Below are 60,948 nucleotides of genomic sequence, written 5' to 3'. Positions count from 1 at the left end.
CTGTTAAAGGAAAATGTCTTTGCTCAAATAAAGAATTTCTGCGGCTCTGTGCGGCTTTTTAGGATAGTTTTGAAGACTGCTGGTTCTTGCTGACGATGATCAATCAGGCTGTGGTGTTTTGGAAACTTGCAGGACAACGTATGTTTTGGCAGTAACTGAGTGCAAAGCATTCCAAGATGGGAGGCTTGTTAAGGCAAGGAGTTGGCACTGAATGGCAGACTCATGTAGACATCTGAGATCAAGCAGAACATTTCCATTTAATTGTGATCCCCAAAGTTGCTTTGGTCGGTACAACTGCTTAAACATATCAACATTAAGGCTCAAGATTTTCATTACAATGTAGCATTCACATGAAAACACTTTAAGCAGCATAACATACTTTGTATTTGACAAAAGGTCCCCCAAATATCTGTACAGAATTATTTTGATACACAGTATTTCTGGAACAAGATCTAACCCTTACAACATAAAACACAAAACTCCTTTTTGTCAGTGGTTAACAGCTGTTTTTGGTGATGTGTTTGTCATCAAAACTCTAGCAACAAATGCTTTTCAAGGTGTTTAAGACTGCAATATAGTTCTATATAATCTACAAATGAAGATTCTGCTTCCATTGTTTCATACATTTATTTGATGGAGTATCAGATTACACAGTCATAATATTCTATTTACTATTTAAAGTAAAATGATAAATGTTATGAAAAAATACCTTTATTACATCAGTGATGCTTTAACTAAAGTGAATATTAAGACTATTAACCAGGAGTTGAAAGTTTCAGGCCCTGATATTGAAAGCACTTCTATATGTCCTTAACTTTATATGTAAGGAGTCTCCCTGGCAGCAGAGGGACCACTCTGATGGGCAATGTGAAGTGTGTGCCTCAGGTGTGCAGACTGTGGGCCAAAGTACTCAGAGAGGTGCACGTGTGTTACACAGAAAAACGTTCTCAGAACATAAATAAAATCTGATTTTTTTTAGTATATACATATACTGAAAACTAATATTCTTAACTGGAAGGATGTGTTTTCTTTTCTCTTAGAAAGGCATATATTCCCATTTCACTCAGAAAGTGCTTATGTATTCTCAGCTCGAGAATTATCTCATCAGCTGTGAATCTAGCATGAACAACAAATCTAAGGTAAGAATGCCTTATCAGCAGGAAATACTGAGGGAAGAGAAGGCTGGCAATCATTTCTGTATACCTTGTATTCCTAACAAACCTTCTCATAGAGAAGAATACACTTTTAAATATTTTCTATCCTGATATATATATACAATAATAAAAATTCACATTTTCATGCTTTAGTGAGACACTTTAAAATCCTACTGTAGGCAGCTCTCAGAGTAGCTGTGTCCAGTTCCTAGCAGCTGCCTCATATTCAGCTCTAGTACCAGAAGCTTAAATTCTTGATAGCTGAGCAGCCATAGGGAAGGAGCAAGAACAATTTTACCAGACTTGGAAAGGGAAAGAAAAAAAATAAAAAAAGCAAGTGATGGGGTCTTTCTATTTCCAGAGGCACAGTAGCTGTCCTGTGTCCTACAACAAGACAAGGTAGTTCATGTTTCCAGTCCCATCAGACCTGCTTTATACCATTTCCGACGCAGGGCCCAAGTGCAATGTCTGTTCCACACAGTCCTCAGTAGTCTAAAGGAAATGTACCCATCGCACAGCAAGAGGAAAATTAGCCCTTTGAAGCACAGCTGAACCCCTCTTCCCACAAATAGGCAGAACACCTATCTATTGCACCAGTTTTTCCAATGTACCAGGAAGTATCCCCAGGGTTGATGCCTTTCATGGCTATCTATATGCACTTTTCTGACAAATTCAATGTCTCTGTGGGGAAGGTGACCTGGAGAGGGCCACTCTTGGGTGCAGAGCTGGCCCCGCCACCAGAGCTGATTTCGCTCACCAGGAAGACGCTCTCAGAGTCGTGTCCCTGTGAGGAGTCTGAGGTGTCGGAGCTCCGCAGCGTCCTTACGGAGGTGGTGTCGGACTGAGCCGAGCTGGCGCTGGGGCCCGGGAGAAGCACACGGCCCCCAACACTGCTCTCGCTCAGCTCTGGAGGGTACAGCAGCGTCTGGGAGGTGCTGCTGATCTCCCTCAGCTCGCGCGAGATGAAGGAGGGCGACTGGCTGGACACGGCAGAGGAGGTCCTGCGCCCATCCACACAGTTAAAGTTGCCCCCTGAGTGCTGCCTCCGAGCCCCCCCAATGCGGCAGAAGAGGCATTTGATCTTCTCGATGGCTTTGCTGAGCACCGTCTTGCGGAGGAGGATGTAGATCCACGGGTCCAAAATGGGGTTCACTGAGGCAATGCGGATGGCTTGCAGGTCAGGGTTTTGCCTGACATCTTCCACTGATGCAGGCCGGTACAGCTGGTTCACAAAGACACGGACCTACCCAAGGAGAAGGGGGAAAAGGAAGACACAATTATCTAATTGCATCAGGATAGAAAAGCTTACTTCAAAGCAGAGATTTAGATCTGCAGATGTAAGCTACAACAGAAGAGCAGGCTGGCAAAGTTAGGCATCTCAGATTGGCAGCCATGAATTAGTTTATGGAAACCGCAAAATAAAACCAGATGAAAATTGTACCACCTTTGTTTGTTACATGTAGAAAAAGACTGGGTTTTTCTCTCTCTTTCACCTCGTATTTAATCCCTGAACTTCCAAATTTTGGCTGGTGTCTTTAAAATTTTCCAGGAACAAAGATGTAGACCTGGATCCTGCTTCCTTGGTACACATCAAGTCTCATGCAACCTGCAAAGACATAACTGACCAGGGAGACCTGACCAGTTCCTCTAGCAATAATCACTTAGAAATGAACTGAAACACACATGATAATCCATGTACATGAGACTCCGTAAGCAAGTCCTGAGTTGTCAATTTCCATGTTTAGAAATGTATTTTCCTGGCACCTATCCTTACTGGAACTGTTTATATAACTGCAAGTGTTTGCTTGCTGCAGCATGGTTTAGAAAAACAGAAAAGTGAAAAAAAAAAAAAGAGGAAGAAAACCCCAAAAAGACAGGTTGCCCAGCTAGGAGATTTTTAACAGGCCAAGATATTGAGATAATTTCAGCACTAGACTACACTGTTCTCCTACACAAGCCAACATTTTGATTTTACTTAAAAAAATACTGATGAAGTGGTCAAGAGTTTAAGATGTTGAAGTTGATGTGTGAAGTGACTATTTAATTAGTGATTCTAATTTATCATGCACAAATTTTAAAACTGAAGGGCCCTGTCTTCTACACAGAAATGTATTCTTTAGCTTACTCTGCTACTTTCTTCTTCAGCTGGTATCTTTCCTTGTTTAGAAACCACTCTTGTAAATACTGCTGTAAGGCACAGTCCAAAATGGCATAAATTGTTGTGTTATTAGTCTCAAATAGCTCTTCTCCATTTTAGCAAGACCTAAGCAGTGTCCAGTTAGAGAAAGGCTTAGGAAAGCAACTTAAAAATGAATAATGGAAGATTTTATTTTCTTCAGGTTCCTTACGGTAAGTCAAAATAAATCCCTTAATTTTATTTTCATCTGATACAATAAAAATCTAGTAGCAAAATTACGAGGTTTTTAGAATCTCATCCTTGGGTCCTGAAATGAATCAAGGCCTTCCTAGCTATGAGGTTACAGTCATGGAGGCAAGCAAGCACTTAAATAAATGGGCCAAATTAGAATAGCCCTCATAAGTAACTTTTTTACATGTCCTCCATGTGAAGCCATCCAAGTCCGGTGGAAAATTTCACAATTCTTGAGAAATTTTCTTGCAGGGGGGCAATGTGGTGGCATTCAGCCCTGTCAATATTCAGAGATGGAATATTCTCGAAAGCTTCCAGTGGTATGTTTAGAATAACGCAGAGACCCTCTGTGGAAGCCCTCTGCCTGCAGTCTCTCTCAAATGGATTGTCAAACTGAAGATGGAGTATACTTCCTTTCTCAGTACTTTTCTCTTGGTTTATGGGTAACCTAGTGAACTCAAGATACGGGAAAATGTTGAATTTAAAAAGCAATATAGTGATGCCAGTTTTGCCCACAGTTACTTTTCTAATGATTTATAACACTGCAGATGTCTTTCTGACTACTAATTTCTTGGCCTCAGTGATCTGTTTCATTCTGGTGCTTCAAAGAGTATTCCTATGCATGATGAACTTATTTTTATGGCTTTTGAAAAAAAAATTTGTAAAAATCTTTCCTTCTTTTTTTAATATTCGGCTTTATTTTAAACTATTTTAGACATAATTTTATTTTTCATCATTAATTTTATTTATAAATAACTCAATTATAACTTTATTTATAAGATCGTAATTTTGTTATTTTATTTATTATTCTGACTGTTTGTTCTGTAAGCAGCTTTCCCTATTTGTGTACAGATTTAAGTTCGCGTTTAAGTTTCCCTATTTTTTATGCTGCAAATAGAGGATTTGTAAATAAATTATTGATAAATAAGTTGTTGCTCCCCGGCAAGGCCGCTAGATGGCACAGCTGCCCCGCGGCGGGTGCGGATCGCTGTGCAGTGTTTGTGTGCGCGCGGATAATGTGAATTGTATGTACGAGGTGTGTGTGTACATATGTACAATAGGTGTGTGTTTATGTGCGTGATGCGTGCACACGTACAACAGGTGTGTGTATTTGTGTAATATGTATGCGTGTATGTCTATAAAGTGTAGATATGTATAATGAGTATATGTCCATAGGAATAATACGCATATTATAGGTATAATATGCATATATATGTACATGTATAATGTGTAGATATATATAATGTCTATGTGTGTATATGTGTAGTGTGTATAACAAATCTACCCAGACCACATGAAAACCAGAAGGCATACTTTGAAGAAAGCTGAAGAAATACGCAGTTCTACTTGGAGACCTAGCCTACTTTTTTATTATTTTTTTTTAAACTCGGAGCTGTAGTTACACGTCAGTGATTTAATAGTCGGATTGTTCTTTTGATAAGCAGCACGTGAAATTGAGGTACCTATTCCACCTCTTTCTGCTACCTGGCAGACTTTATGGAAAGACAAAAACGTCTCCCAGTGTTCACTCTGTGGCTGAAAAGGATTATTGCTAATGGTACAGGACAGCTCGTTTTATGCTCTCTGCATGCTGTATTTCCTTTTGACAGCTACACAGCATGTGGAGGCTAGCGATTCACAGAGTGAACCTAGTCAGTGAAAACTCCAATTGTACAAAACTGTTTCTACTTCCCAGTAGAGTTCCATAGAAAATGAATTCCCCAGAAAGTCATATGTATTTATCAGTTCAGACCTATTGTTGTTTTACATTAATCACAATAGAGTAAAAATTTACCCGTGTAGGAACGTAAGTTCTATCCTTCTTTATTTATTGGTGAAACAACATTTAGTAAAGAATCACTTAAAATTACAGCAAGACATGTACCCTCTTTTGACTACAAGTCCCCTGCTGCAGAAAGTAACATGATAAAAGATATTGCCTGTCATCTTCTCAGCAAGTGCAAGCAAGTGGAATGTGCTACTAAATAAATTATCTAATCTGATGCTTGGATTTGGACAATTTGAAATCCTAATTAAAAAAGGAAGCAAACTAGAACAATTCAGGTCTCTAAAAAATAGGGTTTGTATATTAGGTTTGCAGCTGTAGAATTCAGACAACATATCTTAAGAGTACTAGCAGTTTATTTGCAATTAACTACACAGCTCTAAGGTACATCAAGTCTATGCTCCAGAAAAGCACTTTTAAGATCAGAGTTCCTTGTGCTGTTTGCGCTTTTCCTTTTTACTAACTACAGATGCAAGTCATGATTTCTAATCCTATGAGGCATTATAAAGTGACTTTTATAGTTACAGTCACACTTGTAATTGTTTCCACAGCTTCCACCTGCCCTCAAAATCTCCCCACATGCTGATATGATAAATTAAAAAAACATATGGTAGTAAGCAGGAACGAGTTTTGCAGCTCCACAAGCCAATAACCTTTGCCCTTCAAGGTCTTACTGTCTGCTTGGTGACTACTCTACTGCCAAAAAATCATGCCTGACACCTTGCAGTTGGTCATGGACAGTCCCTGATACTGAAAAGCTGAAACTAGCCAAGCCAAGCCAATTAGATCAATTAAATATCAAGTTAGACAATCCTAATAATTTCATGCAATCAACAAGATGTACACCCTGAAATATTACATTTTATTTTTCATATCACCATAATTTAACAATGTTCAGTGGTCAGAATGAGAAAAAGATCACAAACTTAAAATTTTTAGTAGTATCTGACAGACTGCTGGAGTGAATTCGAGACTTTGAGTAGTGTGTGCCTATTTATTCTTGAAACAGCTTGGTGTTTTTAGAAAGGCTAGATAAAATTTTCTGCTCTCTTCTTGATAAAATCTCTCCTAATATAATTTATTCCATACATTTTACACTATTCAATTCTCATTTCTAAACAGCTCAAAATATTTTAAGAGATGACATAAGCCCTGTGGAGCCAAGACACAAGTCAGCACATAAGTTACGTGCTTTTCTTACTTAATTTTTAAACTATTGTCAGATTCATGTCTTTCACACCCTCTTCTGCACATTGAGAACTCACCAGTTTATATAAAGTTTCCTTCATAAATCTATTTTTCATTCATCTTTTCTTCCTTTATATACTTGATCAGCCTTCTCTTAAGTTCATTTAGCATTTTGCATAACCCCCCATAATTTTGTTACAGCACTTGTTACCTTAAACTTTTGCAATTTTATGAATAATCACTAAAACCCTGAACTACCCTATGCGCAAACCATACGATGAAGCATTTCATTAATAAAACCTGCTGTTATCTGTGACTCAGTTATTTCAGGGTTGTTTAATATTTCAGATCTGGAATTTTTTTTCTATCAAACCATAATAAGTGGCTCCTGTTGGATTGACCCCATCTGCTATCTTACTATCTTATGAAAGTGTTTGTTCAAAAATGTTAGAAGTTTATATGTCTCTTTCAGAAGTTGCTTTTCTTTTACTTACTTGATGGTTCATTGAGCTGAAATCATCAGTGGGAAGTCAGCTCATCAAAAGAAAACTTAAGTCACAAAGCACCCTCTGAGCCTGCTTTGTGTTATCTGAATCATGCTGGCACCTCTTTATGACTGCCAGGCTGACCTGAGGACTCCTTAAAACTCCTCCGAGTCATGAAAATATAAGTCTATTAGCAGATATTAGTCTATATTAGTAATCCACCTACTTTGCCTAAATCCCTACTTTCTAGGGATTTATACTACAAAGGTGTCACTTCTCTGAGTTTCCCCATTCTTAACCTCAGTGTCCGTGCATCCAGAGGGCTTAACACAGCAGCATCATGTTCATCATGGCACAAAGCAGCACAAGTGGCTGTGGCTTATTCCCGCAGAAGGAGGCAAAAGACTTAAAAAAGCTACTCAACAATGAGGAAATTTAAACACACTGGACACTGTGATGATGTGTACATATGTGGTTATTTGGGTTTGTTTTTTAGAAAAAGCTTCCTTTTATTTTTAGTCATCTATCTAAATGAATTGAGAGTTTCTTACGTCATTTTAGATAGAGAAAATACATACTGCTTTAGCAGGTAAAAGCTAACTTATGTGAACATTACCAAGGTAACACTGCCTTTGTATGAAGTGAAATCGAGGTCTATGAGAGCTTTACAACTTTTATCACCTGCACCTTCACATACTTCTGCTATATGCAAGTTTTTCACTAGCTACTGTTTAAATAATAAACCTTTTGCCTCACCCAGGTTCATTAATTTTAACTCTCAACAATCCTGTTCACTTTCTGGTAAACCCTCCCTCTTGATTCCTGCCCCTCACCGCCCTTTTTTTTTTTCTGAAGTATTATTTAAAAGACTGCCTAGGTGCAAATGTATATTTCCTTTTGTGTTTCACATTCAGACTTCTCAGCACTCCTCTATCTGCTTTGCTACAGGATAAGACTTGGCTTGTTTTCTGAAGCTGCTTAAGTCCATCACATCATGACACTGTATTTAATTCAGAGAACTTGTTCTCTGCATTTATCAAGCACCTCTTTTGAAAATGTGGTATTTTTCTCTTGTGAAGTAGCTGATTTGATGATTAATCAAATTAAGTACTGTCACCCCCCAGTACTGTCAGGGTTTTAGCTATCTGCCATCATTTTGCCCGGTGCAGTGAGTCCGCTTACCCCTGTCGTTGCTGGAGCTGGACTGCAGGGCAGGCTGGCACAGTTCCTCTGTCTAAGGCATGTGCTCCTCCCGGGGACACCCTGTGTGCAGCTCAGGCAGCACCTCTCAGCCTCCTTTGGATGTCAGGCAATGAACACGGCACCATGCTCGGTCACGCCCTGCCACCACCCCAAGGGACAATGCCGAAGGAGAGGAGATGGCCTTTGGTAATGGCTTGGAGCCTGGTGCTGCAGCACAGCCACTCTTCACTAGCTCCTGTTTGTCAGTAATGGGGCAGCTCTGACCAACCCTGCCATTACAGCTTCTCTGAGCAGGGGGACAGACTCGCTGACACCCAAGTCCTGTTCACATGCACTTCTCCAAACTTCCTTACAGCGATATACATGCACTGTTTTGCATCTCCACATGGGCAGCTCAATTTGACATACATGGCACCCCCTCTCTATGACAGGGACCACCCTACTGACAAGAAACCTCCTTTAAAGAGTCCTTCTAAAAACACCTTCTGTCTGACAGCCACTGCTTTAGTCCCTACACTGTGTTTTGTAAGATGGCAAACAGGGCAAGCCAACTATTTGTTTAATGTCTCTGAGCCAGACTAGTACAGGATTTTTGACAAGCTTTATTTTGGCTGTTGGCAAGCAAGAACTCTGCCTCTAGCTGGTGGACTTTGGATTTTTTGTCTTTCCTGAAGATAAGTTGGAGGAATAGAAAAAGTAGATCCTGTGTGTTCAATTTAATTGTATCAACCTTTTCAGAAGAAGAGCAAACAGTTAGTTGTAATGTTTCAGCGTGATCTCAAGGTTTACGTGTGCCAGATTCCTCCAACATTCATTTCACTGAGCTATACACCGACAGGTGGTTCCACTGAGTTCACTCCTCCCACTGTGTGGGGAACTCCTGAAAGGATGCCTGTGTGGGATCTACCTTAGAGATGGTGCATGAATCCCTGAGGAGTGGAAGCATAACTCAGGTTTTGGTTGTGAAGAACTCTGTGTGTTGCTAGTGCCAAGTGAACACAACTCTGTCCTCCTTTTGCACATCAGGGACTCTTGCACCCAACAGCAACAGCATGCACATTTTAAAGACACACTAAACAGCCAGAAATGCAGGCCAGCCCCAAGCCTCACTTAACACAAATTAATTTTGTAGGTGGACTTTAAAGTGCCTTTATCACTCAGGATTTTACTATGTAGATTCCACTTGAAAAGTGAAACGATTGAGATTTTTGGCACTCTGTTTTAATCAAGTAAAGGACTCTAGAACTTAAGATAAGCAGCTTTCTTTTTGTGTAAATGTAAATTTACCCAACTTTCTCTTATCATGCATGCATGCTAACAGCCATTGAGTTATTGTAACAAATTGTGACATCAACTATAGGTGCCATAAACAAGCACTTATTCCAACAGGAACCTGTTTGACAAATAGACTAGGAGAAGAAAAGTTTCTGCAGTAAGGGTGATGGAACAGAAAAAGGGCTGCATGATGTTACTCACCACCAGAGGAATGGAGCAGATGACCACGACCAGGGAAGTGGCAATGAGCAGAATAACCATCTGGATTTCTGCTCCAGCCATCCGACGGAAGCTCCGGCGTCTGCGAAAGTCAGATAAACGGCTGGAGGTGGTGTCTGTCCCCAAAGACGTGCGTCTCATGAACTGGCGGTGCATGTGAATGAGGGCCACGCACACCAGGATGTTGCAGATCACAGTCACCAGGATCAGGAAGGAGCTGAAGCCCGCATACATGTAGGAATATGCTGCATGGGTGGACACCTTTGTTCGCCAGTCTATGAAACACCAAGTGTAAGGGTACTGCAAAGTAGATTTGCCAAGCCCCATGCTGGGGAGGGCACAGAACAGCACGTTGGAAGCGTAGATGGCAAAGAGTGTGAGTCCTGCCAGCTTCTTGTCTACATAATGGTTGTAGAAATAGGCATGGTTGATGGCCAGGTACCTCTCTATAGACATGGCACAGATAATGCTGAGGCCAGAGAGTCCAAAGAAGAGGAGGATGAAGGAGCTGTACTCACACAGTGCAGCTCCTCCTGGCCATTGGTTCTGCAGGTAAGTGGCAATTGTGACCGGACTCACCAGGCAGGTCCCCAAGAGATCTGTGACTGCCAGTCCACAGACCAGTGTGTAGAAAGTGGTCTCCTTCTGCTCCTTCCTGGACTTGCAGAGCACCACGATGGCTATGAGGTTGCCCACCACACCGAAGATGAACATGACAGTGGGGATAGTGGGGGGCTTCCCGCCTTCGGCCCCGCTGGCAGTCCCGTTGGCGGAGCCGTTCGCAGGTGGCATGGTGGTGGGGTCGAATGACATGATACCCACGCTGCAGCTGGCGAGCTGAGAGACGGCAAGATCGGGTCCGAAAAGAAAAAGCCGAGAAGGGGAAGAGAGAGGGTAGTATAATGCGAAAGAAAAAGTTCAAATGCGCAAGAAGTTTTTTTTTTTTTAAAAAAAAAAGAAAAAAAAAAGAAAGAAAAATAAAGAAGCGGTGTGTTTCAGTTAAAGAAAGAAAAAAAAAAGTCCTAAAATGAGGCCGAACCGGGGTGCCGTCCGTCAACCACCGACCGCAGCCAAGAGAGCCGGGGCTGCCTCTTCCTGACGCAGAGCTCCGCGCCCGGCCCGGAGGGGGATCGGGGCGGCCCGAGCGGAGCCGCCTCACCGCCTCTCGCACCGACGCCGGGGAGCGCTCAGCGCGGCGCTGGGGCGGCGGCTCCAGGTGTCCCCGGGGCGGCGTGAGAAGGTGGCGGAGCGCGGTGGCCGCGGCTCATCCCCCGCCGCCGGCCGGCGGTGCGCTGCGCTGCGCGGAGCAGAGCGGCGCGGGGCGCGGGCACCGTCTCCGCTGCCGCGGCGCTCCCGCCGAGTTTCGCCGCGGAGGGCGGGGGCGGCCCGGGCCGCTCCGCCGCCGCTCCCCGCCCTCTCGCCCCATTGGCCGCGCCGGGCAGGGCAGGTTGCGCGGGGCGGGGGCGGCGGGGCCGGAGGCGGCGGGGGCACCTGTGCGTGCGGCCGGCCCCAGGGCGCGGCCCCTCGCCCCTCGGCCCCTCGGGTGCGGCCGGCGGCACCGCGGGCTGCCCGCTCCGAAGGGGCCGCGGCGCAGACGGCGTTGGCCGCGGAGCTGGGCTGCCGCTTGCCCGGCCCGCCGTGCTCCAGCGTAGGACCCGGGCAGGGGTCCCGCTGTCCGTGTGCCGGGCCGAGCCCGTGTCACCCCCACGGCCGCCGGGCCGCGCATCACAGAGTGGCGCGGTGCGACGGGGTGATGCCGCACAGGACGGGCGGCAGCCGGTGCTCCGGCATCAGGGCGGCATGTCCCGCTGCCAGAGGGAAGATCTGCTGTACTGCCTGTTTCTGGCCTCTGTTAGTGTGGGTACCGAGCACAGGAAGTGTGTGTGTGTGTGTACGTTCAAGGCATGTATATATGTGTCTGTACCGAGAATTTGTTCGGTCTTGTCTGTGAGACGATCGTGTCTTAATTGGAAATAGGGTTACACTTGCTGTCTAAGCCCTACGATTATAGTCAGTCTTATCCGGGCTGACAGAAGCACAGCACTCACTATGCAGTGCCTGTGTGCAGCTTTCACCCAAGTGGTGATGGTGGTGGTGTAGTCCCTATCCAGAAATGGCCATACAAGACCTATAACCACAGGTATGGCCATAGGAGTTTCTGTGCTAGTGATCTGTGCTATGGCGGTCAAGGATGAATCGTCACATTATGCTGGATTTCACACCTGCTGGTCTATTGCCCTTGTGCACTTAGTGACATTAGTTGCTACAAAGAACACAAAACCTCTGTCCCAAAACATGACATTTGTATCCTTAGAATAATCTCTTCTCTGGTGTAAAAGCAAAATGTATTATGAAACTCTATTATTTGTCAGTCTTATCATCTTCCATCTCTTTTATTTCCTTTAAGCCTATGAAAATGATGCCTGTGGACTTGCTATCAGTAAAGTCATGATAACATCATAATATGCTGATGACAAAAGTACTGACAGAACAAAATATATGAGGACAAGTTTGTACTGTGGGAAAGACAACTAAGAGTTTTACTTTTCAGTTCTATATGGGCAGACATGAAGAAAAAAAGCTGGTTTCTATTTGATCAGGTTTTATTTAGTGTTGTTATCTAACTGCTTTGAAAACTAAAATGCAGTTTTACAAAAAACTTGATTTTTACTTAACACGTACAGGGATAAAGAAACTATAGCAGTGGTGGTGGTCTGGTCTGCTCAGAAAAAACAAACAGCACTTTTCCTTACATTTTGCTGGTATTGGTGGCTCTTTGCTTTTTACAAAAATAGAAAGTCATCTTGTCACAAGCACAGGCGTACACGTGGAAGTAGAGGTTGACCAGTTTGCCTAACTATCAGAAGCAAATTAGAAGCACTTCAAAAGAATTTCCAAAGTAAATGCAGCACAAAGGTTGTTGTTGCTTTTAAACAATTTTCTAACTGTTGCAGGGAAGCTGAGCCAGGTGCAAAGCAAGCTCTGAATTCAGGAGGTGTCATTGCATGTTCTTTCTCAACAGTCCTTTTTTCATACACCAGGACTTTGGAGCTTTGGCATTAGAGACCATTATCTGGGATTAATTTAACACATGTGCAGCAGTATTTACCAGTATGGAAAAAGATCTTTCTTGCTTCCCTGAAGCACTGCAAAACTTTTTCATGACTAAAGACAGAGGAAATTATTTTTGTTTCTTCATTGCTGCTTTTTTAAACTTTTTTTCTCATCTTCACATCCCATCTTATGAGGTATTTTGCCCACCTCATAACAGATAGTGTGTCTTAACAAGGCTCAGTCTATAGCAGAGGGTGCCTAGGCCCTTCCTGTGTACATGAGAGTGGGTGTGAAAGACTGAATGCTATCTTTTGTTCTATAAGGTCTGTCTTATACGGCATACCTGAAGAACTAATTAAAAAGTGGAGGAAAGTCAGGAAAATCAATGAAGAAACAACATAAAAAAAAAAAACTAAACCAAAAGCAAAACCAACAAAAACCACAAATAAACAAAACCAACCAAACAAACAAAAACCCCACAGAACTGTACAAAAAAAGTATAGCTTTGATCAGTTTTGTGAAAGAGTGTTAGTTCTTTAATTAGAGAATAGGATAGAAATCAGTCACACAATTGTGGGATTGGGTTTCTGGGAATGTGAGCTTACTCTGTCTACCCATTGTCTAGCTTTCAGAGTTATTAGAAAATACAGTAACTTTTGGGAGTTTCCTGCTGAACTAATGGTTTTGATATATAGAGCTCCTAGTTAAGATGAAAAGATCACGTGAAATCTTTAGTCTTCAGAGCAAAGCAGACGCAGTGGAATTGAAGTGGAACTGAAAAAATGAAGAAATTCCACTTGTAACATGACTTGTCCTCCTCTCATAGCAGAAATGTCATACGTTGTAGCATTGAGTAACCACCAAAGAGCTTCTGTTTGTGAGGAAACCACTTACATGAGAAGTCAAAGTATCACAAATTAAAAATAAAAGCTTTGAAGAGTAATCATATTCAGAAAAAACCTTCAATGAATTTCAAAAATCATAGATTAGAAATTATTAGGACAGTCAAAATATTTAGGATTTATTCTTAATTGCATCAGAGTAAACTTTTTCTGATTGTAATGCTACAGTTTTTAGAAGATTAGTCGTGACACACATTAGTCAACTACTGTAGCTTGATCAGTTGAGATGAATAACTAACTGTGGTCATATTTCTTGATGAAAGATTTTAATTAAAATATTTGACTTAATTTCTTTTTTTTCTATTACATATTTATTCAGCATGTCTCCCTTGTATATCCCTTGTATCTCCTTTAGCTGGCTGAGAGTTCCAAACCTTACCTGCATTGCTAGGGACAGCTGGAACATAGCCAAAAAAACACTATGCCAAAGCATTTTTGCTGTTTGTAACTGTGATTTTAATACTGAAATCCCCATGTAGACAATTTAATTGATGGGTGTTTTCTGGCATTGCTTCTATGAGCTCCACTTCCAGAGGAGTGATGTCTTCAGCAGGCAGTGGAAGTCTGTATACAGCCAATTTTGGAAACTTTGGACTGCTCTTAGCATGCTACAGGTCTGAAAAACATTTTGCATGTTAAACCCCCATTACATATTTGGAGTTCAGTAACATTCTGGACTTACTCAAGAATTTGTCAGCCTTTCTTCTTTCGTGGAAAAGTTTGTTGTGGGAAATGTTATTTCTGCTTTTTTGCTTAATTTTTGTTGTCATGCTTTTGCCACATAAAGTTTTTTCAGGAAAAAACAACTGTTAGAGTAAACTCTGTATGCCAGAATAAAATCATTATTAATAGACAATGGAGATAGACTGAACCAAATGTTGCATAACAGTCTTTAATTAATAATTAGAACAGAAAAATTAAGCAAGGAGTAAGCTGAAAAACTATTTCAGAGGACTTGAGGAATTTCTGTAGTGTCACTTGAACATAAGTAGCATTGTAAATAGATAAAAATTTTATACTTTAAAACATAGAATATTTTCCTGTCCTCATACTTTTGTATAAAATCATCACAGATGGTAACAGTTGGGTTTGTCTTTTTTTTTTTTTTTTTTTTTTTTGAGGCGTTCTAGTTATTACTAATATTACTAGAATTATAACTATCACTTCTGGCACTTTTCCTTTGTTCTTGATAAAATATTGTGATGAGTGGGGCCTTTTCCAGGGTGGGGTAGTTTTTTGTGGAGTGAAAGCAGTGCTGTCCCATTCCTGCTCCTCTTGCTCCACGCCTGTCTAGGAGAGAGCTGCAGAATGCCACTGCCAGGGGACCCAGTGGTGCATCCCCATGAGACACTGTAACACAGCTCTATCATTTACTCAACAGTCATATGTTCCATATTAGTCAATCATGCTACTGAAGTTTGGGGGTTTTTTGACTGTGTAAACAATGCTGTTAATCTGTGTAGTACACTGGGTTTTTCCTTTTTAATAACGCTGGTTGCTGTGCTAATTCATAATTCTATTTTAGCAGTTATGAAATCTGCATTAATTGTTAAAATACTTAAAATACTTAAATTCAGCGTTTCGATTCTGCTTCCTTGGAACGGTGTATATTAAAATAGATTATCCTTCAACTGTTGCTTATACTGCCTTATTTATTTATTTATTTATTTTTAATTTGGCAGTTTTTACTTGCCTTTCAGAGGCCAACAGCAAAAATGGGAAGTTCATAGAAGAACACTGATAAATAGCTGCCAACATATTTTCTTTTTTAAGAGCCTTTAAAGTACTTTTGACTATTTCAGGCATTACCTGATTTGTTACATGTAGCCAGCTAAGCCAGATCCTATGCAGAAAAATGTGTTTCAAGTTAAATTCCTCTTTGGCACAAACTGCTACGATTGCTGAAGTAAACTAGTATTTTAGGATATATGCTGGATGAGTTGTACAGGTGCCTTGGAATCTGCTTTGTTAATATTAGTAATTGGAATTGTTTTGTATTTTTTAAACTTTCCATGGCTGATGCTGCATGCTGTTTCATTTTGTTGTGAGGAGGTACTGTAACTGGCAGCTACTGTGCTGCAGTAGCAGAAACAGCCCAACCCTGCACAGGAAGCAGTTGTGTGGCAGGTCCTGTTCCAGTCTAGCTGTTCTGCAGATTTTCCATGAGAGATCATAGGACTGAAGACCCTTTCCAAAGATCCTGGCTGTAACTGTATGACAGTATCTGTGTGCCAGAAATTTAAACAAAGTGTCAGGCTTTCTCATGGTTAATTTGAGGGTTTTTTTGGGGTGGTGTGATAGCATTATGTCAGGGTGTGATACACACCCATATTCTGTGGATGTGAAAAAAGAATCAGAGCTTTGCATTTCTGTTTGAAAGTTTAAGCTTTTATTGGGTACTAAAAACTGTATACCAAAGGCACCTGTGATGAAATCAGTGGACCTGTGATTTTTTAACTGGTTTAACAGTCATGGAAGTGGCTTAATTCATGATAAGGTTTTGTAGCATTCCTTTCTCTGTTGTCATACTTGGCTTCATTTTTTGTTCAACAACTCCATGTAAAATAAACTGTTGTTTGTCTGGAAAATATATTGCCTGTGTACAAACTGTGTTCTGTGTCTATCCTGGTGAAATGGTCCAAGAAGATAGTCAGTGATTTCGAGGTGAAGTTTGTTTCCTTCCATGAAGGTACTGGGACCATTTTGGAAAGAGGGCAGAATCCTTCATAGTTTGTGGCTGAGTGCTGCCTCTGCCATGTAGGGGCTGGCTTGGGCATATGATGTGAGGATAGATGTGGGTTACAATCAGCTGAAAGTTTAATAGAAGTTTCTCCTTGTACCATCCTGCCCATTGTGGGGCTGGACTTGAAAGTGTTTCCAGCTGTCAGGATGGACTAGCATCTAGTAGTTGCAATGTATTTTCTGTTTCCTGGTGGAAGAATTATATGAATAAATGCTAAAGCTGGGCTCCTTGGGAAAGATTTTTTTCTTTTTCTTAATACCTGCTATTGCAATTATTCAGAAAGGTTTGTACACTGTGTAACTACTGTATGTGATCAACTCTTGCATGGGGTGAATGATGTCACATTAAATATTAAATTCTGAAAGATTACAGGACCAAGAAAAATAATAGAAACCAGCAAGTTATTGGATATTATCTATTACTCAGGAGCTTGGTTCTTAGAAAAATCTACTAAAGCTCCTTGAAAAAACGGCTAATTTTGTGGGAATGATTCATATATTAGGTGAGTCAGTTATCTTTCACTAAGAGGACGCTGGCTGCAAAATCACTGGAATAAGCTCCAGCTTTAGTAAGTCTGTAGCAATTGACGAACTGTATTTGCAGCAGAATGTTTTTAAGAAGATCCAAAAGAAGTTTTCAAGGAAATGTTTTCATGCCTGTAAATTCTCTGTTATTCCAGCAGAGGGTAGTTTATCCTCTAGGAAGCTAGGTGTGTTGAAAGAATGACTGGGAAAGGTAACTTAATAATTCCCATTTCCTCTTGTTTTAGATAGGGCAATAAAAATTAACTTCAATAGACTGACTTCGTCAGATTAACAAATACTAAAACATAGGCTATGGTATGTTCTTAGGCTGGTACTGGAAAAGGCAGCCAAATTCAATAGTAGTCCCATTTCTGTCCTGCTACCAAGGGCTTCATTTGCCCTTCAAGAATTACTGCAGTTTGCTTGTGCTGAGAGAAGTTGCATTATCAGCTTAAGAGCTATTTCACTTTCATTTGTCAGCTAGTGAAGTAGATACAACATCAAGCATTTTTTAATTTCAAATACATAAAATCATTCTAGTTGAAGAGGTTTTGGCTTGTTTACAGTTGCTTAAAAGCCTTTCTGCCACTGTACTCACTGCTGCAGCAGCTATTGTTGAGGAGAATTTATGTTTGCAGTTTGTCGTGGTAGTATCCACCTGCAGCTGCTCCCTGCTCTGCTCACTGGCAGTGGGTGTGGACTGGCTCTTTCTATGTTCTTCTCTTCTGTAATATTTTGTTTTAAATCAGTCATCAGGAAGCAGTCCTGAAGTAAGCTTTTGTGGCTTGCAGTCCTGAGATGCAGTAGAAACTCTTGTGACATGACAGCATGAGTGAGAGCTGAATATTTGAAAGGGAAGCAGAAGTTCAGTTGCCACGTTTTAATGAAGCCCTGTTACTCAGAATTTGTTTCCATTCAAAGCAGTGTTATATATCTTCGTGCATATTGGCCTTTTTTGCCTTATTTCTTAAAGAAATATACTAATATGTATATTTTCATTTATCTTAGTAAGAGTTGTAATATGATTAGTACTATGCTGCATATTTTAATCTTAAATTTCTATATAATTTGCTCTTAAAAAAAAAAAAATCATACAAGGAGCATTCCTGTAAGAAATCTGTGAATATGGTCAGTGCCAATCATGTCTATGCTTCCATGGCTAACTTGAGCTTGACGTTACTATCGCCTGGAACTTTCCCTGTGGTGCTCTAGGAACGCACAGGGAGCTTCAAAGGACTTCTATCTTTCTTTCGTTCTTTCTTGCTTTATGATAGCTCTGTAATTCACATCTAGCTGTATCCCTCTGTGTTACAGATTTTCCCCTCCTTTTCTAGTTTTGAATTTCAGAAATGACACATTTTTGGTTTCTACTTATAATTTTCTATTTCTTGGGTAAAAATGTTCTAACTATATCAGGGATGAATAATATGTCTGAATTCTTTATTTTGGAGCAGTACAGGTATAACCAGTTAACTTGCTTCTATACTTTACACTAATATTCTAGATGATCAAAGGAATACCTTTGCATGGATCTGGAGAAGACATATGTTGTGCTGTCTACCAATTATACAAGAAGCTTAGGCAATTAATCTCTTAGTGCATGCACTTTGGTAAGCTATTTTACTAACATGGAATGATTCCAGACCTGAATATCAATCCAAGATTATTTTTGTCTAAACATTAGCCATACAAAAGAAGCAGGAGGAACCCAGGACAGCTTTTCCAAAATCATACACAGTGTTAGTGCCAGATTTGCTACTTGCAAGTCCCTTGCAATCTTGTGGTCCTTGTTGCCTTTCAAAGCAGAAATAGCTTCTGAGGAGACAGACCCATTTATAGTTTACTTAAAGTATTCAGTTTGTACTTTTTTGTTTTTTCACTGGTAAGCAGTTTGCAAAGCACTAATGCCTGGTTAATTGGGGCTGTAAGCTTTTCACACAGATGAGGAATATCTGTGCTAGGAATTAATATATTTTAAATATAGGTATACTTTGAACCACTGCACTCCATAACAGTTCACCATTTATGAAAGATATGCATTAGCTTAGTAATATTTTTGAGATGCTTCTAAGTGAATATTCATATGTGCTTCTTAAATTTATATATCTTGTTCATTATTCTGACATTTGGCTATGGTAGAGTTGCAGACTGGAACAAAAATGATCTCCATTCTCTTTAGAAATGCAGATAGATAATAGTTTTAAATAATATACACATGGATTCCTGATGCTGTTTGCTTCACCAGCTGGAAAGCCTCTCACTGTCGGAAAGGCATTCAGTATGTTTGACATTAAGGGTGGGGGAATGTTTGTGTAATTATAAATGTTAGACTTGCAAATACGCCTTTTGATTGCAACAGCCTGAACTTCCACATGTCAACAGGAATTTTAACTTCACAAGATAATCCTTGGCTTAGGTACCTTGGCACCTTTCTCTTTTCTATATTAATTCAATACATATATCACCAAATTGTACCTGAATTTTACATGTGTGCACATGAGACATTTGGGTATTGTAAATACTCTTGACTAAACCTTGGGTTGCTCCAGCTGCTGTGTGCAGCTGTAACAGTTTTGGTATTGCGATGAAAGCTGAAATCGCACAGCATGTGAGTAATTACCTGTGATCTTACAGGCTTGTGATATCTTGTGCAGTGCTGCTGAGCCTGGTATTAATTCTAGAAAGGTTGCTGGTTGCTGAGGTCTGAACATTTTCAAGGAGCTCTATTTGATTCTTTCCTAGTTATGTAGCACAAAACTTCAGTGCTTTACAGGATCTCCACAGGGCCTCACAGGTGGGTTATTTTTAATATGGTGATATCATATTTAAATTTCAGCTGAAGAAATTATTTAAGAACCTATGGTTTCAAGAAGCAGAGTGGCTGCACCTTTCATCTGATCTGAGGAGAAAAGAAAGAAAGAAGATTAAGGCTGCAACCGTGTAGTGAAGGATTCCATTTTAGGACTATTAGCTTTAGGATGGCGAATCAAGTGTTTGTGTTCTTCCCATCCTTTCACAGATAAACTGAATTTCACATGCATGACATCTGTTGTCAAATCCTGGCAGTGATCTCAGGAAAATGATAATTCAGGATATCTTAAGTATTTCTGAGAGACCCCTTGAGACATGCTGACAAGAAAGAAAAAAAAAATGCAAAGGGCAATATTTCTTGTTGGATATAAAGGCCTCTGGAGATCTCAAAGGTTTATGCCATCTCGTTTGTAATTTCTTCCTGCATGTGTGATATGCTTATTGCAGTAGTGCTGCAGCCTCACCCACATGAACAGGTGCAAATATAGCAATGCTGTGGGACACCCTTTCTGACATGGCAGATCTCAAAGGAATGTGTGTGGTGTGTCACCCAGTTCATGGACATGTATGCCATGCAGAGAGCATTCCTGCATAATGTCCTCATGCATATTAATTAGACAAGCAAGATACTCATGTGATGTAAATCAGATCCTTTCTTGGACATGTACTGATTCGTATCTCAAGTCAGAATCTAACCCAGTATGCCCAGTATGTCAGAAATAACAATCTATCTTACAAATAATCTAAACTACTTTTTGGTACGTTAAGGGAGAGAGAATGTTTTATTTTAGTGATTAATTGTTCATCATGTTAATTTTATTAGTGTGATGAGAGAAGGACTATTATCTGTAAAGGCTGTGGAAAGATACTAGCTTTCAAGAGAACTGGTGTGGCACACAAATTGTAGGAAGCTTGGTGATAAGACTGTAAATGTTGGAAGAGAGGAACATAATAGGAGCACATGGAGGAGGGGATTTGGGGAAAATTTGTTTTGTAGGACCACTTCTTTTTCTTGGAATTCATTATTTGTGTATCCTAAAGGTTGTCTTCACTCTATTTCCTCATGACTTTCTGTTGGATTACAGTGAATACTCTCAGTCTGGGCTGTTCACTCTGTTGTCTTTTGTGCACCCAGAATTGTGCTGACCCCAAGTGATCAAGGTATTTTCCCACTCTGGCGGTGACACTGTGCTTCTTGATCTCTTTTCTAAGCTGCTGGGCATACACTCACAAATTAAAACATGAAAAGTTGCTGCAGCTTCATGCTTTGCTAGGTGAAGCACCTCTATACCTAGGTGCTTGGTATTTCTGAATTTGCATCATTAAGGTTAGATTAGGAAGCCTTTAGGAAAAGTTAGTCAAATGGCAAATCCCTGCAAGCTGAATGGAGAGCTGCTTGGGAGAGATCTTGAAAACAGGGAATACCTTAAGTAGTGTCATTGCCTGGGACCCTTGTCCTTCAAGACAGGCTCCCTTTCCTGAAATTACCATTTTTACTTTTCCTTTTTTGTACTCTTACTGTTCTGTTGCTGGCTTGCCACTCCCAACGTGTGCTATGCACTACCTCAGCAGTTAAAAGGCAGCAGGCTTGCATTCAGTTCCTTCCTCTGCCTGAGGGAGCTCTAATCAGCATCTCCTATCTTCCAGGAAAGTATCCTGGCTATAAAATACTGAGGTGGGATGGTTGCAGTGTCTCCTCTTGAAGGTGTTTTGCTGTGCGTGGAATAATTAAATATTAATTGGGAGTGTGAAATAAGATCAGTTTGCAGATTAGCTCACTCTGGGAGCAGAGAGGCAAGAGTTTTCAGCCCTAGCTCCAGACAGTGCTTGTTGTTAGTCCTGCCTGGTTTTAGTGCCATCCAGGCCCCTTCAGCCTGGTTTTCTGAGGATGTCTGTGATTATTATGCCACAGTTAAGAGAAGCAGGAGAATGTGGAACTATACATAGATATGGACAGAAGTGAAACTGATTAAAGTTAAAATAGTACTAAAGATGTCAGCTCTCTTGAGCAATACCAGCTGAGTGTGCTAATAGGAAGGTTTAATTAACAAGGATGATGCAGAGTATCTAATTTGGGACTTAAATACCAAATTAAGCATCTAAATCCTATGTCTAGTGTACTTACACTGATCTAACCATAAATGTCAATGCATGCTGAAAATATGTCTTTGCAATCCCATGCAGCCTCTTGTGCTGCTCTCACTGCTTTGCTCCTTTTTGTGTTGCATGTATCACTCAAATTTCCTCCTTGTGTCTCTTGCTTTCACATCTTTCCATATCCTTTTGTTTTATCAAGAATCCCTCAGTTCCTTTTTGCTAGATTCCACATCTAAAATTGCTTCTTTAAATACACTGTGCCATGTATGAAAGCTGATTTTCTTACCAGTGGTTCCTGCAGGTTGTTTTTGTATGGCAATGATGGTATCAATGCTCTTTCTGCTCACTTTTTTTCTTACAGGAACTAATCTATTTATTTTATCTGAATTACTATCCTAGGTGAATATTTTACTGGATTGTCATTGGTAATCACCTTTTGAGAGATTACTGGTTCATCCAGTAACATATAAAATATATAAAGATATAAATATTAGAAATTATCTGTACTAATAATATTTTTATAAATGATTTAATCTTTTCCAGTGTTTAGGTTATAGGACTTTGTTCTATTTCCTTAATAAGTACGACCATCAATAAAATAAGATGGTTTTTTTTCCCCAGTTTCATTACTGGTTCAGAAGGAACTGAGATGATAATTGTATTTTCAAGATGTAATCTGATATACTTTTAGTTACCAAGTGCCAAGTATAGAGTAGTGCCTTCTGTTTTCAAGGTTGTGATGGATGTTAAACTAATTTTTTTTAGCAGAACCTGGTCAAGAAAGCTAAATTGGTTATGGTCGCTTGCCTTCACTGTCACAAGGCTTTGCTAGTACACAGTATGCTTGTAAGACTTTTCCAGTAGCTAAGAGAGTGCCATATAATAAAATACTTCAGAAATTTCTGTAATAAAATATGTGACTTCTGTAAAATCTACTGTCTTGAAATTGTTAATACAAAAGATGATGTTACAGACAACAATTTTTGGAGCTGCTCCTATTCAGGAAGTTTAAATGCCAGAGGCAGCTATAGTGAATATTTTGAAAAAATTAAGTATTTTAAAAAAGTATGTCTGTTCCTGCAGGGCCTTACTGGAAGTTCTGAGCCTTGTGTTTTGTCTGAGAATGAGAAGAGAATGTGTTCGAGCAATACCTAATCTCTTACAAACTAGAAAACCTGATATCAAGTGCTTTTTAATAGTAAGCAGAAACCTGTTCAGCTGTCTGAAATGTCTAACGGCATGGCAGATTAATGAGTATTTTAGTGATGCAGAGAACTGCAGTATCCATTTTAGCAGACCAGTGTGAACTTATAAAAATACTATTTGTTTTATCTGAAGGACACACAGATATTAGTATAATTCAATGTTAAAATAAATGAATCATCATGACATTTTGAGAACACCAGTAGAGGTAATTTTGATTAAATGCTTGCCCACTGATAGAAAAGCATGATGCATTTTCATTCAGCCCCAACATAAGTTATCTATGTCTTTTATCTGTGCAGAGATAGCATGAGAAGCGCATTCTCTTTTAATACTTTTGTTAAAGGTTTGTACTGAATTTAATTTTTTTTATTTGTGCCCTGCCTGAAGCCAACTAATTGCAAATATGGTTTTCACTCAAGTGGATGAACTCAGTTTACTGTACTCAAGATGTTTAGCTTGCAATAATTTCTGGCATCGTAATTCAAATATAAATTAACTGCTTCTACACTTTTTTATTATCCACCTCCCAAATAATTTAGTATTAATGGCAAAACCTGTTTCTCCATGTGAACTTACCAATAAAGCAGTTATGATGCTGGTCTAAGGGGAAAAAGTGTCCAGATATGCTTGGAATTGCCCAATTAGTCATATCTTTCTAATTTCCCTGTAGTAGGGAAGTAGTGAAAAGAGCTTTTGATATCCAGCCAAGAAAGTTGCATCACAAAGGTTTTAAAATGACAAATTAAATTCCATTAATTGTGACCTGTTTCTATGAAACTGTAGTCGATGTTCCTAAGTCAAAGCAGATTGAAATCATACTGTGCTGTACCTGGCTTGTGCTTTCAGGATATTTATGTTATCAGAATATTTGCTGACTGGTTGAATTGAAGGTATGTTGAAAATGTTATTAACCATTGTCATGATGAGATGCACAAATGGCACCTTTCTTTTTGTCAGCTATTTTTCACTTTGATCTTGACACTATTTGTGTCTTTTTAACTTCATTCTTCACATTGTTTTTTTTTTGTTGTTTTTTTTTTTTTTTTTTTTTTTTCCAAGGAGCCTCATTTGATTTCAACTTTCTAATTTCTTCATTTCCTCAGAGAGACATAAACAGTATGCAGACATAATAAAAAAGTGTTTGGTAACACTAGCATAAAGTAGCACTGTGTGACAGCTACAAGGCCTTGCATGGAGTTTTTTATTTCATTCTAAAATCTGTCTTTTAAAAACCCTTTTTCTTAAGTTGCATGCATGTTTATAACCCCTGACTCTCTCACTTGGGGTTATTATTGGAAACAGTGCAGAGAGGTTAAAACCAATCTGGAGCATGTCTCCTGTCTTCAGATCACCAAATTCAAAGCCATTTCTGAACTCCTGTGGGGCATATGGTTTTGGGGAAGATTGCAGAGGGGCATAAAAGAAGAACTATATCCTAAATTTAAATTTAATTTCCTCCATGCATTTTAAAGTGACCTCTAGAAGTTTGTTTAGCAGAATCCTTAGACTCAACAGAACTCTTGAGCACTAATGAGATACAGAAAGATAAATACACTTCATAATAAATTCATGTTACTATCCACTCAGAACAAATTTTAGCAAAGCAAATGAAAATTAAATATTTATAAATAAAATGAACTGAATTGCAAAACAAATTTCAGTCTTTAAGAGGAAGGGGAAGCCTCCTGAAAGCTAAAATTGCTGTTACAGTAACTGGAAGGCTCAAATATTGCACAAGAGATTTTGCCTGACAGCAGATGAACAGTTTAGGGAAATGAGCAACCGAGCAGCTCTGTTTCCAGTAGAAGTAATAGGCTCAGCACATTTCTTGTGGAGTTTACAACCTCAGGAACAGAGGGCTACCAAGGTGATTAATATTTTTGCTAGTTTTAAGCCTTAATGATTTATGTGTAAGAAGCACACTGAAAAATGCTGCTGATAGTTTTAAAAAAAACTGAGTTAGACCTCAGTAGAACTTGTCTTCTCAGTAGGGGTACATACTCTTACCATTCCTCTCTGCTTTTCAACTTGCTCTTGCTATTTAATCTTCAAATTTTTTCTGAGCCTTTGCCATGGTAGATGTATGTTGTACTTTTGCTAAAAATAAACTTGCTGTTTAAGAAGAATTAACAAAGAATTTGCTTGATGTCCTGCTGAAATCTGCATTCCACTGATAGGCCTTTCAGTTTTAGATGGCTGAAAGACAGATCTTTGTCTTCAAAGAGATTAGATTGAAAATAAAAGACCAATATGGAAATTTTCACCCAAATAAGGACCCTGTGCAGATCTATACTTGTTGATCTGTACTGTAGGGGACAATAAAAATACTTTTAATGATATTCAGCCCAGGATGAGACACTTAGGAATATCTGAGAGGAAATTCATTGCTTGGCTTCAGTACAGCCTTTCAATGATGCAGTGAGAGAAAGGAGCATTTTGAAATACCTCCTCTGTCAGATAGCCTCAATTTTGCTTTTCAAGAATGTTTCCCTGGCAAGTCCAGCATTTCCCTATTTGTCTCTTGAGTCAGAGGCCTACCCTTGTTACCATTTCCTTTGTAGTTAGGAGGTTCTCCCACGAGCTTCTCTGTACTTTTTCTTCCGAGTAATGATTTTTCTCCTGCTTTTTAAATTTTCTTCTTTTTTTTTCCTCTTTCTATCACCATACCTGCAGTTCTCAGTGACTTCTGTGAACACTGACACTTGGTGTTGCCTCATGTCTCTTGTATACCTGATGATGCATATCTGCATTCTCTGTACACTGTAAACCAGGAAAAATGCCCAGGTGTTTTGTTTTATCCCTTTCCAAATTTGCAAATACAGATGTACTCCTATTGCAATAGTGCTTCATAATGTAAATATTTTCTATGCATATATTGCATATAGTACCTTTTGTTTAAAGAAAAAAAAACTGCTGTTGTTTTTTTACACAGTTAATCCTTCCTGAATGAGATTTGAACATGTGAAAAGAAAAAAAAAGAATTAATAGATCTTTTTTTTTTTTGCTAAGAGTTATTTTCTGGTATTAAAATAAGGAGACAGCTTCTCCCAGCAGAATTGGAGAACAGATAGTTCTAAACCCTCAGCAATCATATTTCTTTGTTGAAGTATTTATTTTAAAATTCAGTATAGTTAGCAAATTAACTATGCCACCTGTCTGTGATCAGGACTGGACAACATCCTAAAACAGAAATGAAAGTGAACAAATTGACTGAGGTTGGGATTGTCTTTCTGATTGCATAATAGTGAATGTGTGTCAGCAGGAGGGACAGAGAGAAGAGCAGGGAGATCAGAAGTTCTTGGGAAGGTGTTACTGTGTGTGTTGGCAGTTTCAGGGGCTGCATTGCTTTGAGAGTGTGGCTAAGTGGGGCTAATTCCAGTGGTAAAAAGCACAGTTGTGTAAACCAGCTGAGACCCAGAGATAAAATTAGGTTTCAGATACATTTTTAAAGAGGTGTTACCAATACCTAATTTGCTGGCAGATAGAGATTTCTTGGACTGGAGAGCAGACAGTAAGGCTAGAGGGCCAGGGCTGAAGTGCTTTTATTCAGAGTGTCAAGAACCATGTGCCAGCATCAGACCTGGGGCACTTATGGTCTCATGAGCTCACTTTGTAAGCTCTAGGACAGAGAAGTAATTTAATCTTTGTGTTCCTAGACTGGCTGGTGGCAATCAGTTTCAAAAGGGGATTTGCACCAAGTGAAAGTGATGATTTATAAGAAATTTGAAAGATTTGATGCAGTCTTCTCAAGCCTTATAAACAGCCTGGAAATTCTTACCAAAATCATAATTTCAATGGAAATTGAAAACCCTAACATCAAGTTTTATTCTATGTACATTTATGAATCCTCATACTTAAAAAATCAACCTCTTCTTTAATCTGAAATATAAAATAGCCAATCTCAAAAGATTTGAAATAACTCTCGGAAGTTTTAACACAGGAATTGCAAAAATGTATATACCAGACTATTTTCTATACTTTTTGATATATAATATTTTTGTTTTTTCTAAAAATACAGAGTTATCTCTTAAAAATAATTTATTGAGACTGTCTTGTGCTTAGAAAGCCTGCAGCATCAGCTTTGAGGGTTCTTAACTTTTTGAACGAATATTAATGATATAAGTTGTAACAAAAACAAGTCATGGCACAGTGCAGCAGGGATTTAGAAATTCTGTGCACTGTTCATGAAGTGCTTTTTGTCTCTTAGATTCCGTGACTATCAATTCTGCAGAAGCAATCTAAAGTCTTCTTAAATTGTTACTCCAGGACTTTCTGAGATGGAACTCAGAGGCTCATGAAGCAGTTTAGGACTTCAGTGTTGTGAAAGTTTAAAGATGGACCTAGCAGGCTGCACTAATGCACTAAAGGCAAGGACAGAAGCATCTTACATTTAGAGGCTTGCTTTGATGATTGCATCTTCATTAGGAAGAAGTTTAGGTCAAACAATTGAATGTTGTGTAAAATTTTTTCCTCCACCAGCGCCATGGGAAAAACATCATGACCATGCCCCATGTAGAGTAGAGACATTTGAGATAAATATGCAGGTTTCAGACTTCAGTAGTCTTACAGTGTTATCTATATTTATTTTATAAGAGGAAGTCTGGAACTTCCTCCTATTTTAAGAATCAGTTTTGTCACCATTTTAGATTAAACTGGGTTGTAGGCTGCTGCTCTATACGTGAAGAAATTTTTTTCCTGTAGGTGTTTGTTGACTCATATTGATGTTTCAGAAAGATTGTTGCCTGGAGTGCTTTCACCTCAGTTTGGAGGCTAATTTTCACCTTAATCTGTATCTTGATCTCATTGAATGTGAGCATCCAAATGCCTGTAGGAATGTGCAGCTGAGAGAGGATGGGGCTCCTTTCAGCGGCTGCCTGAGTTCAGGAGTGTGTCAGGTGCCATAGAGATTTCCCCTGACAACATGTAGGATTGTCCTCTGGGAGTGGCAGAACATCTCCTCTGACCACAGAAAGAATCTTCTTATCTTGCTAAAACAATACTTTTTACCTTAAATGGTAAATACAAGGGTGATGAATCCTGCTCCCAGAGTCCATGTTTCAGAATGTGGTATTATGTAAGGGAGGACTTGTGCTGGGATATGGGCAGGTACCTTTAGGAAAACAGCATTAATTTAAAAATCAGTTTCCATGACATTTTCTAAATTTGCTCCATATTCATAGAAATCTATTAAATTAATTTTTTATATTATTTAATTTTATTTGTCTTTAAAAAGAGTCATGTTGCACAGAAAAAACATTTTATTGTGATCTAGATTTCCTTCTAGAAAAAAATATGGAAGATGAGTTTGATTCTGAAATACACCATGAAATGAACAACTAGAAAACTGGTATCAAAATTTGGAGTGACCCCATGGTCTTTAAATTATTAATGTTGAATCCAGGTGCCTTCAGCATTAATATCTTTGGTTTTAATTGGTAAGTAGTTCATAAATCTATGTCTTGCTTTTTCTTTTGTCTCTTTGTGTTTCATATTGTGGTTTGCCCACTGATTTTGGTTTAATTTCCCAGGTGAGTATTTTTGCTTTCAACTTTTCCCTAGTGTATTTCAGAAGTCTGCAAAATATGTGAAGAAAATAGAAGGAAAAGCTGTGGGTTTATTTACTGCAGTGTGTTTTTCCAAGAATGCTTTGTGAATACTTATCTTTTTTTCAATGGAAAATATATTTCTTAATCATTGTGGGAAGGTGACAATGCTTCAGTCACTGTAAATAAAACAGAATTCTCTTACAGTATTCTCTTTCAATAAACCCCAGGGCTTTTTTGTACTGTAAGCATTACAAAGATATTACTCATTAATCATAATCTGGAACTGAGCTTCAACTTTAGCTTTCAAACCTGTTCCAAGGAACAGAAAAGAAAAAGACTAGGGAATTTTTTGTATGGACATGTCCTCTGGCCGGATGTTTTTTCACCATGGAGGTAAACTTTCTTTGTGTGCTTTGGCTCTTGTTTTGAACTGCACATTCTGGAGAAGCAAAATAAAGAAAAAAAAGAGGCTTACAGAAGCGTGCTTTTGACCTGAACACAGCTACTACAGAGCTTCCAATTTTCATGGTATTAAAGAACAAAGAGACTTCACTGAAGGACTGGGTAATAAAATGAAATAATGGAAAATGTGTCTTTGAGGTTAAAATAATTGTAGTGATACAATACTATGAAGACTATGCCAAAGCACAAATGGATGATTTGTTCTTAAATTTTGTTGCCAGTGTCTTCTGTTGTTAAAAACAACTCAACAAAACATTATGTCAGAATCAAAAGAGAGCATTCTTCATGTCTGTCTTGACTATGATAATGCTGATTCAAACCTTTGTTATCCAAATAATTTATAAACTTACCTGTTTATCATTTACAACCTTGCCTGTGAGAATCACATGTTCAGCAACCTGCCTACAAGACCTGAATTCTGTTCATATTGTTCAAAATCAACTGGTACAAATTCTTTGGATCAACTTGCCATTGTCATTTAGGCTCAATTACCTCATGCATGTGAAATGGCACTGATTCAAATGGAATTAAATGTGTGGGACTGTTCTGTGGAAGAAAGATGGAATTTTCTTAGCTGTTTCTTAGATAGAAGATCTGTCTGCTTTTTTCTATGCTTTTTAAGAAGGCAAGTTAAATAAATTCCACAGCATATCACTGCTTGTGCCTTTCATTTTTATGTGTGGTCACTATAAAGTAAGAGAGTTGTTCCACAGCTAACATTTTCATCTCAAGATGCAAAGCCGTAGACACCTAAGGTGATGTTTTCTGGCTGCATGTCTTTGAAGCTAAGCTTAGTTTTCAAAGTTTTGGCTTTTGAAACTTTTATCTTGTTTATCTGTGATGTGTTAGCAGCCCCTGCCTGTATTACCTTTCTATGCCTCTTAAGCACTGAGAACAAAACCATCTTAAAGTTCTTCTTCAGGATGAATTTTACTAAGAATTGACACCAAAGCTTAAGTGCAACATAAAAATAACAGTTTAGTCAGGCTCTGGACCTGAACATTCCAGAGTTATTAATCCTATTTAATTTGTATGACCAGAGCATTGATATGTACTTCTCTTGTTTATAAACCATTCTAGCAAATGGTAAGTATGGAAAATACTGCATAGAAAATATTATTTTTTTGTTGCTTTGGCTTAAATTGTGTGGATAATCTTCTTGATTGCCTTTGATGGGCTCAGTTAGGATTAGGGTATTGGTCATTGACCTCCTATACTGGGAAAGTGCCATTTGTCATTACTGACTGTAGAGGTACAAAAGTGTACAAATTGTTGAACATATTTGCATCTAGGAGGCCTTATTTTATATTTTTAAGGTGGTATTTTGGAACAATGTGATGTTATTTGATAATCGTTTCACTTGACATCTGTATTTCTTTAATTTTGCTTCTTTTGATGGCTTGGACTGCAGATATGTGTTCCCTTACTAAAAAAGTGAGATGAATGCAATAAAGGAGAAGTTGGTTTAAGTCAAATAATATGAATGTGCTTTTTCCCACTTATTTAGAAAAATTATTTTTGTTAGCATTTCTTCATTGGTGTTTCATTCTGGACAATTCCAATGAAAAGAAGGTTGACAAATAAAGCCTGTACAATCATAAGGTATATAAACTTGGCACTTGACTCAAGCTTGATGTTTATTCAATTTTCCTTTTATAGAAAATGGCTCTTGTGAACAAAAACCAAATGATGTCTATGTTTGATTCAACAAACACAGCTGGTGTGTGCATCCTTGAAGTCACTTGAGTTGCTTATTATCTTGACATTAGTACTAATGGGTTCTACTAGATGAAGCACTAGAAATACATCTGACTTATTTCCATCCCTTTTCACCTTCATTTATACACTGAAGTGTTAGATCATACAATTCTATAATTCTACATTTTTAGAAGTGCATTATAGCCTTAGGTCTTCCCTCTGGACCCCTCACCCTCAGCACAAGGTCTTTGCATCTATGTTCCTGAATACATAGCTGAATTTCATCATTCGCTGAATGAATTGTGATCCTGGGAATAGAAAAAAAAGAGGCTAATTAATCTGTGGAATAGGATTTTTTTATCCTCATTAGTTGTAAAGAACAAAATAACATCAGAAGGTTTTTGGTTTTTAATTGATGACTGGCAGAAAGGAAGACTAAGTATTTTTAATGTCTGTACAAATCTATATTAAGATGTAAGAAGAAAATTCCCTGCTGCTTAGAGAATGTATCCAAGACCTGTAAAAGTTAAAGAGTGTGGGGTTTTCATACAGAAAGGGAATTGCTTTAAATATCAGCAACTAATTTACCCCAAATAGCAGAATCTCATACAGGAAATGAATTTTAAGTATCTCTCTTACAATATGAAGATGTGTAGTCATCCTGGAGTGAGTAGATTTCCTGTGGCCTTTTAGACACTAACTGCAATAAAACAAGAACTTAAAATTTTCTGTTTATGAAATTAAAGCTCATGCAGTTGTACTTCTATGAGTAAGATTTATGGTTAAATGTAATAAAAAGTGCAGGCCAGCCTGAGTCACAGCATTATTCCCTACAGGGAACCACTGCAGTCGGTGGGCAGTACTGTTGTCGTCAGTGGGACTGTTGAGTCTCTGGAAGGGTTGTACAGATGGGCTTTGCAGATAGGTTGGAGTTTATTCAGAGGGAGTATGTCAACATTAACTTCTGGCAAAATTAAACTGCCCGACATTAAGGATTGTGTAAAAGTGAAGTTAAAATGTATTCAGTGAGGCTTGGTGTTGTGCTTACCTGTCTGTGTCAGGAATGCTGTGTGCATGTATCATCAGTTTCATCACAGTCCGTTCAGTAGCTGTATATTTACATACAGAACCTTTACGTGCACAGCACAATTTAATTCCAACAGCCTCAAAACTGGAACAGGTTTCTGCATGACTCTTCCCTTTTTCTTAGATCAACTCAGACCTCCTCACTTGTGCAATGGATCAAAGTGATCTATTTTGCATTAGAATATTTTAAATAGTGTGAGTAGCTCCTGACTATCAATATTAATCATTCACCAACATGAATCCATTCCATGTGTGTACAAAAGGGCAAACTAAACAATCTGGTAGGTGATATAGTTTTCATATAGATATGAAATGGGTCTGTTCATTCACATGAGAATGAACAATATTTGCTATTTTCATTTCAAGAAGGCACTGGAACGTCACTTGTAATCCAGGGTTGAATCCCCTTAAAAGAGAAGTCCATGGTTTGTATTGAGGTTTGTGGATCAGGACTATGCTCTGAGCCATCAGAATGTGGTTGCCATTGCACTGGGCAAATGTAAAGTGGTGTGAATGTTGAACTCATGCCACACAGACCTCCAGGTCCGAGTCGGCTAACGTTGCTTATGCCTCATTGAATCCACTTTTACAGGGGACACACTCATACTAAGCTCAAAGGAGGACTGGAACTAGAAATGAGATAAGACAGACAGGAGCTCTGCCTCCTAAATAGCTACCCATTTTTTTTAATATGACGATAGTGTGGTCAGTTTAATGTTTTTCAGCCTTGCTATACCAAATAATACAAAAATGGCAGAAAGTAACATGGAGGTGTGAAGCAAATAATATACACTACAATAAGTATGTGTATTTGAATTAGAATATAAACACTTGCACAATCCCAAACAAGTAAGTATTGTTCCCACTAACCTTTATAGCAAATTTGCTGTTGATTCATTAGGGTCAGGAATTTACCTTGAAACAGAAATTGAGGTGGAGAGAGCAGTTAATTGGTAGTAGCTCTGCTTGTCATCAGTGAAAGTGCAAATGGATTTTCTAATGCATGCTATTATCTTGAATATATGCTATGCTGTGGTAGCACACTGTGTGCCATATGCCTCACCCTTTCATGTTACACCCCCTCATTTTTAATGACTTGTTCTGTATATTAAATATGGAAACTGTTCCAAGAGTGAGACTGGCACATTCTTTACACAGCTGAATTGACACGTCTGAAGCTGCCTCTGGCTACTGCTTATAGACTGCCTTGCCCTTCTTTCAAGGAGAATATGTTTTGCCTAATTTTAGTCATGCAAACCCTTCAGCATGATGTTGTCATAAACCCTTGCGTAGTAGAAGGCATCAGTCCTTGGCCATATATGGCTTTTACGTTGTTGCCATATGCCTGCTCTGCCATTACCTGAGTATCACATGCATTTCATTTTGTGTGAACTAAGCGCATTAGGGGGGAAGGAGAAAGTTTCCTACAAGAGGGAAAACTATCTATCTACTTGGGACTTACGTAATGAGAGGAATTAAAAATAAGGAAAAGTAACTATAATTAATTATATTTTATGTGATGTTCCCCCCACTGTAAAGAAGAAAATACCTCCATAATTTAAAAATAATATAGCTCAGACACTGGTAGTCAGGAGCAGGGTTCCATGAGCTGTTTTTTGCCAGAAAGCAGTACCAGGACATCTGAAGGCTTTAGAACTGGGTCTTCTATGCTGCTGTATCCCCAGAGCAGCCACCACTGTGCCCTTGCCTAGGCAGCTGCCTGGGAAACTCCCAGGCAGTTTCAGGGCAAGGGTGGGGAGTGGGCTCCGTCTAATATCTAATTCCATGTTGTGCCCTCTCTTCTTTGTGGACACAGGCACTTCAGTAGTAGAGACCTGATGAATTCATTGCCAGGTGGCCTCAGTGTCAGAAAATAAAATGGCCCTGGCCATTTTACTTTATTTATATATACTTATATATGAAAAAAATATATATATAAACAAACAAAAATTACACATATATAAAAACAAAAACATTACTTCTGTAAAGAGAAGATTTGCAAATCATATGCAATTAGCAATTTATTTGGAATATCAGTGGGCCCTGAAAGTGTAACTTCTGTTAGTGTCTCTAAAAGTTGTACTAAAGGTGTTTGGTCATTCAGGCACACACTTTGCAATACAAATTAGTTTACTAAGTGCCTTTGTGGAGCCTCAAACTACAGTCTCTCTTTGAGTCACTTTTTTGGACTGAGTTTTCATTTTCCCATTTGTTTTCAGAATGTCAACTCAGCTTTAAAACCTAAGTGTGCTTTTTCTGAGGCCTGTGCTAACACACCTTTGTTTTCATGCACAGATGTTCCATTTTAGAGAAAGCATAACTTATTGTGTTTTCACATTTAAATAGGTTAGTTGGCACTATACAGGCTTAAAATTTGTCTTTACCTAAGCTTGACCTCTGCCAGTTGTCTATTCACATCTCTGCCTTAGTAAACCCACTTTTTATTCTGTATGAATAGATTTTATAATTGTGCTCAGAGAATCCTTGTACCCTCATTTATTTTAACATTCATTCCTGTTGTTTTCAAATTCAGCTTTGATGGTGGATTTTGACAAACTCTCTTAAACTGTTTTTCACTGTTTATTTCCATTTCCTAACAGCTTTTGTCTAATCCATCTCCATTGCTGTATGTTGCCCATCACTCTTCTTCTCTGACAGATGTAGTGAAAGGACCAGAGTAAAATCAGTTTTGTTCTTGGTTTATTTCAGCAAGTTGCATTCAACTCTGTCCATTACCATTTAGTTGAGGAAGTAGGAGAAATTGCTTCTAAAACAAAGGGTAATCTCCTTCTAGGTTTGGCTTATTCCTTAATCTTAACTGGTTTACTTTTCCATATTTTTTTTTTTTAACATTGATAGTTCTTAAATATTTTTTGCTTAATTCCTTTGTACTGTATAGAAAAAAGGACATAATGTTTAGTTAGCATAATGTTTATGCTTCATACATATTAATTATGTGATTCAATTTCAAATGTTTTTTGTCAATTAATGACCTTTTTCTTGTGTCATGAATCAGGGATAAGGAGAAACTTTATTTGCTTTCTCTGTGCTTCATTAAAGTGCACATTTGTCATTGTTGGCCTGGTCCTTTCAGAAGAAAATATTTTTTTATCCTTTCTGATTGTTGTATGTGAGGTGTCTAGTCCTTTGATCATTTACACTGCTTTTCTCTGAACCTTGCCTAGTTCTGCAGTTCCTTTTTGAGACTGGGTAATCAGAAGCATGTACAGCATTCCAGGTGAGACTCCACCACTGATTTATATCATGGCATTACAATACTTATTGCATTATTCACCGTCCTATGTCTTATCCTTCAAAACATCATGTCTGCTTTTTTTACCACAGCTCAGCATTGAGCTGAGGTCCTTAATGAGTTTTCTACAATGATACCAGACTATTTTCAAAATTTCATACAGTTAATTTAGGATGATGAAAGTACACTCTTCCTTTTTTCTTCTGTCCAATGTGGGTTATTTTGTAAGTAACATCGAATTTCATTTGCCACTTTGGCGATTACTTTAGTTTCTCTTGTAAACTTCTCACACTCTTGTCTGGACTTGACCACCCTAAATAACTTTGAAGCACCTGCAGTTTTCCTTGCTTACTACTCACCCTTTGTCCTAGTTTTGTTTCGGTTATACTTGAAAAGAAATAAACACCTTGATTTTATACTGTTCAATGTATATTTTCAGTAAAGTAAATTTAATTCACCATAGCTGCTTTTTTTTTCTATGTATTAATCAATTTTGATAATGAAAATACTTCACAGCTCACATTTCGAACAGGCTCTACTTATATTTTGAAAGGGATTTATTTGAAGTCTGATATTTTAGAATGTTTTATTAAGGTACACACCAACTCATGTTCTGCGCATGGTGACTTGTAACATATGAACTTCTGGCTTCTCAGAGTGCTGCTGCATAAATCTACTTCTCTAATTTTCATCCCCCTGTCATATTTTTCCATGGTGAAAAGAACAGAGGTCTTGTGTTCTTACAGTGTAATTCATATTGTTTCAACCATTTCTTAAGGTCTCTGATGATGCCTCACAAGCCATTTGTCTCAGATCTTAACCTGACTTTACTATTTCAAAATTTTCCTGAACATTTCCAGACTTTCCTGTTACTTTCCTAATCACTGTTCCAGAAATGGCTTTTTTTAAAATAATGGCTTCTTTGCTTGTCCATCCAAGACACAGGGCACAGATTATTCCCTCTTTTTTTGTTATCACAGTATCTGTAGTCTGCTTTTAGATTTCACCTTGACTCTTTTCTTCTTTAGGGTGATCATTCTCAATAATTTTTTCAGAGTTCATGAGTTCTATGTTTCTAATTATTATTTTCCTATGCTGTATAGTTTTCAGATCATGCACATCTTCTGTGCAGTGCAGCTCTATAGACTGGACACAGCTGACACTTTTCCAAAGCTGAGCAGAACTAAAGAAGGTAGTCACATAACGATTATCTCAGGAAGGCAGTTTCAAGTACTGAAAAGCAAAGACATTGAGAGTGTCAAAGAGATGGAAAGTCCCAGATCTGCTGTTTGTTCCATTAATACTTCCAGGGGAAGGTTCCATTGATGTTCCCAGATACCTGTCATCAGCTGACATCTCTGAATTTCAGTTTGTCTCCTGAGAATTTGCTGTCAGGACTGGAAAGTGTATTTGCTGAGAGAAGTAGCGTGAATGCCTTCAGCAAGTTTGGCTTTGTTTACTTTTTTCTATTATTCTATATTATGATATTATTGAGCATCCCAGCTGATATTTTCACTGTAGAAGTACTACTGCAGTATCATTCCACACAATGTTTAAAAGTCTGTGAAATACCTGAGCTAAATATCTTGGGTTTTTTTAAAAGAGCTTTCAAGGATGAGATTACAAAAAATTAAAACACTGTTTTCATTTTATTAGTGGGATGATTCTTTGTCTTCCTTATTTGGGCAGGAATGAGAAGGCCCATGTCTTCTCTGGTAAAAATTATTTTATCTTCTTCAACTTTTTAATAAATAACTAGATGACAGTTTTGACATGTATTCTATTATTGGGTAGTAATGGAGGAAATATGTGGAAAATGTAACACTTGCTTTACAGATCCCACATAATGAAGTTTGCCTTTGAAGAGAGGTTGGCAAATTGTGGTGGAGAAAGCTGTTTTTATGTAGTATTTATCAGATAGAAGAGGATTAGGTTGTAATGTATTTTAGGCATTGTAACTTTAAATAAAAGTCATAATTTGATGAACCCTTGGAAAGTCGCTGTATTTATGTGAATTGAACAAGATAGAATAGTCCTAATATTGCTGCCATTTGGATATTGACAAAGATTTTAGGATTGTCAGGCATTAATGAGCCTGGGCTCTAAAACTCCACCAATTGTTTTTCAGGCTTTCTTGTGGGGAGGGTGGGGAGGAAGTATCTGTGCTGAAGTCTTAGGTATGAGAGCAATTCAAACCAACATGCCCAACCAGAATTAAGTAGCTCTGTTGCTGATAATCACATAACTGTGGGGTTGAGCTTGCAATGCAATGTATGTTTTGAAAGCTATGTAAAACTCAAATGGACACTTAGCACATTGAAATTTCCTACACCAGGTACTGTTCTATCTATTCTCAAGCCAGTCAGTGTTTGTACATAAGCTGCAATAAGTCTCTTAAATGCAGTCTAAATACTTCAAGATTTTTGTTAGTACTGTTGGAGGATTTCCATTTGGACAGTATGAGCACATTTTGTTCTAAACTATGTAGATATTTTTGGGAAGTCTGTACTGTAGTTCCGCCCTCTGTTCCATGGGCTTAGAATATGTAGAATATGCATAAACTTCACCTGATAACCTCTGATTTCCTGCACTTCAACTGCAATTGACATGCACATATCTCTGCTCATACAACTTGGATATGAAATGTCTATAATAGATCCAGATAACTCTTATTACAGGATGGACAATATAGGTTGAATGTCCTTCGCACATGCTGCACAGTACATATTTGTTCATTATGATAAGCTGCCTATAAACCCATCTGTATTAACATTTGCCATCTGTTTTGCTTCTTGCATAGTCACATAATGTGGCTGTCTGAGAATCAGTGAATTATTCTGACAGTTTCATCATCCTTGGTTTTTGTTTGCATAAATCTCCCCTCCTATTTCTAAACATATCCTGCTAGTCTTGTTAACTCTGTAATTGACTTCTATCGCCTATCAGCTCTTCCTAAATATGCTTAAATATAATCTCAAAGATAAAATTCTAACACTTTTCACCAGTCTGACCATATGTAAATTTTAGATGTCTACATTTCTCACCCTTAGGACAACATTATTTGAAAGGGAACATTAATGCTGAAGGAACATACTTATACAACTGGCAGGTACACAAGTGATTACTATAATTAGGAAAGGTGAGCCCAGTATATGCACAAGTAAACACATTCAGAAGTAACTGCTCAGCACTGGATTTAATTGTGTGACCATGTCCCAACTCCAGGAATTTTGCAAGAGCTCTGAGATTTTGATGGTTCTGTGCCAGCTGACAGTTGCTGAAGACATGTCCAAAAGTATTCAACTCGTAGCTTTTGGGAGGAAACTCTCGCTTGTGGAATCGGCTGCTCACCCTCTTCTTCCCTTTCCTACAACTAATTTTCAGTGACTAGTCATGTCAGGCTGCGAGCTCCAAGCCCACCTTGTGCAGTAAGACCGCTGTGCAATTATGGCACAGAACAAGCTGGGCTGAGGCAGTTTAAAGATCTTAGATCTGAGGACCTTACCTGGGATGTCATTAGTGTAGCAATGCCCATGATTACCAGCTCGGTATGAGTTAGGCTGAAGAGCTCTGTGCCAGCACCACACTGCTCCCAGCTCCGGAGGTGGCTCGTGTGGAAGCATTTCTGCTGTCCCTGCAAGGCACTGTTTTGCCTGTATTGGAACACTTTTTTACCTCTCTGCTAACTTCACTTTTAATCTCTGTCTCAATTTATGCTTTACAGCCTTAATTGTTATCTATTTCACTGTCTTTCCTGAGAAAGGCTGTTCTTCCAAGTCTGTTAATGTGTGGAAAAGGGTTTATCATGTCATATGTAACAACTATTTCATTCTGTTTGGGCTAAATCAATGCAGTTTGTTAGCATTTTTTAACCAATGTATTTCAAGATAGATCTTACTGCAAATACATAAGACAGGTATGTCATAAAGCTAAGATATAAGACACGAGCAAAATCAAATACAAAATCAATGTTGTTGTAAAAGTATTCAACAATAAAAAATGTCAATTCAAAAATGTTTGTTTGAGCAACTACTGTTTCAGTTGTATGTCTTTTGCCATGATAGGTTCAATTGTGACAACAAATGTAAATACCCTTGCTTTTTTAGGTTTATGATGAGTATAACTTACACAACACCAGTTCTACCCACGGACCTATTCATTTTCTATTGCACTATTATTCTCATGTGTGATCAGTTTGACTGAATGTTTTTTCTTTGTTTTATTCTCATTAAGCCAGATGTCCATATTTGTGGACTAGTTTGGAAATGTGAGACAGAATTTATTCCTTGTACAAATGATGACATCTGCTCCATTGTGGAATGACACAATCTGGGACTGCGAATGAGCCTGCAGTTCAGGAAAAAAGTGTTCTCAGGCAGGAAGATGAATCCTTCTTCCTTAGGGGGAAAAAAAATTCCAGTCTACTCATTAATATCTCTGCTGGCATCTGCTGCGATGCTAAACTGCTCATCATGACATGATGACCAATAAATCCAGGTGACTGAAACCACCAGGTTCATATCCCTTGTCCCTGATATGTAAGCTAGACTTGTAGCTAGTATAACTTGAATATTCAGAAATAATGCTTATGTAAAATTGATTTTAAAGGAATGAGACAAAAATGACAGAAGCTTGTTATAATGTGCTTCATGCAAATGGTGTTTCTCCAGAATGCTGATAGGCTTCTGATAAATCCATTAGATCTGTCTGAGCTCCACAGTGATTTCTTCTGCATGGCAAAGGACAACAAGGCTATTGAGGAATCTAACTTCTCAGCTTATTCATTAAGCACGTGTCACTCATATTTAAATACAAGTATAGTTAGTATCTCTCTGAATTCTGTAGGTAGGTTTTATCTTGCCAGTGTCATCCCTGTTTGGTTCTAGTTGTACTGAAAGAAGGAAAACCAGTGAGCTGGTGACATTAAAGTGGGTCATGTCTGGTGTACAGTTTACCTATATAAGTATGTCTGATTTTATTTTATTGAGAAAATATAAATATTTTTATCACATGCCAGAAATATGAGATTAATTCTTCTAATTAATAAAAAGATAAAAAAAACAAATGAGGCACAAAGTTCCTAAGTACATACACCCACACAACCCCAGCATCCACCTACACTGGAGTGTGTAGGAAGCCTCACAGATGTTTCTTTATCAGAATCAGATAGTTGTTTTCCACACTGAAAGCAAACTCAGATCCTAAGAAGGTGTAGATGTCTGAAGTCTGAAAAAAATATAGTGAATCTCCTCTTATATCTACATTAATTCAATTTTAATCATTTCAGTAACTATGCTTCTATACAGGCAAGATTCAAATGTTTAATTTTAAAATTTTTACACCAGTGTGAAAGTCTTGAGCAATGAGGGCAGCTGATTTAAACAGCGCTTGGCAGTATCAGCTTTCTGGATAAAGCAAACTAGAAATATTTATTTGGAATCATCAATATTTCAGGTTTTCAATCCCCAAGTGTTGTATGGCACAGTAGTGTGAACTTATTTGATTTTCATTCACCATAATTTCTCTGATTTTTAAATTCTTCTGTCATATTTAAAATTAGGCTGTATTTGTTTTTAGAAGGAAATGCAATTTTTCCACTTGTTGTGTCATAATTAAGGCTATCAGTATTCTTAAATTAATTGTCATAAATTGTCCATAGAGATAACCATATAATAAATTCTAATTCCTAATATTCTAATATTCTAATAACCATACCCATAACTGTAGAATAGTATTCTAATTTCTATTTAAAAATACAGTGAATTGGCTCTAATTTGCTGTGAGCAGCAATTAATTTTAATATTTTGTTCTCAACAGACTACTTGGAGAGAAAAACTGGTTTTTTCATAGTAAGGAGGAAAATTTTTCTGTCTCATTGTGACACTGATAATACAGCATATGGCAAAGATTCATTGTTCAGGCTCAGCCCACTCATTAAACAAGTGAAAAGTTTATTATATACATACATAAACTTTGGTCTGGTTCTGCAAACATTAATTGCTAGAGTACAGCTTACACCAAGTCTTGGTTACTAAAGTCAGTATTTTAGGGTGTGGATTCCAAAGCTAAGTAGGAGAGGTTTCCAGTGTTGCATTAAGAAGCTCACAGGCTATGTTTCATGCTCTTGTGAAATGCTGCTACCAAGGGATTTTGCAACCTACATGCATTGACTCCTGCAGATGATCAATACAGGAACCCTTTCTTTAGGCATCTGCTTTCCCAGATGTTTATAATACCACTCTTTCTATTTTGGGATAAAGTCTGGACAAACAGGATCATAAATTCAGATCACATCTCCTAAATGCAGGGCTGATGATGAATTAGGCAAGAAAGTAAATATTTGAAATTTTATTTATTTATTTATTTATTTAGGATAATACCTATCCTTATTTTTAAGAATAGTTTGGTGATGTTCCAGCGAAGTCAGCAGAAACCTCCCTCTAACTTTAACAGAGGAAATGCTTTGGTTTTATTAAGTGTATTTAATATAACATCCCTGAAAAGAGAGCCATCTGAGTTTTTCTTTGAAGTTTTAAGAAAAGGCTGGAGTTAAAATAGAACACTTAACTACTCCAGCAACTGAGAATCTTCCTGCAGCATAAATTCATGGCTATCCTGTATTCTGTCATCAGAGTATTAACCTGACAATAAAAAGTCCTGCAGTGGTGTTCATGAATGCTGCTTCTTGGGTGGGAAGGACATCAGGTAAAAATATTTTGTTAAGACTGCCAAACTATATTTAACTGTGTAAGAAAAGGTGTGGAGTTTTAAGAAATATTTTTTGTGTCTTTAAAAGCATTATTTTTTAAGTAATTTTGGCCAGATATTTTTTTGTTTGTTTGTTTTTTGGTTTTTTTTCTTTTTTTTTGTTGTGAGTCACAGCAGGCCAATGTAATTGTGGCTTTCTCTTATATTACTATGTTAGGTAATTTATCTCTTTACTACAAAGACCCAGCTGACCGAGGCAATACGTTGTCCACCTGCAAGTGTGATCAGCTGGTGGACCAACAATTCTGTCCTGGTAGCTCCAACAGCACTGATTAGAGCTCAGTCTGATTTGATCTACTTGGTTATTAATCCTTAGAAGGTAGCGAGGACTGCTGTGGAATACATAGTAAAACAAATCATGAATCTGGAGGAAATGGAATATATCAATTCCGCTATGCAAAAGACTACTGGAGAATTCATATTTTAGTGTTTTCAACCCTCTTTTTTTCTAAAGAGTTTTTTAGTTGGACAGGAAGGTTGTTGTTTTTTGTTAACAAATTTGTACTATATTTCTTAAAATTACCAGGAAAATAGTGATAAGAACAGTTGCAGTCATAGAATCACAGAACAATTTTGATTGAAAGGAACCTTAAAGACCATGTAGTTCCAACCCCCTGCCATTGACAAGGAACCTTTGACTAGACTAGGTTACTTAAAGCCCCATCCAGCTTGGCCTAATTACATAATCAGGGGTTATTGAGGTGTTTTGACTTGTTTTTTTTTCTGGTGAAAGTACCAACTGGTTCTGTTGGGTTTTTTTCCTGCTACTCCAAATACTTTGTTTCTTCTGTAATCAAAATATATTTCTCACATACAGTGACACTTCATAGCACATTTTACCACAAATTTCAGTATATGTATTTTGTTGCTTAGCAACTTATGTGTATAAAAATGTAAACCCATTAAGCCAAAATGAGAGTAACATTAGAGTTACTAACTTGGAGCTGCTGGGAATTGGTATTGTCTCAATCAACTGGTTTGTATGATTTATTTTTTAAAAGGTGATATAATCATTCTAAAGATAAAAACCAATATAAGAAGATAAAAAAAGCTGAAATAATATCAGCACCTGTAATGTGGCAGCTCTTTTTTCTCAACAGTGGATTTTGATAAGAAAGTCAGTGTTCTGAAATATTATTCAAGAATATTTTTATAGTGTTTGTGAAGATTTGTTCTAAATCTTTTTGACAGGACTTTATTTTTATAGTGTTTGTGAAGAGTTGTTCTAAATCTTTTTGACAGGACTTTGCAAAATGTGCTATGTAATCTTTCTGCTGACGTGACATCAACAAATTGTACAGTGGGTATAGCCCACTTGTTTATTACAATAGAACAAGTGCATTTGGAGGCTAAAAATTTTGAGGTGGATATCTTTTCAGAGTTGTGCTGCCACAAGGTATAAGTGAAGAGATATATAATTTAATATTTTTAATCAAATTCATAGTTAACTGCCTTATTTTAAACAAATGCAGTGTCAGTAATCTTGCTTGCCATACTGTGAAAAAATAGCATGTATTAAAAAATGCTTAGCATGAACTTTGTCAGATATTTATTCAACAAAGCCTTTTAAAGGTGTGGTGTAGTGATATTTTGAGAACTGTTAAGGAGTACGGTTAAGGGTCTTATTTCAATCCTTACTCAGAGTTTCGGTTGTTAGCTCTTGTGTGAGTCAGTCTAGGCAGGTGTCTCAGTGCTTGCTTGCATGGACCTCACTGGGTCTGCTCAGATGCTTTAAGTTATTCTTATTATTAAAAAGATCTAGATGAAAATCTAAGCCCGGATCTCTAAGCTGTTAGCTGAGCCCTAAGGCTCTAAGGCTGAGACTTAGAAGCTCATGTTTGTTAATGAACATCACTCCATTAGCCTTTTTGGGAATGCATTATAACCTTGCCACCTGGGCAAAGCTTGTGTATTGGCCAAGAAATCAATTGCTGGTGTTTCTAGATGCGAAGGACTCCATACAGCCTGGAAAACAGACTCCTTCAGGAAATCACCTGGACATTAAGAACTCTTCAATAACTCTCACTTTCCTATCTCATGACCATAATCTTCACTTTCATCTTAAATTAGAAATAATCTAATGCTTTCTTCATTACAGAGTGAAAAGATATCTGTTACAGTGGTATATTCAGTAAGTATCATATCTTACAGCAGGTCTGCCTTTATGCATGCTGTTCTATCAGTGACCCATTCTTTTTGTTGTCTTAAAGTATGCGTCCTGGGGGTCTCAGGCGTGGAGGCCCCGACGAGGACGCGGTGGTAATAATAAAGCTTGCACCACGGCAGGTTGACTCTCAGGCTCTGCTTTATTCACTGAGGGTGGGTGTCAGGGAGGATCCGTGACCCGACCACACAGCAAGGGAGCAGGCTCAGAGAGCCCCGAACAAGGGGCGGGGTAGAGCTTATATTAGGGAGCAAGTAGGAGGGACAGGGTACAAAGGGTCCAATAGGAATAGGGCTAGGAGGAGGAGTTGGGATGAGATAATAGGGGTACAACAAATGAGGATGAGGGAAGGGGGTGGTAACTGGGGAAGAACCAATAGCAGACAAAGAACTTAAGAACATTCCAGAACTAAGGGCAAGTACAAAAGTGATTGACATAAAGGTGGGCATAACTGAAGGTTACATAACATGAGGGGAGTGGTAGGTTTGATGGGCAGCTTGGAGGCGGGGATCTACACAACAGCCTCCTCCCAAGGCATGTTCGGGGGAGCTTTTCCCAAGTCCCCTACCACAAAAGTATCCCTCTTGCTTCTCAGCACATTCTGTGATCTGTATGGAATTAGACTGCCTCCTGCATGACCATGTGCCCAGTGCTCCTTATGCAGCTGGGGAGACATTTCCCCACTGCAGTTATATTCTGCAAGCCTCTTGCAATAATGTGTGGTATCCCTTTTCCTAAAGCCCACTTTTAGGGTGGACTTCTACAAGAAGGAGCCAATCTGGTAACCACGTATTTGGTACAGCTAAAATCAAGTTACTGAGAACATAAAGCCAAGTAGGATTGTAATTTTTCTGCCTACCAGCCCTTCAAGTGTGAAGAAAAGAAAATGAAATTTGAAGCAAACCTCAGTTTTGTATAACACTCATAAAGGACTTCTCCTTTTACTATCTATGAAATATTTTGAAAATTGCATTATAAGGATAAAGCAGATTTGAGAGGTAATGTCAGGACTGTCTGTCCAAACAGACAGTGAGAGACATTCAATTGAGTGCTTACCAGGTTTGTTTCAATATCTCAGGTCACAGGTCAGAGAAATGTGGTTGAAACTCTGTAAATTTCTAGTCACACTTTGTGCTCCAAGGAAGACGATCAACATTAGGTCACCAAAGGCTTTGTCTAGCTAAGTCTTAAAAACCTGCAAGGATGTAGATTCCACAACTTCTTTAGTTGCCTCTTCTAGTGCTCCTCTGCTGTCATACCTGTAGAGTCTTTTTAGAGCAAGTAAAATTCACAGCTGTAATAAGTCTGTACCAAGTCCAGAAATATTTATCACAAAAGCAAGCAGATACAATAAATTCACAAACATTTTAGTCTGCCATAATCCAGTGATAATACTTAAGGAAGTGGAGTATAAGTGAGAGTGGTACTACATGGCAGTGGGAAAGGCTGCTGGATAATTAGTAAGGCCTTCCCATTATCAATTTCAGTTCTGGTCTACATTTTGACAAAATAATTAGGAAACTATTTCTATGACATATTCTTTGCTTCACAACTGTTAATATCAAAGTGCCATTTCTTAAATAAATTGAGTGCTGGTGGAAAGGTGCATGTCAGAGATAAAAGATCTTCAGTACTGGAAGAAAAATGAATGTTTTTATACCCCTATGCCAACAGCAGCACTTCTTGCAAGTATGAGAAAGTTCAAACAGTAATACAAAATGCCAGATTTAGCCTGCTTTTTATAACCAGCAGTGCCACAGCAAAAATCATTGGTTCTGAAACTCTTTGTGAACCCAGTAAAATTTTCTGAAAAAACATGTATGTTTCACTATGTAGGTCCCTGAAAAATTTTTGTATCCTGTAGGAAACTGTACCTTTCTCTGGTCTTGACAAACTTGTTTATAAACAAGGAATACAATTTGTAACATTAAAAACATTGTTCTTTTACCATATTCATTTGCAATGGATAGCTGTCTTCTTATATTTTGTTCTTAAATGTGTTATAATTCACAGCTTATCTGAATTCAGGAAAAATCTTTGAACTGAAAAAATTGTCAAGCTCTTCTAGGTACCATTTGGTGCCTGAGAGAGAAAATGGAATAAAGTGCTTTAAAAAGCATTTGAGGGCCTACAAGCATTAGAAGCCAAAACCTAAAAGCTTTGATGAAGAGATAATCACTGTTTTCATATTTTCTTGTGGTGTAGCAGTCACTGTGCCCTCTGCATTTTGTTCCTGAGAGAAATGTTAGCAATGTCCCACAATTCATCAAGGAGATGTCCATGTGTTTTTCCTCCTTGTGAAGGAACAGGATCTTTCTGACTGGCTGAGTAGCTGCATCTGTAGGGCTATCCTTGCTGCACTCCTTCCCCTTATTATTATTCAAGATTATAGACTACAGTTTCTGTAACTGATTATCTTTAAGGATGTGATCCAGCCTTCATTGAAGCCAGGAGAGAAACATGTCTGGCTGAAAGAGATTTATTGCTGTAAATGAACTGTATGACTGCATGGACTTCCAAGGGTAAGGCCCACTTGAGAGTCCACTTTGAGGGTGGCATTCTAAAGGCCTTTATTTAAATTCCTTATTGTTCATCTGAGCAGACTGTGTGCTCCAGATAAATGTGGAGAACATCTGTGCTCTTAAAACAGGGCTATAATCCACCATAAAATGTGCAGCTTTTAATATTTAAAAGTAACAGACTCAGCATTTTAATCTGTCACCTTAACATAGTGTGCGTGTGTTGCCACACTGGACTGTGTTATTTGTTGAGGAAAGTAAAATTACACCAGGAAGCTAGAAAAACTCATGGAGTTCACAGTTGTATGCTGGCACTATTTAGGCTTTCAAGCTGTACAAAAGCAATTCTACTGTTAGTTATTTATCAGTAGATTGAAAACTCTTTTACATATGCTTTGTGTTACAGAAGTTAGTGTTTCCTTTTGCCTTCCATGGGCTTGATATTCACCTAATGCTGTTTCCACATAAACATTTTTAAACAGACTGAAAATCTGCCAAAACAACTGAGGCTGAATCAGTCCCATCAGTATCACCTCCAGGAACTGCGTGAACTTAGGTGTCTTGATGTTTCAGAAGCATCAAATTTAGTTTTCTATTAAAGGGGCTTCACTACATTTTAAAATTAAAATCTATTCCTTTGTTAAGTAAAAGGCATGTGTGAAATTTTTGCTGTGTTCATTATCTTTATGGAAGGTATTGTCTCATAAGGCATATTTATTCCAAATCTAGGATAGGTGGGTAATCATTATGCCTTACATGGTGATTGCCTCTGTCTTAGTAGTTGGTGAATGTCTTTAAATAGGCTCTTGCTAAAACGCTGAAAGGCAAAAATGTATTCCAAGTATAATAACAATGGTATGTAAAGATGAATACACTTAAGAAAAAACCTTCCTTCTTTAAATTTCCCTCCCTAGTATGTACTTTCATGGAGAATTTCCTATACAGATGATGTTGCTGACAAGAGTCTGAATTCAATGGGTAGAACAGATGTCACTAACTAAAACTTTATGCATTAGCAGCCTTAATGCAAAAGCTGGACCAAGGCAGAAAGGGCCATGTCCCTTCGATTTTTTTGAGTGTGCATACAGATAACAAAGGTAATTAGAATACAGTGGCATCTCCCTAATTGCCAGATGGTACTATGACACTTCACTTGTAATTGCTTTAATTGAGAACAGAAAGAAATAGAAAGAATTTTTTTTCCTTGGCTCTATGTCTTGAGAGAACGAACTACCTTAGAAGTTTGAACTGGTGGGAGAGCAGCATTGTAAGACGAGAGAAATAGAGAGTGAAAGCCAAGCCACAAATAGCTGCAACATTGTGATCCCTTAAGCCCCACAGTTAAGAAAGGAAAAAAAAAATCTCCTCGTTGAGAATTCAGAGCGGGCAGGGGAAATAAAATGGGTGAACCGCAAGATGGAAAACCGGTTCCAGACTATGATGTTCTAGTGACGCAAGCTGAGAAAGGTGCTGCGGCACAACGGCGCTCTCCTGAGACCCGGCAACAGTCATTCCTATAGGAGAGAAACCACATGAAGACAGTGAGTAAGGGAAATTTTAACAGTAAAGTAGACTGGAAGAGACTGAAAATCCAAGCTATTTTCGTAAAGTAATTCCATGACTGAGTGTAAAACAATGAGTCCTTATCCACGAGTGAAATGATGATTGAGCACGTACTGGGTGTTCTGCTCAACAGCTGACAAAGTAAAGGAAAAAAAGTGGAAGGGAAAAGGTAAGTAATCCTATAAAAAGTTCTGCTTGGGTGAAAGCAGAATTCTGGTAGGCAAAATTTAACAAATGTGTCCACAGTGGACACAGGTAAATGGAAGAGTTAGGAGTATTTCTCATAATGAAGAATGGATCAATTCCTAGATCAAGTTCTGTCTCAGGTAATTATGGATCTATCAAAAGTGGCCTGAAATCAGAGGTACCAGATCCTCTGTCACCCATTATGAAGGATTAATCTCTACTAAGTGATTTGTAGATAATCCAAAGAAGTAATTTTTTTATTTTCTTGATAAGAGACTTTCCTTGTTTAAGTTAAAGAGCCTTAATCATGGTGACTGATGAGATGTAGGAGCCATCTTTGTCTCATTTGTCTTCACAGAAGACCCTTCCCATAAATGTTGAATATGATTCTTGATCAGGATGATTGTAGAAGATTAGATGGTAAGTCATCTTGTCTACAGATGCCAGCATTAGCTTTGTTGACATTAGCATTGTGCTAATAGCACTCCAGATTGTGGGTTTGACCCCCATAGATTTGATGTTCCTTGTGGGTCCCTTCCAATTCAAAATACTCTGTGATTCTGTAATGAGGAATTTACCATGTGTCTTCTCTGAACGACATGGGGAATTGAAGAGTCTGTGGACTAGTCTCCCAAATTGCATGTTCTGAGATTATAACCTCAAATCCATATAAATGAAGCATTTGCTAAAACCTATATATTTCCCTTGTTCTACAAACATTACATTTTTACTTTTTTGGTTTTTTTTTTTGTTTGTTTTGTTTTGTTTTGTTTTGTTTTGTTTTGGTCTTTTCTTGATTACCTGAGACCTCCCTTTATGTTCTGAAGACCGTAAAGTTAAATTGTTGCATTCTTGGTGCAAATTTGCCTCCTTCCCTGAGATGGAAAATTTACACTGAATACGTATGGCTTAATTGAATATTTTCATACTTATATCCTATAATGTTTGATCACTTCTATGAGTGCTTAGTCATGGCACCACAGAACACTTTGTGTTTAAGTTCTTGGAACTAGGTTAGGGTGCATATGAGGAGCAAACTGAATCTGAAGGGAAAAGAAATGTTAAGACTGAGTCCTAAAATTTTCTATTTGCTAATGAAATGTGAATTATTACAAACTTCGTTGACATTGATTATATACTGTTCAAAACAAGGTAAAAAATGCCTGTTAAAAGCTTTTAGACAGTTTTTCATTGACCATTCTCTTTATAAATCCATGAAGAACATAGTACTTCCAGTTTCAGATTGGTCCTAATTCAGTGATATATTTCCAAACTTTTACCTGTACAATTATTTAATGTGAACAAGTGATTTCCTCTTACCCTTCCAAATGTTGGAGGATAAGAGGACTGTTGTAACCAATTAGGTCTTTATCTGATTCTGCAATTTGCTGTGCCTTTCATCCCTTTGCTGCACTGGAGGGTCTGTGTGCTCTCTCCCTGATCAGAAAACAATGAAGAGTGCATACACTGGAGACTGGGGGTTGATATCTGAAGATCACTGGCATCTTAATCTTCAAAAAAACCCCACCCTATAATTCCTTCTTGATTGGTGAACTAACCTCAAACAGGGTGAATAGAATTGTGGCCTCTTTCTATATCTGAGTATGGAAATAATGCAACTATTTCTGCTCTTTTCTTCACATTAAGAAGCACTTTTGGAAGCCTTATAAACACTTTGGAAGCCTTATGGCTGTATCAGCATTTATCTAAGTGTCAGATTTATCCCTCCTTGGCATCAGACAGACCAGGGTCCAAATCCTCTGTCAAAGTTGTGGCATTATAGGTACTGTTTGTGGACAAACACATCTCTGCAGAGAAACTCTTTTAAAACTTCCTTCTCCCTTTTTGACAATTTCATAGCCTTTATTATTCCTCCATGTAATTCCAGTCTCTGCTTGGAAGAGATTGGAGTCTTTGATGTTTCAAGAAGAGACAGTCTGATCATGCCAGGTGAAAAAGAGGACGTAGAAGGATTTCACATAGAAATACATGGTAAACAAATGGGAATGATCAAAACCCACAACCCAAGCTGGAGTTCATTCCCATATCATTAATGCACTTTTAAAGTAGATACGTTGCCTGCAGGTACAATCCTAAAGTTTGATCCACAGCTAAGTAGACACAATTCATAAGTGGGCTTAAGTGCATGCTCAGCTGCAAGAATGGTTTCATTGAAACTTACTTTGTGTGATATGTCACAATAGGTCATACTGGGCCTGATGAGAAGACCAAACCTATTTCTGTGTGTCAATGCTTTGCTGGATTGTAATCTAGACTTCCAAAAAATAAACTTTACAATATTTAACTAATGACACTGAAAGCCAAAGTTGAGGTTCCAAGTACAAATATGATCAAGTTAATCTATCTCAATAAACAGCAATAAAGATATTAATTCTTTATGGGGGTTGCTGGGAAATTTCTATCTATCTATCTATCTATCTATCTATCTATCTATCTATCTATCTATCCATCCATCCATCCATCCATCCATCCATCCATCTATCCATCCATCCATCCATCCATATATTTCCAAGTAATTTCCAAGTAGTTTCCAAGTTATCCCCCCCAAGAAATTAATATATATAATTTTTTCTCAGCCCTAGTGAGATTGCCTCTGGAGTTCTGTGTCCAGTTCTGGGCTCCTCAGCACAAGAGAGACTTGAAGCTCCTGGAGCAGGGCCAGCAGATAGCTACAGAGTTGATCAGGGAAGTGAAGGCTCTCTCTTTTGAGGACAGGCTGAGGTAGCTGGGCCTTTTCAGTCTCAGGAAAAGAGAGCTGAGAAGGGAGCCCATCCCTGTCTGTCAGCGTCTGCAGGGAGGGCTCAGTGCTGAGCAATAGGACAAGAGACAAGGGGCAGTGAGTGATGCACAGGAAGGTCCACCTGAACATGAGGAGGAACTTCTTTACTGTGAAGTGCCTGAAAAATGGAACAGTTTGCCCACAGAGGCTGTGGAGTCTCCCTCTCTGGAGAAATCCCATTTTTTTGGATGCAGTCCTGTGCCATGTGCTCTGGGACGGCCCTGCTTGGGCAGGGGATTGGACCAGGTGACCACAGCGGCCCTTCCTACCTGACCTATCCTGTAGTCCTGTGACTTGTTCCATGCTTGGCTACCGCTTATATTTCATAGTTAGTTAGTTATTGCTAGCTTTATCAACAGTGGATTTTGTGTTAGGGACACATGTCCTTAGGAATGAAATAGAGAGATTCAGGGATGAGAGATTATTGATGTAATGCCAAGTAAAAGAAATTTATCCCTGTAAAATATATGAATTATTCATAATGTAATTAAAGTGCTTAAAGCTAAATGAAGTTCATCTAATGTTTGTTCAGTATGTGACATGAAAATACTTTTTTAACTGAGTAAATTAATTTATTTAAATCAATAATTAACACACTATACAAAGAAATAGAATCAATATTTTAATAATTTTAATAGTAAATAAGTTTTTTTAATGTCAGTGTTTTTACTTTGACTTATTTAATCTTGATAAAGATAATAAGAACCATTTTTTGAACCATTAATTTACAATTTTCTCAGCTGAAAGGAATGGAAAAGCAAATATATGGCAGAAATCAATATCAGGGGGAATTATTGAAAATATAAATCACTTTACATTATTATCTGTTTATTATTCTATACCTTGTCAGCCATAGACCACCCAAAGACACTTTGCTTATGAGAAACTCAAAAAGAGATATGTTCTAGAATAGAATCTTAACTGAGATTCATTGCCCTTGAAGCAGAGGCTGCACAGGGTGAGAACTAATAACTAGTAATTAATTTAAAAACCTAACAGATCAAACAGATCTACACAGTAATTTTAAGAAGTAGCTACTAAAACTGTTCTTGGGGGAAGGAAAGAAGGAAGGAAATTCTTTCATTCCTAGTGCACAAGGAATCCAAATTCTTTGGGGCTTACAATGAAGGGCAGCCAAACTTTTTCTGTAAAAAGGAAGAAAGAGCTGTATTAAATAAATGCTTGCCTCTGAGAATGAAATATGTAGAACTCTAAATAAAGAATAATGTATTATTTTCAGCTATATTAAGGTGCTGCAAAAGTAGGAAAGCATTTAAGAGTGCTTGTAATTTAATTTAATTTAATTTATGTGTGTTTCAGTTTTATGTATTCAATTTTAATTTAATTGAATGTAACAGAAAGACTTCTCATGACTTCTTTATGGTTTGGATCAAATATAATACTTAGAAGAGAAGTTTCCATTAAATGGTGTTCACTTACTTTTTCATAGCATTAAATAGCATGACTCATTATTGGCATAATATAAATAAAAATCTGGGATCAGAGATTTCTAATTTGTTAAATGATAAAATTAGTTTAATAAATATTATAGTTAACCAACAGAGTTACATTTTAGTAGTTAAGAACATAAAAAGTGTTCAATTATGACTAGTTATTTGCAGTTGTGTTAAATGTTTTAATGATGCATAAAACTTGTCAACACATGTCAAATAGTCAGGAGTTTATTTTAAATCTCCTTGCCTCATGGTTTTTAGGATGAAGTCACATATGCAGATATTGTTATCCAATTCTTTTGATTTCCAGAATTTTCAGTTTGAAAGGTCTCTTGCAACAGTTTGTTGCAGAAGCATCACACAACACCTGTTGTATGTGACAGCCTCTTGGTATTTAGCAGACACATCTCTTTATGTTGTAGAGTGCAAAGATTACATGAGAATTGGAGGCTTTTATATAGGATGGCCTTCAACAAGTTGGAGTAAATGCTGGTGCAACAATTTGTCTGAAAACACCTCTCTTGTCACATGGTACAGCTAAAACTTCCCCTGTGGATGTTATTTTATGTTACTTAAAATTCTGGACAGAAATTTCCTATCCATTCATCCACCCAGCTATTCAAAGATATACACATATACCTATTTAAATAACAAGTTTTCAAAACTTTTGTAAGTGTAGAAATGAAATACTATCAGAGATTATATCAATCAGACTACAAATAATATTGGCAAATACAGGCCTTAAAACTCCAGTGGGATCGAAAGGACAAGATGAGCAACCATATCTAGTTGAAGATACCATTGCAAGGGTGTTGAACTAGATGGTCCTTAGAGGTCCCATCCATCTCAATTAATCTACGATTCTACAGTTCCATGATTTTTATGATTCTTTGAGTCTAATGAAAACAATTTAAATTATTCAACAATTCCTGAAGTTGATTAAAAGAATATCTAGAATGTAGTATATTTTTCAGTCTCTCACAACTCAGATAAGCTTCAGGCACTGTAAATGAGTTTTATGTCAGTCTTTGTTTTCTTAGTCAATGAATTTTTGCACAATGTAAGGAAACCTTAATGAGAATAGCAAACCCTCATTCTGCCAGAACCCTATGGTTATCATTCATGCTACTCCTTCATTTTTCCTCTTTTTGTACACTTAGAGAAAAATTATCATGACCTTGGACTTTTCTTTCCATCAGTGAGAACTCCTCAGATATTAACCTCGCTTAATTTTGTTAATGTTACTTAGGTTTGAATTTTATTTAGCATCATCTCACTTTTTCTGCTATATGGTTTTCAAAAGTAAGTTCCCTGATGATTTCCTTGGTTGAGGTTTAATTTCATCGGTTCTGTTGGTAACTGCTAGGTTCTTAATATCAATTCACAAGAATTATTCTTTTAGAATTTTAAGTAATTCCTTCACAAATTTGGTTTCTATTAATGAGTTAATGTTTTAAATCACATTGTAAGTGTAGTTACATCAAAAATCATTAAATAGCTAGTCTTGAACTGGTGCCTGTTTCAAAGGAATGTGAGAATAAATGTTATACTTTATGTGTTATTTCTCAGACTCCTCTAGTAATTTTTTTTCAGTGTTTTTTTTCCAAGATCATACTTGTCAGAAACCAGTTTGGAAAATAAAGTACTTGTATTTCTATATCCTATATACTTGAGCACTGTCTGTCTTTATTTCGGCATGGCAGCCTTGTTGTGTCATAGCTCCACTTACGATGTTTCATTGGCTGAGAATGTAGAACTTGTGGTTTTGGCTGGAATAATTCCTGAACTAGCTGAGACACTGTTGCATAAAACGCCAGGGGTATTTTTCTGCTGTATCATCCACTGACCTCAGAGACAGGAGTAGTGAACCAGTTCTCCCGTACAAGTGGTAATGCTTGTGTTATGGTTTTGCTTGGCTGGAAAACTTCTTGGGCACATCACAATTTTGTCCCAGCAGAACAAACCATGAAATGTAACAAGAGGCTTGGATAACCTCTATCCTCTGTGTACGCATGATTTTTTCCCTAAAGAAACAAATGGAATGGTGCTTTACACATCATTACCACTCCTCCTCAACTGAGGCTGATTCACAATCCACTGTAGTCAGTTTTAGGACTCTGCTTTACTGATGGGTCCATCATGAGAGCATCCTCAGTATGAATTGGAAGAGCTAACAGTGTTCTGGTTCCTGATCTTCACTAGGGATGAGAGGGGAAGAATTTAAATCTGGTTGTCATATATTGTTGAACTGCTCATTTTATGTTTCCTCTGCTACCTATTTCATTTTCTTTATAATTTTCCTAATACAGGAAAAGAACTGACATAAATAATATTAAGTATTTTTTTCATATTATTTCTTACTGTGGGTTGTTTCCATCTACTTCTGCTTCCTTTATTTGTCATGTTATTGATTTATGAATTGAAAATTCAATCACAATATTTTTCAATGACCATTGAAATTCTTTCATAGTCTCCAGTGCACTCTGAAATATGTCTGAATGCTGCATAACTTCTTGTAATTTATATGTGGTAGAAGGGCATAAAGTAATTTTACTGTCTGCTCAAAAGATTTAAAAATAACCCTTAATCTCATTTACTACTTATTCAATCATGATAATGTAGATCTTGCACGGTAATAATAACATGAAATAATTAATTAATTAGTAACAATACTACAAGCAAATAAAATTGTAGATAATATGTCTGTACACTCTTTAATGTTTATGTGCCCAAGTTTACATACAGTTCACTTGCAAGTTTAATCCTTGCTTTTAGGCTAAAAAAGTGGAGTATAGTGTCAATATGTGGTTGAAATGAGTAAGTCAGTGGTTGCATAGAAGGGTGTGAGAACACTGAACTGTTAGGACTGCTCTCTAGCAATAACTTGCATGAAACAACCCAGACAGCAACAGCATAGGAAAGTGAATCCTTTCAGGGTTGTTCACTGGAGCGATTTAATTTATGGGCATACCTGTGGACCATATGACTATGCACTTATTTAACACCTGAATTCCATTCTGAGCTATTTAAAAATTGTTCCATTAGCAACAGATTCTGGCATTTGACCTAGTCCTATCAGCACTGGAGACTTACCAGAAAAGTAGTTATTAACTTATGTTAAACAAAATTTCAGGCAAGCTGAGTCTCCCTCAAGAGCAGCACAGAAGAGAAAGCAGTTTAACCTGCAGAAGATACCTTTGGGTAAACTCTGAAAAGGCAAGAAATAGGAAACTTATCCCTGTTGGGAAATCTTTTGAAGAACAAAACATTAAAGGAGTAATGATTTTCCCAGCCAAACTCTGGGTCATACAGTCAGCAAAAGAACAATAAATCAATACAATAAATTAAGTTCTGGAGAGCATAAGTGTAGAAACTCTCACAAATTGTGTCAGTCAGGATTTTGACACTGCAGTGATTGAAACCCCTATTTGGCACATGCTTAACTTTAAACTTGTGAGTCAGTCCAATGAATGATATTAAAATTAGACAGATTCTGCAGAAAACTGGTCAAAACCATTTATTTTCCTATTAATTAAGCCTGTTTTACACCTCTCCCCCCCCCGCCCCCCCCTTATTTAAAGTGCAAAAACTTTCCGATTCATTGTGGCTAAGAGACATGCATTTTTTTCGTTATACAGTCAATGTTTTCCTGCAGGCCCATATAGTATGTCATTCTTATGCTTATTTAACATATCTAGAAGATAAATAACATACATACATCAACATTGTATGTGCATGTTAATTTTTCTTCCCCTGAAAATGCAATATAAAATATTTTCAAGCTGTGTTAAACAAAACCTTCTCTGTCACGCCAGCTCTGTTCTCTGTAAGGGCTGCTTGTGTCTCAGAATCCTTTGTGGACTCCTACTGCCTGCAGAGACTCTACTCGTGTATGAGCCTTAACTTCTGTGTCACTCTAGCAGGTCTAGTGTAGGGAAGAGTGACCTTATTAAATTAATTTCTAACTGGAATGTATCAGTGAGCTGCTCTTGTAGCTCTCATAATCCATTAGGAATTACTTTTATTTTTTATTGATTATTTTTATTTTGTTATTGTTCCTATTGAATCTGCTGTATCAGATGTAGATATTCTCCTGTATACAGAAGTTACTGCTATTGAGTGCAGTATTTGAGTCACTGCTTTGCTTGCCTCAGCTGGAAGATGATCTTTGTGCATCTCATAATGACTTACCCTGCTGACTCCTCTGATTCAATCTTTTGAAAAGGACAGTATTGCTCTTCCCTGTTTGTAAATCAGACCATGATGGGCTGAGGGATTTACCCACCAGCTTTGTAAACAAATGCTGCTGTGTTTAGACTTTTATCTGCTTTTAATCCCACATCTTTAAATATGGGATGTGATGACTATTGCCTATTAGCTGCTATCTGCAAATAACTTTTGTGTGACTGTGTCTAAAGCTGATCTTTCTGGTTGTTGTTGGAGCAATGCCCAAGAATCAACACAGAGGATAAGTAAAATGGCTTTGCTTGAGGAAAATACTGTGAAACACAGCAAGATCCAGAAAGGGAGATAGCTCCAGTACGTGCCTCAAAACTCATGACTGGTCAGCACTGGAGATCCAGCTCCTGCTGGGAAAGAACAACCAATTGAATTATCTCAGAGAGAGCCCAGTAACCATGTAGCCATGGTACAGAAAATCCCCAAGACTACAGAGTAGTATGGGTAGACACAGCAGTATAGAATAAACACTGGGGTGGTCTTATGATGGAGTGCCATCTGCAAAGCAGCAAGGTTCTCTGCAGAGGAGTTCTTTTTGTGTAGCTGATGCCTGTATCTGGAGATTTGAGAATAATGCCTTCCCGTGGAAGAGGTTAAAATAAAGCTAAACCTTGAAGGGACTCCAGCTTCCTTTATTATCTCTGGAATTGTCACTGATTCAAAGAAAAACTCAAAGCATTCTGTAATGTTTTTTTCTCCATTGTTTTGGCAGCATTACACTGTTGCTGAAGCTCTCCATCTGTTAAATGTCTGGAAAACCATGTAGATATTACACATAACTAGGGCAGTCACTTCCCTTTGTGTCTGATCCAGCAACCTAGTATGATTTGTGCAATCTAGAATGGCAAGAATTAACATGACACATCTGAGGAAACGTGAGACCAACCTCCCAGCTAATAAAACAGAAGACAGTTGATCAAATAAAAACATCTGCAAATTTTCTTTTTCTTGTCTTTGATTAAGCATGACACAGACTAAGAGTGAGAAGCTTGTAAAGCCTAGACAGTGCTAGATCTTATAAAGATGCTCGGTGTGAGTACCAGAATGCAATTAGCTCCTTTCAGCCACTCATTTTTGTCTGTCGAAGGACCAGGCCAACTGCATGTGTTTCTTTCTTCTTCTCATCAGAAGTGGATGATAGGATGAGGGACCTGTGGCTGAAGGGCATGCACTACACCACCACACTGCACCTTTTCCAATGAGAGAAGCAATTTTCCAATGAGAGAAGCAAATGCTAGCCCTTTACTCGTTTGAAAGTTCAAAGGTTCACTCTTTCCTGACCCACTCTTACTCCTGGGACCTTCCAACCCAGAATGTAATGTAAAGCAATATAAAATAAGACTCCAAGATACTGAAATAAAAGGGATCTTCTTTTCATTAACATTTTTTTTCCTTCATAGGAGAAGGAAGTATTTGATATCTGCTCTGTGCATGACAGAGATGATCTCTGCTGTAGACTGGCTATTAAGTGTCTATTAAGGTAGATGGCTTCATGCTGGGCTCTAGGGAAGGGTGCTGCAGCCTGGCTTCACACTGGTGGTTTAGGAGTATGGCATTTGTGAAAAACTGTTAAAGCTGGTTGCATCAGGCTACAGGTAGTGCTTCTACATAGTGTGGGGCATGCTAAAACTTTTTCTTCTGCTGAAAAAGGCAAACCCACAATTCTTACCCCTCAGCAGGGTGTGAGAACTTTTCAGCTCACCCATAGCCCATCAAAAAATTAAGATTCAGAGACCAAAAGGGTTTCTTGCTTTGTAGCCAAGTGTCACTTTGCTACAAAGAAAGAGAAATAACTTGAATATTGAACCTTATTCTCAGAAATTGTTTTATATTTTGTAAAAGTGAATTAAAAAAATGATGGGAACCCCAAAGAGAGATTATCTAGTGTTCCTGAAGAACATGTGTGCTGCAAGCAACAAAAATGTCTCTCTCCCCTTGTGGAAATTATTGCAATACTTTTCCCCTCCAGTCTTAGGAAGATTTTCCAGTATTTGACAGAAATATTTCTCCCCAGAAAATGATTTCTTTTTAAAATCTATTTTAAGAAACAAGCTGTTTCTTTTTGCAGCAAATTGGTATGTGTTTAAAGATTGTTCCTGCCTCCAGGTTAAATATTCCTGTCCTTTCTCCTATTTATTCTTTCTGTAGGTATGATGGTATTGTTTTCTTGTATGGATCCTATGCAGCTAGTTCACAGTTTTTGAAGCGCAGTTCAGGGAACTTAATACACCATTCCATCAAAGGCCTGACTAAATATCAGCAAAGCAGAAAACAAGACTTGTGGATAAACATCTGAGTATGGCTTTGTCAGTTTTTTGGCAAGACCAGTACATTGTTGACTCATATTCAGTTAGTGATTCATTATTATCTGTTCTTGGACAAAATGCATAAACAAGGTTTATCCGTAAGGATAATCTTATATGAGACAGTCCTATATACTGAGTTTTTCCCTTCAACACCTAAAAAACTTCTAATTCATGGGAATTCTTGATGGCATTTAGTTTTAGACAAAATGAAAAAAACAAAATTCTCTTATTTCAGGTACACGAATCATATATCTGGAGTATCACTTAGTCCTTCTATGCTGCATCATCATAAGCACTGTTTTTTCTTATATAAGAGTGATAATTTGTCAAACTGGATGCCACCTTTCCTGCTGAAAACACTCTGCTAGTGAGGGGGCTGAGTCTGGACACTTTTTTCAACCTTTCCTTTTCCTGTAAGCCTGGGAAGACAAAGTGCTGTGGAAAGCATTCACATGTTTGTAGTCTAAATTTTACACTCAGAGTTTCTGAAGAAACTGTAGACAAATCTGAGCAAGTTTTGAAAATGCGCTCCATTTCAATTTTTACTTTTTTTTCCCCATGTTTTGTATCATAGAATCTAGACTTCACAGAATCACAGAACATCCTGAGTTTTAAGGGACCCACATGGAATACCAACTCTGTCTCCCGGCCCTCCATGTGCCTGAGAACAGGTTTCTTGAAGTCTGTTGAAGCAGACTTTAAGTCTTCCAGGCTTGGTGCTGTGATCATTTCTTTGGGGAGCCTGTTCCAGTGCCCAGCCACCCTTTGGATGAAGAGTCTTTTCTTGATGCCCAACCTAAACCTCCAGTGGCTCAGCTTTAGCGTCCTGTCACTGTCACCACAGACCAGAGATCAGTGCCTGCCCCTCCTCTTCCCCCCACAAGAAATCTGTAACTGCAGAGAGGTGTTCTCCTCAGTCTCCTCCAGGTTGGACAGGCTGAGTGACCTCAACCACTAATTCAGCTTTGCCTCAAGGCCCTTTTGCATCCTCATGGCCCTCTTTTGGACATTCCCTAATAGTTTCATGTCTTTTTTACACTGTAGCATCCAAAACTTCCCCCAGCAATTGAGCTGAGGCCACCCCCATGCTGAGCAGAGTGGGACAATCCCCTCCCTTGTCTGGCTGGCGATGCTGTCCCTGATGCCCCAAGTGGCCCTCTTGGCTGCCAGGGCAATGCTGGCTCATCGACCAGGACCTCCAGGACCCTTTCCATGGCACTGCTGTTCAGCCTTTCACTTCAGCCTGTCCATACATCCAGGGCTGCCCTGTCCCAGGTGCAGAATCTGGCACTTTCCCTTGTTGAACTTCATGTTGTTGGTAATTGACCATCTCTCTAAGTTGCTGAGGTCTCTCTGCAGCACCTACCTGCCCTCAGAGGAGTCAACAGCTCCTCCCAGTTTTCGTATCATCTGTGAACTTGCTCAGTGTCCCTTCCAGTCCTGAGTCCAAGTCATTTCTGATGATGTTGACGAGCACAGGACTGAGGATGGAGCCCTGTGGAACCCCACTAGTGACAAGTCACCAGCCTGATGTCACTGCAGTCACTGTAACCCTTTGTGCACCATCCATGAGCCAGCTGCTCACACATCACAGGATGTGTTTATCCAGCTGTGGGCTGGACACTTCCTCTGGAAATACTCTGTGAGAGACAGCATCAAAAACTTTGCTGAAATGCAAAAAGATTCCATATACTGGATCCCCTTGGTCAGCTAGATGCATTTTCTTGTCATGGGAGGAAATCAGGTTTGATAAGCAGGACTTTCCCATCATGAAGCTGTGCTGGCTGTGACCAATGACTGTGTTGTGCCAGAATAATCTCCATAACTTTACCAGACACTGAAGTGAGGCTGACAGGTCTGTAGTTTCTGGGTACTCCTTGCTCTTCTTG

General features: G+C 38.2%; 1 protein-coding gene across 1 annotated transcript; it reads right to left on the bottom strand.

The window, feature by feature from the left end:
* Positions 1 to 238: 238 nt before the first annotated feature.
* Positions 239 to 11,046, bottom strand: PTGER4 (prostaglandin E receptor 4). Its single transcript, XM_021552105.4, has 2 exons — positions 9,661 to 11,046; positions 239 to 2,397 (listed from the first exon to the last, which is right to left on the bottom strand). Exons 1-2 carry the CDS (start codon positions 10,489 to 10,491, stop codon positions 1,804 to 1,806), a joined length of 1,425 nt encoding a protein of 474 aa, XP_021407780.1. The 5' UTR covers positions 10,492 to 11,046; the 3' UTR covers positions 239 to 1,803.
* Positions 11,047 to 60,948: the final 49,902 nt, after the last annotated feature.

Source organism: Lonchura striata, chromosome Z (assembly GCF_050655825.1).
Source record: "Lonchura striata isolate lonStrDom1 chromosome Z, ASM5065582v1, whole genome shotgun sequence".
Lineage (NCBI taxonomy): Eukaryota > Metazoa > Chordata > Aves > Passeriformes > Estrildidae > Lonchura > Lonchura striata.
Note: the sequence above shows the minus strand (reverse complement) of the source record. Positions and strands in the feature narration are given on the sequence as shown.

Bases quoted from the DNA above. Each gene is read 5' to 3' on its own strand.
- PTGER4 (XM_021552105.4), bottom strand. From the start codon at position 10,491: ATGTCATTCGACCCCACCACCATGCCACCTGCGAACGGCTCCGCCAAC. The intron at 2,398-9,660 runs GTGAGTAACATC...CTCCTTGGGTAG, and splicing joins TCTGCTCCATTCCTCTGGTG to GTCCGTGTCTTTGTGAACCA.